A 72,089-nucleotide genomic window follows, 5' to 3' on the forward strand; every position below is an offset into this window, starting at 1 on the left:
AACCTCCTGCGGACCCTGCCGTCATCTCGGAAACGCGACTGGGCTGCGTGCTTACCACACCTGCTCTTTTGCTATAATAGCACGCCCCAACAGGGCACGGGAGAGTCGCCCTTTTTCCTGATGTTTGGCAGGGATCCTAGGCTGCCCATTGATTTTCTTCTAGGTCGTGTTCAGGACCCAGTGCCTGGAGAGGTCCACGACTGGGTGGTTGAGCATCAAGCCAGGTTAATGGTGGCTTTTGAGGGAGCTCGGGCACGGTTGCTGCTGGCCGCTGACCGTCGCAAGGCGCGGCATGACCAAAGGGTCCACCCTGTTCCTTTCAAAGTCGGTCAGTTGGTGTATCTTCGTGATCACAGCGCCCGGGGCCGGCACAAGATTCAGGACCTATGGAGCTCAGTCGTCTATCAGGTGTTGAGGGCACCCCAAGACAATGGGGCTGTTTATATCATTGCCCCGGTGGGAGACTTGGAGAAGGTTCGACATGTCCATCGTGACATGTTGAAAGCACAGGTCAGCCTAGGGCCTCCCACACCTGGTCCACAGGTTCCACCCACACCTGTACCCGCTGACTCAGAGCGGACCTCCTGGAGCGACGATGAGCTGTGGCTCCTCGTTCCTGAGGTAACATCACGCCCTGTAGTACCCGTGGCGTTACGCTCCAACGCCTCCAGAGTTCCATCAGTGGAACTCAGGTCTGCCCCCAGTGTGGTTGTAGCACCCTCGACCTCGGCTCCCCCAGGTTCTTCCTCGGGCTCTGGTGAACAGTCTGAGGTGGGTAGGCCACACTTGCGGAGAACAGCACGTTCTACAGCTGGTCAGCATTCAAATGTACATCATTTGCCACGTTCTGTTGAGCCTGTACCGGTTGCCAATGCTCAGCTTGCCATATTCAGGCCATGGTGTTAGCTCCCTCGAGTTATTGTCGGGGCGCCAATACAAAAAGGGGGGGTAGATGTAGCTGGAGGGGCTACTCACTTTTCCTTTCTCTTTCGCCCCCACTTGCGCTACTGCTTTCTCTCTCTCTCTCCTGTGCTTGCTCCCGCTGCGCGCTTACGTTAACTAGGAGCCCACCTGTATATTGATTACAGGGCGGCGTTTACCTGTATAAAGGGAAGCTGGATTTTCTCGTTGGATTATTTCCTCCCGAGCTTCTGGTGCGATACAGCGGTAGATGGTGGCTTGTTGGTTAAATTACTGAGGCGATCAGGTCGTGTGATTGCTACAGGTAGGTCTCCCCTTCGATTTCTGATTTCTCCCTAACGTCGGCAATTAGTAGTTATATTTCTGCGGCCCGCTACAGCGCGGCTGTTTTTCTTTCCTTTGCTCCAGCCGTGGTGAGGAGACGCGTGAGTGCATCCGCCGTGCAGTACAGCGCCTCCAAGTTCTGGGGTAAGCCGCTTATTTTATAGCTGCTAGTTTTGTAAATTAAAGAAGATTAAGGTTAGTTTTGCCTTTTTCTTATTTGTAGGGTTTGATTGCTGCCGTGCCCTCTCGGGGACCAACCGCCTGCTTTGGTTATGTAGAGAGTCGGGCGCCTGCTCTGCTGCTGTCTTGTTTTGTTGATCTTGTTTGTTTGATTTTGTTTTGCCCTGTCTTGTTTTGTGTTGTTTTGGTTATCAGGGCTCGCAAAATTTCAAAATCCCTGGTAGCCCTTCGGGCAGGGACTCTTCAGTTTTTGGTAGCCCAAAATAAATTTAAGTAGCCCGAATAAAAAAGGGAGCAATTTTTTTTTTTTTTGTTTTGTTTCCTGTTTTGTTTCCGTTACAATGTTAAATTTAATGTATAATATTGTAACGGAAACAAAACATTAATTATAAAATTGTTGAAACACAAATTACAACATTGTATAAAAATTACAATCATCAACTCAAATACTTGGATCTAATTGAACAGAAATTTCTATGAACTTGTAAGAACTGTGTAGAACATGAATCAGTCTGTGTCAGATCCTGAATTTGAAATTTCCACTGAAGTCACGGGTAAGAGGCAAGTGGAACCAAGATCTAGGACATTTGCTTTTTGAAGTTTGCAAAGACTGCTAAATTTTGACAATGGTAGTTCACTCTTTGCAACATAGTACGCTTTTGAAAGATTTTTCAGGACTTCTTCTTGTGCTTGGTTTATTTTTAGTATGTCTTTTTGCAATTGCTGCTTGTTCTGGGAAAGATATTGCAGACTGGGCAATAATGCATTTCTTGCATTTCTCATGGGTTCTGATGGGGTCTTTCTTAAAATTACTGGTCCCAGTAACAAAGGCGCTTGTCGACTCAGAAATCGAGGGAAACCAACAACACACCCGGCAGAACATTATGTTATTTACACGGGTGCACATAAGTGGTCCGCATGTGCGCATTCGCTGTCAAAATAAGACGCGCACATTCTGCACCAAATCTCTGTGCGTTCATTTGTTTGAAGCCAGCTCACCCCCTGCAACCACTTTTCCGAGAATACGCTCTTCTTTTGTGGTTCGGACTCCTTCTGACATTTTTTTGGGAGGTGGAGGAACACTAAAGTAATTGCTTAAAGGAGCTTCTTCGACATAAGAGTTATAAACAAATGTCTGTCCTCCTCCAGAAAATCTTATGTACGCAAACGCACGTTGCAACTTCTTATCTGGTGCGCGTCTTTTATTTTGACAGCGAATGCGCACCTGCGGACCACTTATGTGCACCCCTGGTTATTTAGCTTGTCATATTGCAGCCACAGAAATTCTTTTGTCCATGAAACCATAAAGCTGAGCTTTCTTTTTGCCTTATAGTCTGATTTGTCATAACTTTTCTGTTTTGTGGTAGGCTTTTCTTTGGCTGCCCCTTCTTCACCCTGACCGGTCTTATTTGGCTCTGCAGAACTAAAATATATATCCTGCTGCTTTTACACACGCACTCACATAACGCTGAGCGATTCTCTGCGCGATCAACCTCTCACATGTTTAAGCTTGCTGCGGGAGAGTTCACTTGTCATGTTCGCATAGTAAGCTAACGATTGATAAGATGATGTCAGAGGAATTGGTGCGCAAATTATCGTCACTCACCAATCAGTACTGCCACTATACACAGTTCGCGCGATTGCAAAGTGAAAGCAAAAAACAAGAGCAAATTCAAACGCGATTTCAATATGTCACATAGTGACAGTGGCTCACCGATGCCAATGACATAATTACCCAGCTACATGTCCGAAAGAATGCAAAAGCATTGACATATATTTGTCCTTCCTATAGCCCGACGGGCAGGGCAGAGATAGATTTTGGTAGCCCGACTGGAAAAATCGCTAGCCCCGGGACGTTGGGCTAGCGATTTTGCGAGCCCTGGTTATATTACAGTTAATCTGTCGGCGGCCCGGTTTTTTCCTTGTAGCTTGCCTTGCCACGCCCTCTTGGACTATCGTTCGCTCCAGTTTTTGTGGCTGGCCGGGGCGATTCTCGGCTGTATATTGGGCTGGTTATACAAACTGGTACTGCCTCTCCCCTTTCTCCCAGCTGTGGGAAGTTGCGTGAGACCGAGCAGACCAAGGACAATCGAACCCAGCACCAGCTGTGGGCTGGTTCGCCGAGCGAAAGTATTTCTAATCAGTGCTCTGTGGTGTATATCGGGGTGTGTTGTATCACAGACCTTGGTTTTCTTTAATTGTTTCTTTCTTTTTTTTGTAGGTTGAGAGCCTGTTTGTGTCCCATGTTTTTCACCTTTTAATGTGTATGTTCTGTATTTTTATTGTAGTGGACGGAGGATCTATCAGCGGCTGTGGGACCGTAGGTGGTGGGTCGTTTTCCACGCTTCTTTTGTTGTACAGCACCAGGTGAAAAGACTAGTAGGTTTCCTTTGTGTGGTTTTGTTTTGGTCCACCGCTGCTGGTAATCCCCGGTTGTGTATATATATTTCTTGTACTTTGGGACACTGTTTTAGACATTCAGTGTGTTGTTGTTTTTTTTTTAATGTTATATAATAAATCAAACTGTGTTCATATTTGAACCGGCCTCACCGTGCATCCCTGAACCTGTGCGAACGTAATTGTCCTAATTACATTTTATTTTTTCTTTCAGTTTGTATTTCCTGGGGGCTAGCCTTCCCCCCCCCCCCCAGGTGGCGTTGTCAATTTCTTTCTCAATTCTTGTAGAACCCCGCCGACCACTTGGTCACAGATGGTTAAAAAGGCCAAAGTCAGCTCATTCAGGGTTGAAACAATCGATCCAAAGAGATGCAAAGGAAGAGGTCGAGGAGGAGGAGGTCTAGGACACCAGGGAGGAGGTGGAGGAGCATAATTGGCCATTGGGCTATTGTAAATGTCCCTGGTCAGAATGCCACTCTGTGAGCAGCCATCAGCCAACGAGGGGTGCTCCACCTCCATGCCATTCTAGGACCCTATAACACTATACTTCTCCTTGCTTTTCTTGATGGACTAAGACAACATATGTTCCAGCTGAACTACAGAGAACCAGCACAGCCAGAGCAGCTTGTTTGGGGTAACGTCAGCTTCCATTGCGCTGCTATGGTTCATGACTGGTTTACCAATAACCCAAGGTTGTCTAACATCTTTCTGCCTGCATACTCTCCCTTTCTTAACCCGATAGAGGAGTTATTTTCAGCATGGCAGTGGAAAGTGTACGACGTGTCTGTGTTCACCTCCTCCAGGCTGTGGAAGAAGCCTGCCTAGACATATCAGTAGATGCATGCCAGGGGTGGATCAGGCATGCCAGAGGATTTTACCACCACTGCCTGGCTAGGGCCAATACAGCCTGTGATGTGGATGAGGTTATCTGGCCGGACCAAGACCACAGACAGGATGCTGAGGTGGAATAATGTTTTTGGTGTGTGTGTGTGTACTGTATGATCCATGAATAAAAATGTGCCACTATATGTACATTGGGTCTTTTGTGTTCATAATGTGAAAAGGTTTTTGAGGGGAAGAACCACAAGCAACATAACTTGCCGGTTTTGGAAATATTGTTTTTAATTTATTGCACCAATGTGTAAGACTGTTGTCTTACACACGTGTGTTTGAGGCCTTGTGTGTGATGTCTGGGGGCAAACTTTGGTTTTTCAGCAAGAGTGAATGGTTTTGGGTGTAGAGCTTCATTTTGACCTGAAAATAAGATGTTTGGGAAATTGGGTGAGACGTTATGGATGTGTTTACTGTTTTGAGAATTCGAGGGATAGTTTCAAGAAATGTGTTTAAGCAATTGAGGAAAAACTGTAAATAAAAATACCAACAGTGAAAAAGTGCATTCATTTATGTGTGTGGTGGGGAAGACCCATCTCACAAAAATACAATAGTCAACAATACAGTAATAAACAACAGGGTCCATGGACTTGGAAATGTCCTGCCCATTGGTCATCCATTCATAAAAAAAAAGTGTCATGATTCTGAGGATCCGGAGAATGTGTGGTGTGTTTTTTGCCTTCGCCTCTCCCACCAGGGTGGAGCTGGACCTTGCTCCCCTGCCTCTGAACCCACCTTCAACGCACACCTGTTGCTCATTCATGCTAATCCTACTCTGGCTTCTCATGGTGAGTGATTACCCTGGCAGACTACTTAAGATGGCAGGAAACTCTTCTTCCTCGCTGGATTGTTGTACTAAATAGCGTCAGTGTAGCCCAGCCTCTTGAGCATCTTTTCCTTGAGATTTCTCAGAGTTTCTCCCTGACGTCTTTTCGCCTGTGTACAGGTTTCCCGGATCCCCTGCCTGTCTCCCCTGCCGCTTGGACCTCTGTGGATGTGTGTGAGTGAGGGTGAGCGTTTTGGATCAGACTGCTTGAGTGAGTCACGGACGGAGTAGAGAAGAACTAATGTGGGTGCCTGCCTCAGACCTTTCCCTCACCCTTGGACTCCCTGGAGCCCAGTGTTTTCTTATCCCACTGTATATATGTATATATGTTCACCTGGTGCAATATCACAAATAAACCCTTCACCTTCTCCCTAAGCTTCTGAGTCCTGTGATTGAGTCCTCTACCAAACAAATGCTGACAAAAAGTCATAAACCACAGATTGCCGGACCATCCATCAGCACTTTAGAGCCTCTCTTTATCTTCCCGTTGCAGAGAGTTCCTTAAAAGTATATCTGAATATGAACAAAGGGACAAAATACATTTTTAAAAAATCCTCCACTATTTCAAAAAATATCCAACTGAATGGTCACTTTGACTATGATTATGTTGCTCTGTAGATATTTGCTATAACTCACTTCTCCACAATAAATTAAGTATATAAATGAAATTCTGACCACTGAAAGCAAGTATTCTGCTCCTCTAGACAGAGATCCGTAGTGATGGCCAAGGCTTTGTAAAACGCTGTAACATATAAAGCAATTGTGGCAGAATTGTAACAAGGCTTTGAAACAGTCTGACACCTCCACAGTCACCCCTACTGGCCACGTCACATCTGATAATGATCTCGTGTGAAACAATGACTGAAGAAATTTTATCGGACTACTTTTGAGTGCAACTGAATTTTGTTATTTAGCAGCCAACTGACTGCAGGGTGTAAGCGCTGTCTTTGTGCAAGTTTACGTACCTGCTACCGACTCAGGACTGGGAGGACCAATCGGTGCTCCACAGTTCGTACGTGTCAGGAAGGGCACAGTGGGTGGACTCAGAAAGGGATGAGGAGAGGTTGCAATTGCTGGTGAAGGTTCAGGAGGTAAAAGTTGACCTCCTGAAGAAGGACAGATTTGGGTCAGCTATTAAATATTACAAATGGTGTTTCACTGTTAGACTTTACAATACATTTCTTAAATTGTTTACAGTATTCCAAAATCCTCAAATGTCCTAATTAAGTAAGTATCAGCCTAACTGACCTTTGCAGCCTGTGGTGAGGTTTTCCTCCAGGTCACTTCCATCCCCACAGTTATCAATGCCTTTTTCATCACACACCAAACTCAGAGGGATGCACTTTCCATTCCTGCAAGTGAAGTAAGGCTCATTGCTGCAATCTGATTGGTTAAAACCTGAAGGAAGAAGAATACAATAAAGACAGTGAAAAAGAAGGATTACTTTGGTAGTGGGCAGACAACTGCCACTGAATACTGACACACACATTCAGTGCATGCAATTCTACCTTGTGCAGATAACAGCACATGGTATGGTAGGTATGGTCAGAGGTGGGAAGTACCAAGTACAAATACTTCCTTACTGTACCTAAGAACATTTTTCAGGTATCTGTACTTTACTTAGTAGTTTTTTTCCTGACTTCTTTTTACTTTTACTCCCTGACAGACTTGTTAATTTTGGTTTGATGGATTTGAGTTGAATGCGTCAAACATCAAACCCATTAGAATTTTGCCAAAGTCAGGGGTTAAAAGTGTGGCATTTTTAAAATTCTTTGTTTGGTTTATGCCACAGCACTGGAACGACTGCAACTGTCTGTAAGCTGTGGTACTTCAGCATCTAACTAGCCCTACAGAAGAGGAGTGAACGTTCAAAGAAGTCCTGCCATTAATTAATTCTTCGATCTTAAATATGATCAACCTATCTCTAATAATCGGCTATGTACCACAGGCCTTCAAGGTGGTTGTAGTTAAACCTTTACTTAAAAAGCCATCTCTAGACCCAGCTGTCTTAGCTAATTATAGGCCAATCTCCAACCTTCCTTTCATATCAAACATCCTTGAAAGAGTAGTTGTCAAACAGCTAACAGATCATCTGCAGAGGAATGGCTTATTTGAAGAGTTTCAGTCAGGTTTCAGAGCTCATCACAGCACAGAAACAGCTTTAGTGAAGGTTACACATGATCTTCTTATGGCCTCTGACAGTGGACTCATCTCTGTGCTTGTCCTGCTAGACCTCAGTGCAGCGTTCGATACTGTTGACCATAATATCCTATTAGAGCGATTAGAACATGCTGTAGGTATTACAGGTACTGCACTGCAGTGGTTTGTATCATATCTATCTAATAGACTCCAATTTGTTCAAGTAAATGGAGAGTCCTCTTCACACACTAAGGTCAATTATGGAGTTCCACAGGGTTCAGTGCTAGGACCAATTCTATTTACATTGTACATGCTTCCCTTAGGCAGCATCATTAGAAGACATAGCATAAATTTTCACTGCTATGCAGATGACACGCAGCTCTATCTATCCATGAAGCCAGGTAACACACACCAATTAGTTAAACTGCAGGAATGTCTTAAAGACATAAAGACCTGGATGGCCGCTAACTTTCTGCTTCTTAATTCAGATAAAACTGAGGTTATTGTACTCGGCCCTGAAAATCTTAGAAATATGGTATCTAACCAGATTCTTACTCTGGATGGCATTACCTTGGCCTCCAGTAACGCTGTGAGGAACCTTGGAGTCATTTTTGACCAGGACATGTCCTTCAATACACATATTAAACAAATATGTAAGACCGCTTTCTTCCATTTGTGCAACATCTCTAAAATTAGAAATATCCTGTCTCAGAGTGATGCTGAAAAACTAGTTCATGCATTTATTACTTCCAGGCTGGACTACTGTAATTCTTTATTATCAGGATGTCCTAAAAACTCGCTGAAAAGCCTTCAGCTAATCCAAAATGCTGCAGCAAGAGTCCTGACAGGGACTAGAAAGAGAGCAGATTTCTCCTGTTTTGGCTTCCTTCATTGGCTTCCTGTTAAATCCAGAATTGAATTCAAAATCCTGCTCCTCACATACAAGGTCTTAAATAATCAGGCCCCATCTTATCTTAATGACCTTGTAGTACCATATCACCCTATTAGAGCACTTCGCTCTCACACTGCAGGCCTACTTGTTGTTCCTAGAGTATTTAAAAGTAGAATGGGAGGCAGAGCCTTCAGTTTTCAGGCCCCTCTTCTGTGGAACCAGCTTCCAGTTTGGATTCGGGAGACAGACACTATCTCTACTTTCAAGATTAGGCTTAAAACTTTCCTTTTGCTAAAGCATATAGTTAGGGCTGGACCAGGTGACCCTGAATCCTCCCTTAGTTATGCTGCAATAGACGAGGCTGCCGGGGATTCCCATGATGCATTGAGTTTTTCCTTTCCAGTCACCTTTCTCACTCACTATGTGTTAATAGACCTCTCTGCATCGAATCATATCTGTTATTAATCTCTGTCTCTCTTCCACAGCATGTCTTTATCCTGTTTTCTTCTTTCACCCCAACCGGTCGCAGCAGATGGCCCGCCCTCCCTGAGCCTGGTTCTGCCGGAGGTTTCTTCCTGTTAAAGGGAGTTTTTCCTTCCCACTGTCGCCAAAGTGCTTGCTCATAGGGGGTCATATGATTGTTGGGTTTTTCTCTGTATTTATTATTGTGCTATCTACTGTACAATATAAAGCGCCTTGAGGTGACTTTTGTTGTGATTTGGCGCTATATAAATAAAACTGAATTGAATTGAATTGAATTGAATTGAATTGAACGTAAAGGGAGTAACATTTTTTAAGTGTCAGGTAATTTCAAACACGGCGTTTCTATCAGCTCAACAAACACAAACTGTGTGGGTGCAGTTTGTGTCTCAGTGTGTTGCAGCTAAAGGTCCTGCTGCTGCATTTGACAGGGAGAACAAAAAAGAGAGAGCCAAGTTCACTCAAAGATCAGAATCAGAATCTTTATTGCCGTTGTCACAGGTACAACGAAATTAAAAGTGGTCCCCGATCAGTGCACACAAAATAAAAATATGAAAATAAAAATAAAACAAAATTCAATAAAATCAATAAATAAAATACTTAAAGTGCTAATAAGAATAGTATGTGCACATATTCACATACATTCCCACATACATGCTTCAGTCAGTGCATAGTGCATCAATTCAAGAGTGGTGTGATGGACATTTTTTAGTAGCAGCATTCAGTCGTGTTATTGTTATTGCTGTGTTTGAGTCTATTTGTCCTTGTACTCATTGCTCTGTACCGTCTGCCTGAGAGCAACAGTTCAAACAGGGAGTGGCCAGGGTGTGAGGTGTCTTTTATGATGTTTTGGGCTTTTTTAAGACAGCGGGTGTTGTGTAGATCTTCCAGTGTGGGGAGAGGGCAGCCAGTGATCTTTTGGGCGGTGTTAATGATCCCTTGGAGTGCTTTCCTCTGATCCACTGTGCGGCTAGTGTACCAAATGCATATGCAGTAGATTAGTACACTCTCAGTGGTGGCTCTGTAGAAGGACACCAGTAGTCTCTGTGTGATGTTATTCCACCTGAGAATTCTCAGGAAGTCTCTGTTGGGCCTTTTTCAGCAGCTCAGAGGTGTTCGCACTCCAGGAAAGGTTCTCCTCTATGTTGACTCCCAGGAAGTGAAACACAGCCCCTATTAATGAATAGTGGTTGGATCTCTGCCTTTTTCCTTCTGAAGTCTATTATGAGTTCTTTGGTTTTTGAAGTGTTGAGGAGGTTGTTATTGGCCTTACACCATGACGACAGCTGCTCAACCTCTGTAAGCAGACTCGTCACCCCTGGAGATGAGCCCCACCACAGTGGTGTCGTCTGCAAACTTCACAAAGATGTTGCTGTGGTAGCGAGGAGTGCAGTCGTGTGTATAGAGAGAGTAGAGCAGTGGACTGAGCACACAGCCCTGGGGTGAGCCAGTGCTGAGACTCAGGGCTGAGGATGTGTGATGCCCAACTGTCACTCTCTGTCTACGGCCCGAGAGGAAGCTGTTGATCCACATGCAGGTGCTGTATGGAAGCCCCAGGTCTTGTAGCTTGACCACCAGTTTGTGTGGAAGGATGGTGTTAAAAGCTGAGCAGTAATCCACAAAAAGCATCCGCACATAGCTCCCATGCCCCTCCAGGTGTGTTACGGCAGCATGAAGTGCTGTGGCTACAGCGTCTTCCGTGGACCGGTTTGCTCTGTAAGCAAACTAGTGTGGATCCAGGCTGCGAGGCAGTGCTGCTGTGATATGTCTGCGGACCAGCTTCTCAAAGCATTTCATTACCACTGGGGTGAGTGCCACCGGTCTGTAGTCATTCAGGCCGGTGATGTGGGGCTTCTTAGGCAAGGGGACTATGGCGGAGGACTTCAGGCAGAGTGGGACAGTCGCTTGTGCGAGGGATTTGTTGACGATCCTGGTGAAGATCCCAGCCAGCTGTTCTGTACAATCCCTCAATATTCGACCTGGCATACCATCAGGACCTGCCACCTTCCTCGGGTTAACGGCCTGCAGAGTGCGCCTCACCTCGTGTTCTTCCAGAGTGAGAGTGGTGCTGCTGTGGGCTGCATTGTTGCTGCTGTGGCTTCAATACCTCCAGTACTATGGCCTCAAAGCGGGCGAAGAAGATATTCAGCTCCTCTGCCAGCGCCAGGTCACCTTTCGCAGCTCCGAGGTTGATCATATAGTTTGTCAGATGCTGGATGCCCTGCCGCACCTGCTGGCTGTTGTTACTCTCCAGATGGTCCTTAATCCTCCTACTATAGTCCCCCTTCTCCTCTCTGATGCATCTCTTGGATCGGGCTGCGGTGTAGTGGTCCCTGTTGCCAGACCTGGAAGCGATGTTCCTCTCCTTCAGCAGCTGCTTGACCTCCCGGGTCATCCAGGGCTTTTGGTTGGGATGTACCCGGATACATTTGTCTACTCAAACAGTGTCTATGCAGTGCTTTATGTAGCAGAGAACACTGTCTGTGAACATTTCCAGGTCCTTAAATATGATCAACCTATCTCTAATAATCGGCTATGTACCACAGGCCTTCAAGCTGGCTGTAGTTAAACCTTTACTTAAAAAGCATCTCTAGACCCAGCTGTCTTAGCTAATTATAGGCCAATCTCCAACCTTCCTTTCATATCAAACATCCTTGAAAGAGTAGTTGTCAAACAGCTAACAGATCATCTGCAGAGGAATGGCTTATTTGAAGAGTTTCAGTCAGGTTTCAGAGCTCATCACAGCACAGAAACAGCTTTAGTGAAGGTTACAAATGATCTTCTTATGGCCTCTGACAGTGGACTCATCTCTGTGCTTGTCCTGCTAGACCTCAGTGCAGCGTTCGATACTGTTGACCATAATATCCTATTAGAGCGATTAGAACATGCTGTAGGTATTACAGGTACTGCACTGCAGTGGTTTGTATCATATCTATCTAATAGTCTCCAATTTGTACATGTAAATGGAGAGTCCTCTTCACACACTAAGGTCAATTATGGAGTTCCACAGGGTTCAGTGCTAGGACCAATTCTGTTTACATTATACATGCTTCCCTTAGGCAGCATCATTAGAAGACATAGCATACATTTTCACTGCTATGCAGATGACACGCAGCTCTATCTGTCCATGAAGCCAGGTAACACTCACCAATTAGTTAAACTGCAGGAATGTCTTAAAGACATAAAGACCTGGATGGCCGCTAACTTTCTGCTTCTTAATTCAGATCAAACTGAGGTTATTGTACTCGGCCCTGAAAATCTTAGAAATATGGTATCTAAGCAGATTCTTACTCTGGATGGCATTACCTTGGCCTCCAGTAATGCTGCGAGGAACCTTGAGTCATTTTGACCAGGACATGTCCTTCAATGCACATATTAAACAAATATGTAAGACTGCTTTCTTGCATTTGTGCAACATCTCTAAAATTAGAAATATCCTGTCTCAGAGTGACGCTGAAAAACTAGTTCATGCATTTATTACTTCCAGGCTGGACTACTGTAATTCTTTATTATCAGGAAGTCCTAAAAACTCCCTGAAAAGCCTTCAGCTGATCCAAAATGCTCCAGCAAGAGTCCTGACAGGGACTAGAAAGAGAGAGCAGATTTCTCCTGTTTTGGCTTCCTTCATTGGCTTCCTGTTAAATCCAGAATTCAAAATCCTGCTCCTCCTCACATACAAGGTCTTAAATAATCAGGCCCCATCTTATCTTAATGACCTTGTAGTACCATATCACCCTATTAGAGCACTTCGCTCTCACACTGCAGGCCTACTTGTTGTTCCTAGAGTATTTAAAAGTAGAATGGGAGGCAGAGCCTTCAGTTTTCAGGCCCCTCTTCTGTGGAACCAGCTTCCAGTTTGGATTCGGGAGACAGACACTATCTCTACTTTCAAGATTAGGCTTCAAACTTTCCTTTTTGCTAAAGCATATAGTTAGGGCTGGACCAGGTGACCCTGAATCCTCCCTTAGTTATGCTGCAATAGGTGTAGGCTGCCGGGGATTCCCATGATGCACTGGGTGTTTCTTCTTCACTCACTATGTGTTAATAGACCTCTCTGCACTGAATCATCTCTGTCTCTCTTCCACAGCATGTCTTTATCCTGTCTTCCTTCTCTCACCCCAACCGGTCGCAGCAGATGGCTCCGCCCCTCCCTGAGCCTGGTTCTGCCACCTAGAAAAATAGACAGCATAGACAGTGTGCTGTCAGTTTTGAGGATGGAAATCAGCCAGGACACCTCAGGAAACATCTGCTCACATCTGGTTGATTTAAGTTGTGTACATCCACGAAGAGTGGACCAATGACCAGGTTTCCCATGGTCATTGATCAATGACTCAATGGTCATTGGTCAATGGTTGTTGATATATAGTCATGAGAATTTGCATATTAATGATAAAGGAACTGACCTCCCAGCCCATTGTTCCTTCAGTGGGCTGGTTTCAGTCATTGTGCAAATGTACTGTTTATAAGAAACCTGCAGTCAGCTGAGACTGAAGAAGTCACTTGGATGATGATGAAACGTTTCTCCCATTGAAAACGTCCAGATGAACAGATTCAACTGTTTGGGATTTACTCACCTGGATGATTGCGACATCAAGACATTTGAACCCTCTTTTGAGTATGTTTCTATTTTTGTGAAACTGAAAAAACCCCCAAAAGAAAACAGAAAATGTGTACAGTCAGAGGTTAAAGTGGATTCAGCAGGTGTGGAACCCTATAATTGGTCTTAATGGCTCAGTGTGGGAAAAATAATCATAACTCACCATCATTTCTACTGAGAGATGCAGTAGATTTTCTTAGTGTACAGGCTGTGATCAGCTGACCTACTGCTCTTTGTGGATGTACACAACTTAAATCAACCAGATGTGAGCAGATGTTTCCCGAGTTGTCCTGGCTGATTTCCATCCTCCACACTGACAGCACGCTGTCTATGCTGTCTATTTTTCTAGGTGGTATAAAGTTGGTATGAAGGTGGAATTCAGTCAATGAATCTCAGCATCATCATCTAAATTCACATGAATCTCTGCTACACCTGGTGTAACCTTACTCTGACCATGAAATCGCAGCCACAGTGTATCAGTCACACACTGTTCTTTACTTGTAGGAAGTCACTTGGATGATGGCAAAATGTTTCTCCCACTGAAAACGTGCAGATGAAATTATTAAGCCAAGTGCACAAAAGTATACAGATGATTTGTTTTTAAATATAAATCTATGTGTCTGCTGCATGAGACAAAACTAATGTTAGATACAAAACTTTTTAAAACTTCAAACTATACTGAAGAAGTTCTTTTACCACAAACAGCACCAATTTACACTGAACAAAATAATCTGTTTTCACATCTCTACTCAGTGTTATGTGGAAACTGAAAGACACAATAAACCCCTGAACCAGTGACAACAAACTCAGCTTGACAACAAAACTCTTTTTTGACAAAGTGTTGTCTCCTGAAGAAAGATGCCCTGTGTTCTGGTTCTGGTCCATTTTATAATGGAAGATGTAGTAGGGACAAAAATGAATACATCTACCAAATTTGAAGAAATTACTTTCAGGCCTTCCTGAGATATGACTAACAGAAATCTGCAAATGTAACACCTCCAGGTATTGCTGACACAGAGGCACAAAAGTCTAGCTAATGAATCTAATGAATTGATCCCCTGCTGCTACCTCAAAGGGACATATCAAATTAAATATCACCAAAGAAACAAAAAAGCACTTATATAAAAGGCCTGAATGGAAAACTTGGCAAACCCTAAAAAATGCCATGTACTGTAAACACTGGTCTATTTCCAGTGACCTGCCAACAACTAATATTAAAACAAAAAACTTCTCATTGCTTTTAGAAGTACTCTGAATACTATCTACATCACTGTTTACGAATTTAAATATGAAATTTTGCACTATTCAGCAGTGTACAGTGGGGGGAATATTTTTTGATGCCCTGTTGAATTCGTATGTTTTAAACAGAAATGACCAGTCTCTCATTTTTTTTTTTTCATTTTAATGGAGAGACCAAATATCAGCCCACAGATTGGCTGTGCCCATACATTACAACGGCACATACATTGGAACAAATCAGTAAATCAATCAATTACAGATACTCTTGATCTCAGCTCTTGATGTCTAGAAATCAACCTGATCACACCTTGGGGTGCAGGGGAGGCACTCCCCCTCTGTCCCCTTCTGGGCGCCTGTGCCTCAATTTTATTCCACAACCTAGACATCCACATTACTCACACTCTCATAACACATACATATAGGGCCTTGGGGTCGGGGGATGATCTGTGTATTCAACCTCACCTCTGGCGTGGGTGCCCACCTCTCAATTTTAAATACATGTAGACATTGAGGGTTCTCAGGAAGGGCTGTGCTGATGCCTGCTGCTCTCTGGCAGCAGCACCATGCACTCCCGTGTTTGTAAGGCACTTTAGAACAGCACGCAGCAACACTACACATGAGCGGGAGGAGGGAAGTATGGGGTCTTCACACACCCCTTTTCTCTGTTAGGTGGTGGGGCTGGGAGGAGGTGTTGGCCGTCCGATTGTGGTCTGGGATGCGGGGCCTCCCTGCTGCTGCGGAGCCGGGGGCAGTCTGCTTGTCTCCACCTCCAGGGAAAGGCTAACATCTCCTGGGTCTAGGTGCGGTTTCCCCCTCTGGGGGTGAGGGTACCTGGACCTGGGGTATAGAGTATGTTTGGCGAGTGTGATTGTGTGTCCAGTGTCCATTTCTGTCTGTCTCAATGTTGGGTGAGTGCTGAGTATTTTTATATGTGTGCATGAGGGTGGGAATACACGTTTGTGTCTGTGTGCGCCTGTTTGTCTGCATCTATTTGTCAGGTCAAGTCTTAGACTCCACCTCAGACCCTCCAAAGTATGGAGGCCTATCTCCCCTCACCACACTCCCTGCTGGTGGCTGATGCCCTCAGGCATCGGTGCATACCTGAGTGTCCGGGGCTGGGCACTCAGGTGTATAGGAATTTCTTTTACTTATGTATTAATCACATTGTTTTATTGTATAATGCCTTGGTGCCACTGGATTTTAACATGTTCACACTCATACAGTAAGACAAATGGTGGGGGTCTAGTAAGGAAGTTGGGGGGAAGCAGACAGCTCCACAGGAAGAATCCTTTGTCTCTTTGAGGACTCTGGGAGGTAGCAAGGGAGTGTGAACCTTAAGGTGTGAAACAGCTGTGTACTGCCTTTTGTTCCTGGAGAAGGTATTTAACTGAGAGCCATGTTAGGCTCAGTGAGGCCCTGCTGACCGTCTGTCCCGCAGTCATGTAGGCTCTCCATCAAGCTTGGTTGTCTGTTCTTTGTGTGCTTTAATTAAAGAATGTTAGCTACCGCTCACCGCTCGTCTGCAGGCTTTATTTAATGGAAAACTTCCACAACACAGGTATGTACTGGCTCACTCCTGGTGGCTGCTTGGTGGGGCCTGGCACCCGTAGCTCGGTCAGGCCTCTTCCAGGGGGTGGGGGGCCCTCGGCCTATGGCCCTGCGACTCGGTTCACTCTGGCACAGCTGGCTGCCGGCAGAGACCGCGGGCACGTCACTGCAGCCCCCTCTGGCTTCTGCTCCGTGGCTGCTCATTGACCCCTCGCCTGAGGCTCTCCTCAGCTCTTCCCAGGAGGGTGCCACGGATGTCCCTCTGGTGGTCCTCCTTGGGCTCTCGCACTCTGGGGCCTCTGGATGTTTGGGGCCTGGATCTCCTCCATGCCTGCTTCATGCCCTGAGGGGTGGGGCCATGGCTCCCCACACCCTCTAGCAGATCATTACATGGAGAAACCTTTTGAATACAAGCGCGCTCAAACTCACAGGTGTACACACAGGTGGTCACAGACACAAACCACACCCTTTCTTAGCTGCTACCTCAATGCACATTATGCACTGTTGGTCCTGTGTGCTGCACAACAACATTCAATATTTAGTATTTACTGTTTACACTTAGCTAGATTAATGCGATGGTGTTGTGTTTATTATGCTGCTCTCTCTTTTTTGCTTGTTTTCTCTTTTTTTTCTTTTTTCCCTCTCAACAGGTGATCCGGGAGATTTTTTCTTTTTAAGTGTCCTTTCTCACTGTCCCTCTTCCCTTCTGTTTTTCTTTTCCTTCATCTTTCTTTCTCCCGTTCCTATCCCCCAGCTATGTCTGTCCCGTCTGTAACAACTGAAAATAAAATAAAATAAAATAAAATAATAACAACAAAGGTCGATCAAACAGACCAAAACGGCAAGGCCGTGATGAAGCACTTGGCAAAGTAAATTCATTGGGTATCTTTGTTGATATTCAGACAGCAGTTCTGATGGCTAAAGAACCAAATGGGACAGGCAAAAAAGAAAAAAAAGAAAAAAAAAGAAATCACACCTGCTCACAGAACCGATTTCTTCCATTCCAACCTCAGCACCACTCTGGGCAACATCAAAGAGCTGTCAGCGACAACACTGCAGACCTGCACAAGTTGCAGGAGTGACCTAGCCAGTCTCCAGACCTCAGTCCTATAGAAAATCTGTGGACAGAGCTCACGTTTTGAGTTGCCAAGTTGCAGCAAAGACACCTAAAGGATTTAGAGAGTTTCTGCAAGGAGAAGTAGGCCAACAGCCCCCAGCTCTACTTCTCAAATTAAATTAACACTAACTTTAAATGATGCAGCATCTGTCTATCCTGTTAAATCTCCAGCGACATTTTGTATCTGCAAAATAATAAACGGACAATATCGGTATATGAGATTTTGGTCATATCGCACAGCCCTACATTAAAATACAAGATGTGTTATTCCAGTTTCTTACAAGCTTCTTCTATCATCACTGTGGGTTTTTGCTTTTAACTTCAGCTGACCTTTAAGTAGGAGAACCTTCCTAAAATATGTGTTTGATTAAAGGTCTCCTGTTTCTTAGCTAAAGACTGACATTCAAACACGCTTTTATAAACTTTACCGTGTTTTTCTTACCCAGTCTGAAGGAGGTGAAGTCCCCCACAAAGTCAACTCGAGGCTGAGTCCCCCTGGTCACCAGCCTCAGGGTCAGGTAGTTTCCTGTGGACAGCACTGGTCGGGGTGGGCTCTTCCCACAGAGAGGAGGCCCCAAGGGAGGCGAACTTCTGTCCCGACCATCATAGAACTGAACGTAAGAGCCGGCATGACACGGATCTTCTGAGTTTTCGCCAGAGGTAGACTGCAATCTGGGGCTGAGAGGGGCAGAACCGTGGGGGGACGGAGACTCTGGCAAGACAGGTGCAGGACTCAGGGGGGCCACTCTAAGCAAGCTGTAAACCAGGAAGAAGCGGAAATAGAACTGGACCTTGTCTTTGGGAGAGCTGGCCTGCATTGTCAGGTGGCAATCAGTCCCCATGATCACAAAGTAGTATTTCTTGGATTCCTGGTGTGAGTTGATGATCATACCGTCACCTTGGATTGTCTGGCCACAGAAATCTGCCACATTCACTGACAGGGAAGAAAAAAACAAGAGACTAAATTCCCACATATTACACAGTCAAAACAAGGTTGTTACAGATTTTTTAAAAGGCTACTACAGTTTTTGATCAATTTCTCTTTATTAAAAATCAGCAAACCTGAACACACTCTGTGTTTTTGGGTTGTGTTGTTTTTGTTTTTTGCAGTATTTGAAAGTATTTCGAACCTTTATGGTTGTTTGAGTTTATGCTGCTTTCCTTTCATCTTAAAGCCATTGTTGAGTAACGTCAGCCAACACATTTCAGCTTGCTGAATATTTTCTCTTTCTCATTCTCTGTAAACTGTGCACATTTGACTTCATTGTCTAATTTTTAATGTTCTTACAAACCAAAAGAATTCAGTCGTGTTTTTTTAATTAAACTAATGTTTGCACATCAGCACAGATATGGATTTGCAAACGAGATGAAGGCTTCCACCTTTCTTCACAATTACCAACCCAACCAGCTTTTTGGTTTATGTAGCCCAGCTAGAAACAAAGAGCCGTGGAAAGTAATTTTTTTTTTTGGTGTATGATGTAAACAATTTAGTCATTTCTTTCTTTTTTGTTTAAAGGAAGATGTGGACAAATAAGATTATCTGTTGTCGTTTAACTTGGCCAATCAGCAATGAGCTCCCAGCGACCCTTGCTGTTGACCTTGATCACATGACTTTCTGTAGTTGGCATTTCGTTCCTGTTCATACAATGCCATGTGCCAGAGAAATTAATGTTCCCGAAGTCGAATTGCTAGGAGTTAAAAGCAAGTCTGCTGCAGTTGTTTTTGGTCGTTCAGAGTTTCACCCTGTCATCGGTGAGTAAGAAAAGTGGGGAAAACCTAATTTGTTAAGGAGAAAAGGGCAGACTTAACGAGACGGAAAGTCCGCTAGCCGCTAAGCTAACAGCTAGCGCTCACGCTAGCAGAATTGAATGTGTTTCTGTGTGTGAAATGGCTAGCGACTGCGAACGTATTACGTTTAAGGAAAAAAAAAGAAAAGAAACAAAAACAAAAGAAATGGCCCTAATCAGTTTTACGTGTAACAATTTAATTCAATTGTAAGCCGATTCTCAGATCTTCAGTTGTGTTCTTTGAGTTGTTTATAATGTACAAGTCTGGTGAGCTACTGTGAGTTGCTGACTGCAGCTACAGTGTTAACTCTAGAAGCTGTGTTTTTGTGAACATTGTCAACCCTTCAGGTTGATAAAATTATCGCTCACCTAAGAGGATATGATGCTGCAGTGATATATTTTGTTGTACAACAGAGCTAGCTGAATTAAGATATAGAGTTACACTGATACTTATTGTTCATTCTGAATGTTCTAAGTAAGTGTGGCTGTTTCACAACGGTGTATGTGACTATATGAACCTGTGATCTGTTTATAGGTCAGGTTTTTTTGTTATCTCTTAAAAGGATGACTCGACAGACGGACCCAGTCTGAAGCAAGCCCCATCGAGAAGCAGTGATTCCACAGTTCCAGTTAACTGGATGGCGAGCCAACCCAAAAGTGAATAAAATTTGCTGAGGTTTTATTGAAGCCAAAGTTTCGTTCCCATTGAAGCTTCAGATACCTGCAGGACTACGAACTTTCTTCCTTCATCGGAGTGTGGTAGGACAAACATTAAACAAACTGAACGGGCCCCAACGATCCATCAGTTACCAGACATTATTCACTCATACAATTGACTCAGAGGAAGCTGTATGTGCGCACTTTTATTTAGTTTGTTATTTTGGGGGAAATATTTTGTATTTTATTTTTTTGCTTTCATTACATTTGTTTGCAGCTGCTGTGTGTCAAATATAACAAATTTGTGAACAGTCTACTGTGGTGTGGCCCCTCCTTATTGATGTTTATACCTTGGGCTCCTGCCGATCCTAGATTTTCTGATTCTGTGCTAGTGGGAGTTCAGTCATTCTTAATAATAATTCGTAAGTTGGGTTACATTTACACTTTACTAAAATTTGAACTTCTTCTTTTCTGTTTTTTTTCCCGTTGTTGGGTCTATGCAGAGTAACGCTGGTGCTACCATTTTTTCAGTCATCTCTGGCTAGCTCTGGGATGTTTTTATCAGCCTTCAACTCAAAATGTGCGCACGAAATGTGTTGCTAACCAGTCTGGTGTTACATTAACCCTTTCACACACAGTGCTCACTACAGTGGACAGCTATTCAAAGGCGGTTTTCTTGTATTTGTGTCAGTGTTGATGGTATACTTGCACATAAATCACTACACACTGATGTGTCACTCCATACCCTGCCACCCACTGGTCACCCACTGGTACATGTAAAAAACTCTTTGAAAAGTACATTTAAAAAAAATTAAGCTCAAAAATCTTTTTTCAAGCCTAAAGATGAACAAAAATACATAAGAAAAAAATCCTGATTGAGGCTGTCACAATTCATGCAGGACAGGTTTAAATGGTGGTTCTAGGTAAGAAGATAAAGATAAGATAAAACTTTATTAATCCCTCTGGTGGGTTCCTCTGGGAAAAGGTAGATGTTGTCGTAACTTTTTTCTTTTGATCCCATACACCCCAAAATTCAATATTTGCTAAATAAGCCCATTTAACCAAAAGTCATGAAAAATAACATAATGTGGTTTTAATTTAACAGAGTTACAGAATTATTAAAATGCCAAGGAGATCAAAATGACACCCTTGGCAGAAAAATAATAAGGAACAGGACCATTTTAGCCTGATAGGTCTGAGTCAGTTAAACCACATCTGAAGAGCAGATACTCGGAGGACACACATAACAGTGTAAACCTGGTCTGCTAAATCTACCGTGGGATCAACGTCTAAGAAGCAACTCATCTAAAGGCAGGAGTGTAACAGATGGGCTCCGGCCTCCACACTGTCACCCATGGCCCCTTCCCTCTGGGCCACAGGCCAAATAATGAGGAAATTTATGACCGCCCCTGAAGTTTATTAGCTTTGTTTCCATGGCAACTTGATCATTCTGCACTGACTCCTGGGAATGTCCTGAGGCACATGAGCCCCTGTTGGTGGGAAACAGCTCATCCCCTCCACATGACCTAAGTAAATACAAGACCTGGAGAGGATACCATCCAAAACATGGGCGACCAGAGGGCACAGGGCCTCACTAAAGATTTCTGCAGGTTGAATATTCAACTCATCTTTCAAAAATGTATTGTAAATTAAGTCTATGTTGTTGAGCTGACAGATGAGGGGTTATTCACAATGCTCACGGGTTATATTTAGATTTGATTTGATAACTTTTGTATTTTAGTAATGGTTTCTTTTCTTGGGCTGCTTTCAAGAGTTCCTTGAGGTTAAAAATGGTGATTTGATCAATTCGTATATAGTCCTTTTCTACTCTCCCAGAGCACTCAGTGTTTTAGACAACATGCACTTTTTCTCTCTACGTAATATTCACACACACTCATACTCTGATGGATGCATTGGGAAGCAACTTGGAGTTAGTAACTTGCTCGAGGATATTTGGCCTGCAGACTGGAGCAGCCAGCAACCAACAACCAGTCAACAGTGCCTGTCCAGTGCCTCAGCTGTACAAGCACTCAAGAACACATACAAACAACAGAAATACACTCACTGGCCACTATGTTAGCGACACCATTGAATTGAATTGAAAGCCTTTATTGTCATTATACACAGTATAACGAGATTAGAAACAGCTCTATAAAAGTGCACACGTGCTTATAGCACATTATAAAAACTATACAATAATTTAACTATACACGTAATATAAGTATAAATACACAGTACAGTACTGGATGACAGAGACAGACAGGCAGAGAATTAATGGTATTTCAGTTCAGATTACTTTTTGTGCAAGTTTGAGTTGAGTATGGTGATAGCTTTGGGGAAGAAGCTATCCCTGAGTCTGTTTGTTCTGGCCCATATGGATCTGAAGCGCCTGCCAGAGGGCAGTAGGTTGAAAAGATGGTAGCCGGGGTGAGTAGTGTCCTTTAAGATGTTTCTGGCCCTGCTGAGACAACAGGAGTTGTAGACGGCAGACAAGGAGGGCAGGGGGCAGCCAGTGATTCTTTGTGCTGTGTTCACCACCCTCTGCAGTCTCTTCTTGTCTGGCTCCGTGCAGCTGGCGTGCCACACTGTCACTGCATAGATCAGCAAGCTCTCGATGGTGGATCTATAGAAGGTCACCAGCAGCGGGGGTTTTAGTTGCTCCTTCCTGAGCACCCTTAGGAAGTTTAGCCGCTGCTGGGCCTTCTTGACTAGCGCCGTGGTGTTAGCTGCCCAGGAGAGGTCTGCAGAGATGTGGACGCCAAGGACTTTGAAGGACTCCAGTCGCTCTACACATTCACCGTTGATGTGCAGGGGGGCAGGGGCAATTCTGTTCTGCCTGAAGTCCAGGATGAGTTCCTTGGTCTTGGTGATGTTAAGTGCCAGGTTGTTTGATGCACACCATTCTCCCAGTCGCAGGACCTCATCTCTGTAAGCCGCCTCATTTCCCCCTGTGATCAGCCCCATCACTGTTGTGTCATCAGCAAATTTACAATGATGTTCTTTGGGTGGGCGGGACTGCAGTCACATGTGTAGAGGGAGTAGAGTAATGGGCTTAGTACACAGCCCTGGGGAGACCCGGCACTGAGGTCTGTTGACAAAGAAGTCCTTTATCCAAGAGCAGGTGGGTGGCGGGAGCCCCAGATTGGCTATCTTGGTGATCAAAATGTCTGGTATTATTGTATTAAAGGCTGAGCTGAAGTCAATGAAGAGCATTCTGATGTAGCTCCGCTGTTGTTCCAGGTGGCTCAGTGCTGTGTGGAGAGCAATGGCTATGGCGTCTTCGGTGGATCTGTTAGTCCTGTATGCGAATTGGTGTGGGTTCAGAGTGGGGGGGTTCACTGCACAGAGCACACGCCTCACATGCTGTGCCTCAAGAGTGAGTGGGGGGTTGCTAGAGGCTGGTGTGGGTTGTGGTGGTCGTTGGGGTGGTGTGTCTGAGTGGTGTGTTTGAGACTCAAAACGGGCAAAAAAGCTGTTCAGCTCCTCTGCTAGCCCCGCGTCTGAGTCCCTAGGTGTCACAGAGCATCCTTTGTAGTTGGTAATAGTCTGTATGCCCCGCCACACCTGTCTGGGGTCGTCGAAATGTTCCTTTATTCTCCTCTTGTATTTTGCTTTGGCGGTCCTGATGCCCCTCCTTTGGTTGGCTCGAGTGGTGCTGTACAGTGCTCTGTCACCCGACCTGAAGGCTGTATCGCGGGCCTGGAGGAGCGTACGGACCTGGCTCGTCATCCAAGGTTTCTGGTTTGGTAACAACCAGATGTAGAAGGCATCCCACTGTGTGTGTTCAAAGCAGTCCTGCAATCAGGGGCGGGTGACCTCGGGCCAGGTGGTGATGGTCCTCTTTATGGGCTTTGTTTGCCGGCTAAGGGGGGTGTATGCTATATGCTAGTACAACATGCTGGAAACATGTCTCAGAAATTGTGCTCCATGACATGACATTGTGGATTTGCTGCACATCCATGATGAAAATCTCCCGTTCCACCAAATCTGAATGTTTTCTATTGGACTGAGTTCTGGTGAGTGTGGAGGCACTCTGAGTTCAGGAAACCTTCAACCAGGACCTTCGCCTGTGTTGGAACCAGCTCCCAGTGTCAGTTCAGGAAGCAGGCACCCTCTTCACTTTCAGCATCAAACTTTTGTTTTTCATCCTGCAAGCTTGGGTCTTTGACCATGTAGTTGATGTTGTTCCTGGGATCTGCTGGAGCCACTCGCCTAGCTTGGGAGTCACTGCACCAAGCGCTCCGATTACCACCACTGTTACCTTCACCCTCCACATCTTCTCGAGCCCTTGGTATTTCTCCAGCTTCTCGTGTTCCTTCTTCGTGATGTTGCCGTCATTCAGTATCGCTACATCTATCACTATGGCCGTCTTCTTCAGTTGGTCCACCACCACTATGTCTGGTTGGTTAGCCACCACCGTTTTGTCCGGGGTGGCTGTAGCTCAGGTGGTAGAGCAGGGCAGCTACTAACTGGAAGGTTGGTGGTTTGATTCCAGTCTGCATGCAGGGCAAGATACTAACCCCATGTTGTGTGAGTGTGAATCTTAGATAGGGAGCACTTAACAGCTTAGCTTGGGTGATTGGGTGAATGAATGAGTTGTATAGAGTGCTCAGATAGAGTAGAAAAGTGCTATATAAGAACCAGTCCATCTGTATCTGGAAGTCCCACAGGATCTTAGCTCGGTCATTCTCCACCATGCTACTGGGCATGTCCCATTTTTCTCCCACAATTAAATTATTTGGTCTCATATGGTGGGAGCATAAGTAAGACAAACCCTTTGGTATAACAACATCAGCCACCACATCACCATCATTACTTTAGAGGTCTGGTCTAGGTTTGCTCTTGAATTTGGCTCCCATCTGTATATTTCATGTATAATAATTAATTTATTAAGACACAAAAGACATTTACATGCAAATACATTTTAGCAGCCTAGCTTAATCGTTTCTAGTGATGAAGGACCCTGGAGTGTACATCATACGTGTTTGTCTCACTACCGACTTATATATATTATAAATATATTATCTCCCCCTTCTAGTAATGCAACTTCTGCATGCGTGACGTTTCAGGCTTTGGAGAGGCAAAGTGTGAAATGGACACGGTGGACTGTGACACTTGTTTGAGATTACAAGCAGAATTTTGTTGGGCATTGTCTTCATGGACCTTTAGTTCAAAAGAAGTTATGTAGAAAGCAAAACGTGTGTGATATACTGGGTCAGTGTTCCTGAGCCTAGTCAGTGATTTCTACTTTAGGGACAGCAGTGCAGCCTGAGCGCACACTGAAGCACCAGAACGTCTCAGCCTCTCATGTTTTTGAAGTAATTAGTAGAAATACTAACAAATAAACTTGTCCTGGTTTATTTGAAACGTGTTGCTGGTGTTTTTGGAAAAACCCCGTTAACGCAATTAAACAGAGAGATTTAAAAATGATTGCATGTCATAAAATGCTTTTGTTTTGTTACCTTGACTTTCACACACTTAACGCAATCAGAGCGTTGTGCACAGAGAAATACAGCGGGCACTCGTGCACCAAACCTCTTCTAGCTGAGTTTGTGGAGTATTTCACACAGTCATATCTGGGTGTTAAAAACTTACCGGTGTCGATGGCTGAGGTGGAGAGACTCATGAAGCAGCGCAGCAGGAGCAGCAGCGTGAACACCCGCTGATTGCAGCTCTCCATTATCCAAAGTGGGATACGAATGCGAAAAGCAGAGTAGGGTTCAGTCAGTTCACAGGTTAACAGAGTCACTTTAACGTAAATTTGTCACATTTGTCCAAAATAGAAAGTGCAGCATGCGAAAGTGTGATTGTCTGTTTAGCGGTGTGCTCCTCTCTTCTGTCACTTTGTTATTCGAGTTGGACCTTCTCCTCTCGTGTCCAGTCATCTCCTTGACAACACCCAACAATCACACACACACACACACACACACACACACACACACACAGTCTTTGTTCAAAATAAAGGTCCACTCACTTGATGTAAACTTCATTTAGTTAACTGAACTCTCCTTCTTCCTTGGGCACTTTTAGCTGCTTCTCTAGTTTAAGGCTATATCAGTAAAGTTATGTGCTTAATCAAATCTTACATCATTACAGGGGTTCCCAAAGTGTGGGGCGCAGAGCCATTGCAGGGGGGGGGCGCAGTATGAAAAGGGGGCGGGGGGGAAACAACGCTTGGACACTGCTAGCATCATGGACAGGTTTTTGACGGGGCTCCCACACAAACGCAAACCAGGAGATGAAGCATTGCTGAATATGTTTCCAAAACTCCTAGCAAGACCAAGGAGGTTATTGTCAACTTCCAGAGAGGCCACACCTGTCACCCCCCATTGACCATCGACGGCGCTGCGGTGGAGAGGGTGAGCAGCACCAAGTTCCTGGGGGTGCACATCAGTGAGGACCTCTCCTGGACCACCAACACAGCATCACTGGCCAAGAAAGCACAACAGCGCCTCTACTTCCTGCGCAAACTCAAGCGGGCAAGTGCTCCACCACCCATCCTGACCACATTCTACAGAGGAACCATTGAAAGCATCCTTTCCAGCTGCATCACTGTGTGGGGCGGTAGCTGCACTGACTATAACAGACAAGCTCTACAGCGCATTGTGAGAACAGCTGAGAGGATAGTTGGTGTACCACTCCCCTCCCTGCAAGACATCTACACCACCCGCCTTACCCGCAAAGCCATCACAATTGTCAACGATGCAACCCACCCCGCGCACTGTCTGTTTAGCCTCCTGCCCTCCGGAAAAAGATACAGAAGCCTCCGCTCCCGCACTACCAGGCTCACCAACAGCTTCATCCACCAGGCTGTGAGACTGCTGAACTCTCTCCCTTCCCAGCTCCCAGCCAGCAGAACCACCAGACTGGCAGGAGTATAGGAAGACAGACTGGACCCTACCCCCCCCCCCCCACCCCACACACACACACACTCCACAACAAGGAAACACTCTCCACATTCCTGACTGGAAACGACTACCTCTGCATTACAATTGCACACACCTGCTGCTATATATTTTTAGTATTTTTAGTATTTTCTTTAGCACTATTTATATTATTTATATTACTATTACTGCTGCTACAGTCTTATGCTGCATTAAAACAAAAACACTTACCAACCACAACCTGGGACTACGTCAAGTAGACTAGTACACTACTTTCCAGGGCGCACTGTGGAACACTTTATTATATGTTATGTGTAGGTCGTGTCTTGTTATATCCTGTATGTTACCTAAATGTTGTGCATCTGCACTTTATTGTTGTCTATGTCTACGCATGGGACAGTGTGAAACGTAATTTCAATTCCTTTGTATGGCAAGTACATCTGAAGAAATTGACAAATAAAACTGACTTTGACTTTGACTTTGACAAACCAACTTCCTTCCAAGCCAAAGACAGGAAAATATGGTGAAGCATATCTTCCCTTTGGCTTCACCTGCACAAGTGCCAAGGTAGGTCTCCCCAGCAGAATTGGTTTTCCCTGCGTCGGGAGCAGCGCTGGGCTCTCCAAATCATGGACAAACAGTATCCCACATTCTTGATTTTTAGTTGACAAACACTTCTTGTAATAACTAACTACTCCTGATATTTTGGACATGTTAGCTCTTTATGCAGTAAAGTTACAGCGGGATACAAATAATATCAGGCTGATCCTGCCGTAATTTGTTCTCCCGGTTTAAATCACGGACAAACAGGATCCCACAGCTGTTTTTGTTTTTGAAACCATTTTGCACAGAGAGCCATTTTTTGAAAAATGTATTGACAGCAATGTTGAAAATTATTACACAGGAAAAAAAACCAACTACACGTAAAATAATCACATCATGACGCCTCTGCCTTTTTAAATGCAGGGACAGTAACTGCGTGTGTATATGTAAGCGTGTAAAACCTGCAGATACTCAGATTAACAGTAACAGTATTTTGTCTCTATCTGCCATTCTGAAATCCATCTCATGTAAACAATAATGTGGCGCACAGCGTGACGTGAAAGAGGCACATACTTTTGACGTTGCGTGACGAACTCTGTAATCGTCGTCCACACGTAAACGCAAAAAAGGAGTTTTAAATAATCTCCGTTTTCGGTGAATCGCAACGCCGTTTACGTGTTGACGAAAGACCCAAACGCATAGAAACAGCTGAGTTTTCAAAAATACCCGTGTAGGTGTGGACGTAGCGTAAAAGAGTTAGTAGTATATTTTATTACTACCTGTCATTTATTGCCGTTTACTTGTATTTGCTTAATCATTTACTAAATGTTTGAGGTGTGAAATAAACCGCAATGGAGCAAAATATGGGTGTGTGTGTTTGGAGGATGTGCTTGTGGGGGGGGGGGCCGAACATTTTTCTTGTAAAACAAAGGGGCAGCTGTGGCTACAATGTAGCTTGCCATCACCAGTGTGTGAATGTGTGTGTGAATGACTGAATGTAGCATAAAGCGCTTTGGGGTCCTTAGGGACTAAGTAAAGCTAAGTAAATACAAATACAGGCCATTTAGTTGATTTGTGTTCCATTTGTTCTCTTTTTTCTCTCATGTATTTCCTGTGTCGTCATGTTATTTCCATGTTAATACAGTTTTTGTCACAGTTTTAATGTGTTTCTTCTTGTTTAGTTGATTTGTTTCCTCTTTATGGGCAGAAATCTGTGCCATCAGAAACTGAATTTGAATTGCTCAGATTGAATCTGAATTGTAACTTGAATAAATGCTTTTGAAAACTGAATTTGAATTAGTCTAATTTGAAATTGAATTTATGGTTTGAAAATGATCATCACTAAATTGAAATTGAATTTTATATATTGAAAATGAATTCATTTGCTTTGAAACTGCATTTTATCCTTTAAAAATTCAGCTCTCGAATAATTTCAGTTTCACTCTCACCATTCAGTTTCAGTTCTACAATTCAGTTTTTTGGAACTTACATCCGGTTCCGGTTCCAGAGTAATCGAGCACAGATTAATAGAACTACGTTTTACTAGCGGACGGAAAGTGTTACTGACGGGAATCTACAGCGTCTTGAGCTGAATTAAGACTTCAGAAGTCATTCGTCATGTCGAATGACCAGCGGATAAACTCTCAGGTTGGTAATAAATGTATTACATGTATAAGAACAAGCGTCATGTTAACAGTTGATATGTTTATTGTAGCTGTTAGCTAAAAATGCTAATTTAGCCTAGTTTGCCCTGGATTCAGCTTTGACAAACAAATATGATCGACTGTTTCTAGTAGGATTCCAAAGTTGTCATCTTGTACCCTGTCAGAGCCCTGTATGCTTGCAGAGACCTCTACAGTAGGGAAACATGCAAAACGCTGTCCAAACCTTTGTATTTGAGCTTTATTTATGTCTTACACAGCATCCCAACTCTTTAGCTAACTTAATAACTTTAGCTAAAGTGAATAGTTAGTCTAATTCATTAGTGCAGCATTACTGGATCACCTCTGTTTGAAGTGATATGATATGTGACTATCACTGTGTTTAACTATCATAATAATTCTTAGGGTACTGAGTGCATGCTTAATTAGTTGTTTTTTTTTTTAAACATACTGCTCCATTGCTATGTTTGACAGGCTGAAGGTGTCGGGTCACCTCCTAAATCGACCGTCTTTTACAGGTGTTTTGTGCCAGAAATGGAGTGTCCACTGAAGCCTGAAGATACTGAATCTCTACGCCTTCATCTAGACAAGAGACATCAACTTAACCACTCTCACATGCTCTGTACCTACATCACCTTCCCTGACAATCGTAGCTTGGCTCATCTGAGGGTGAAATTATAAGAATGTGTTATTTTGCAAAGTGCTCTCTAGGGTTCCTAAATAAAATATGGCATTGAGGTCATTTCTTTTGAATTAATCCCTTCTTCTGAAATATAAGAACCTCTCCTGGTTTTAATGGCACTTTGGATTTCCTTACTTTCTGTTCCACTCCCAACCCCAAATAGATGTTGACACAGTAACATGGAAGAGGGAAAGAAGTTAGAATGGACTACTGTAAGTAAACCTAATGCCTAACAATGAAAAATGTAAAATAAGAACAATAATAATAATAATGAAGATAAAAGATGAAGTAACAAGTTTTTAGTTTTTTGTTTATTCCAAATGATCATCCAGATGTCTGTGACATGTGATGACAAACACCATAATGGAAGGCCTTTGTCATCACATGCTTAAACTCATCATATATTTTTGCATATGCTGAACAGGCAGTCAGACATGCTGTAACTGTGGGGTAGAAAACTGCATGAACACCATACGGCAGGGGTCTCAAACTCCAGTCCTCGAGGGCCGCTGTCCTGCAACTTTTCCATGTGTCCCTGTTGCAACACACCTAGTAGGTCATTAGCAAGAGTATAGAACTTGACTGCATGCTGAGTTGGCAATTCTGCCATTTGATTCACGTTACAGCAGCTCATGAGTGAATGAACATGGTGCAATAAAAGTATTTTAGAAGTATATGTTTCCAAATACATACATTTACTTAAATTTACTTGAGTAGGTAGGGTTAGGGGTTGCCACCTCCGCATGCAGTCAAGTTCTATACTCTTGCTAATGACCTACTAATTGTATTCAGGTGTGTTGCACCAGGGACACATGGAAAAGTTGCATGACACCGACCCTCGAGGACTGGAGTTTGAGACCCCTGTCATATGGAATATGACAGGTGTGGTTGAACTGCATGAAGACTCTGAAGTTTCTCTTCTCTTCTGGCAGGACAGGAATGTAGCCTTGTCCTGTGAGCCACTGTAAGGATGTACTTGGAGTAGAACTGGACTGTCACCGGCCTCAGGCTCTTCACCTTTTCAAAGACAAAGCAGTCATTTAGATAAAATATTAGACATTGTTTACCTGTAAATGCACAAAGAGAATTTAGAAATGTAATTATTGTCAAGAGTGAAAAAGCACTGATAGTGTAATCTACAGCTGTGGCCAAACGTTTAGAGCAGGGGTAGGCAACCTTTCTGATGGCGAGTGCCATTTAAAATTTCCTCAGAAGTCAGTGTGCCATATGATTGCATTAGCAATAAATTTAATAACGCTCTATATGAACAGTTACACATTATATAGAACCACTTTATAGAATTATATTTGTTTGCAAATGTTGGCAGCTATCAGCGAATAGTTATCAGCTATTTTGAAACAAAAAAGACACTTTTATTCATAACAAGAACTCCATAACAGCAAATGAACTGTACAACAGAAAATACAAATGCTATTTATGGTCTCCTCACAAGAATGATAAGAAAAATAAACTGGGCCAATATGGCATGTTTGTTAATACAGAGACACACATGTTAATGTGATCTCTGGTCTCCCACTCAGAGACACAGGTCTCCGAGTGTCCAGCATTCAGACGGCTACCTGAGAACACTCGTGTGAGAGAAAATCTGCTCACGCAGATATGTAGAGCCAAATACTGTCAATAAGGCCTCTGCAATGTTCTGAAGACAGTTAAACTTGTCAGGTAGTGATGTCCGGCCTGTGAAAATGCAAGCTCCATGAACACGCACAGCTGTGGATTCCAGCTGCTTCGATGTCGCATTAACTGGCATTAACTCAGCCAGTTAATGCGAGACAAATCCAGCTGCTCATTAAAGATTTCTGGTTTGATCAGAAAAGAAAACATTGGTCCATACACCTGAAAGTCCCAAAAATGCATTGTGTCTCGAGTCTCTGGATGCATTTTGACTAAAGACCGGCCCCCCAGATATTAAAGTCATAAAGCCTTTGAATGAAAACAAACGCTGTTGTGACAGTGATGTACAGTCTTGTTGGTAAATGTATGATTTCTATTCATTTTACGTCAGATAAAAACTTTGGTTGTAAGCTTCAGATAATTATTTAATAACAGCAAGACAGTTTAAATGAGAATAAGAAAGTATTTCTTTGTGCCCCCCTTTCCCTGTTAATGCCCTACCTGGCCCCCTGGCAACACTTTGCTAGACCCGCCCCTGCACAGTTACCAGCTGTCAGCTACATAGAAAAGGATCCTGGTGTTATTTGTCTCTCAGAAACAGTTCATAACTTCCCTTCAACTCATCCATGTCACCTAAAAGGTAAACCTGTTTCTCCATCACCTGTTCAGCTCTGATGACTCAGTAAGGACATCTCCTGGTTTCATCTGCATGTTTCCCTCTCACCAGATATACAAACCATCATGACCAGCAGCTTTACAGCTGTGGCTCCAGAAAACCTCAGCTGATACTAGAAATTAATATGAAATAAATTAAACAGCAGCTGACCAAGCTTAAACGTGCTGCTGTTGTTTAGTGCGACATCCGGTGGTTTCCTCTTTGTGGCGCAAAGTGAGCGATAAACAAACAAGAGAGAAAAGCTGATCAGCTGATCATTGATCAGTTTCATGATTGAAGTAGCAACAGGAGAGAGAGGGGAGAGAATGAGAGGAGAAGAAGATGCAGCTGTGCAGCAAAGACACAATAACTCCAGCTTTGTGTCTTTTTCCATCCTGACTGAAGTCCGGGACAAACTGTGTTCCTTCTCAGCTCAACACGAAACGCGTAATAATTTCTCTGAATGCAGGACGATTCCGTTTGTACGGGACGGTTGGCAACTCTACTACCTAACCTTATGAATAAAATAAAGTTCACTATCAATAAAATCATAGCACCCGCCCAGCAGTATATAAACTCCGTCATGCTAGCTAGCACGCAGTACGAGTTATTGTAACTGACTGTAAAAAGTCAGCACAACGAAAATAAACTCCACCTAAACTTGGTTTATATCTGACCCGGATAGACTGCAGGTCATTAACTTCTTACCTTAAGTTTAGTTCACCTGACGCTCCGACCGGCGGCTTCCTCGGGTCTCTCCTCCTCCTGCCTCCCCTTCCCTCATCCACCTGCTGGCCTCCTCCACTTGTTAATTTTACTGAATCTGTGGAAGCTCCGCCATGGCCAACACCAAACAACTGAGTTATTTTTACACACCGACCAGCGTCTGGCCAATCCACCAAAAAAAAAAAAAAAAAAAATCATCGGGCCACCGAGCAAATGTCCGGTATGCCCGATGGCCAGTCCAGCTATGGTCGTGCGTGCCATCAGTTAACCCTTCGCGTGCCAACGGTTGCCGACCCCTGGTTTAGAGAATGAGAAGTGTTGTTTGTTTACAAAGTTTGCTGTTTCAGTGATAGTTGTATATCATATCATATCACTTCAAACGGAGGTGATCCAGTAATGCTGCACTAATGAATTAGACGAACTATTCACTTTAGCTAAAGTTATTAAGTTAGCTAAAGAGTTGGGATGCTGTGTAAGACATAAATAAAGCTCAAATACAAAGGTTTGGACAGCGTTTTGCATGTTTCCCTACTGTAGGGGTCTCTGCAAGCACACAGGGCTCTGACAGGGTACAAGATGACAACTTTGGAATTCTACTAGAAACAGTCGATCATATTTGTTTGTCAAAGCTGAATCCAGGGCAAACTAAGCTAAATTAGCGTTTTTAGCTAACAGCTACAATAAGCATAAAAGTTACTGTACGTCTATCATTTGTTAACATGACGCTTGTTCTTATACATGTAATACATTTATTATCAACCTGAGAGTTTATCCGCTGGTCATTCGACATGACGAATGACTTCTGAAGTCTTAATTCAGCTCAAGACGCTGTAGATTCCCGTCAGTAACACTTTCGGTGCGCTAGTAAAACGTAGTTCTATTAATCTGCGCTTGAACCGGAACCGGATGTAAGTCCCAAAAAACTGAATTTTGGAACTGAAACTGAATGGTGAGAGTGAAACTGAAATTATTCGAGAGCTAAATTTTTAAAGGATAAAATGCAGTTTCAAAGCAAATGAATTCATTTTCAAAATATAAAATTCAATTTCAATTTAGTGATGATCATTTTCAAACCATAAATTCAATTTCAAATTTAACTTATTCAAATTCAGTTTCTGATGGCACAGATTTCTGCCCATACCTTTTCATCTCTTTTTTCTCTCCTGTATTTCCTGTTTTGTCATGTTATTTCCACGTTGATACATTTTTTGTGCCAGTTTTAATGTGTTTCTTGTTGTTTAGTTGATTTGTGTTGTATTTTGTTCCTGTTCACTCCCCTCTGTAGTCTAAGTTTCCTAATGTTTCTTTCTTTTTATGTCTTTTCTTGTGTTGTCTGGTCTTTTGCCTGGTTTTTAACCTCATCTAATCCCTGTTTCTGTTAGGATGCCTGGGTCGTTGACCCAGGGCTTTTGAGTTTATTATATTATTTATCATTTCTAGTCTTTGGTTTCTTTGTTAGAGTTATGTCTTATGGTTTATGTCTCTGTGTCTGCCCTGGTCCCACGTCTCTGTTCCCTCTGTTGTAGTGCCTGCCTGTGAGTCTGTGTCTGTAAGTTCAGTCTGTGTTATGTTTCCTGTTTTACTTTGAAAGTCCGTGTCTCATGTAAATGCGTCTGGTTGTGCTTCTTTTGTCTCGTTAGGCCTGATTTGCCCCAGCTGTGTTTCCCTCCTGTTACCCATTCCCTGATTGCTCCCTCTGTGTATTTAAGCCCTGTGTTTCAGTTTGTCCGTGTTGCGATCTACCGTTCATTTTGCTGTGTGTTCCGTCTGCCTGTTTCATGTAAGTTTATTTTGTATTTTCGGGGTTTTTGTTACTTTTTGCCATCCAGCATTAAAGCTGAGTTTTTGAAATACACTTTTGCCTCCGAGCATCTGCACTTTGGGTCCTCCTTACCACCACTCCTGCCCGCACACAGCCTACACCTAACAGTTTCTTCCTGTTTCTTTCCCCAGGTCCCCTTTATAGTTACTCAGCATTAATTTTCATCTTGGAACTCTGCTTTGCAGGCCATTTTTGCCCAGTCTATTTCTTATTGTGGATTCATGTACTCTGACCTTAACTAAGGTAAGTGTGGCCTGTTGTTGTTTTCATGTTTTCCTGGGGTCCGTTCTTCGTACCTCGCTAAGTAAGTTAGCTGGATTTGATTGTTCACGATTTCGCGTGATCTTGGATCATTCGGTTCTCCGAAGCTCATCCGGGACTTGCTCTCATAGCAACAGATCCGTAAGCGTGAACCTGCTCGGGAGCAGGCTTACTTTTATGTAAACAGGATTAGATCGCGGCCACTCAGGTATGTCCGCTTCATTTATACGAAAGCAACAGCGATATTTCTCCACTGTTTCTCCATAAATAAATATTATCAATGTAACTAAAGATAATGCAGTATTTGATTCTTTTATTGATTTCATACAGATACATACAGGTCATTTCCTAAAAAAAGGGAAATGTACTAGTAATCATTCTATTTCATGTATTTGATTATTTCAGATGTAATTCATATTTTAGAGTAGTAATAGTAAATTACTTCGTGTAATCAAGATGAGAGACCACGGCTATAAAAGCGAAGGTGGATTTGGGAAGTCGATTTTCCGTGAGGGTATTATTTCTTTCTCTCTCTCTCTCTCTCTCTCTCTCTCTCTCTCTCTCTCTCTCTCTCTCTCTCTCTCTCTCTCTCTCTCTCTCTCTCTCTCTCTCTCCCTATATAGATATATATATATCTCCCAACTTACTGTGCATCCTTCAGTCACCCCTTGCATGGGAACAGGTAAAAGTGATGGAGTGTTATGTAAAACTACACACAAAAACCCACAATGTCAATAAATGTCACAGTAGTACAAAAAGCCGGGTGTGATGAGGGGTGCAGGACCACCACCTGTCTTTATTTGCTCTGCCCTTTTCTTGGTTGCTGTTATAAACAAACAGATTATTTCAGGGTCTCTTTTCAAGAGACTAAAAGCAATATAAGTGATAAATATTACCATTCTGTGGAATATTCTTATATTTCACTTGTTCCCATGTTCTAGTGGGTCCTGTTGTGGCTCTAATGTGAAAGAGGATATAATATGATAAATTACTTACGAGTTTAATTTGTCAGCAACTTTCTGCCAGCCCTCTCTCCTTGCTTTTGCAGTGTTCCCTTGCGTTTTCATTAAACTCTGAGGGATTTCAGGAGTTTCAATCAAGAGTTCTTGGTCTGCTGCCGAAAAATACTGAGCGCGCTCCTTCGACATCTTCGCCGACCAATCAAAGGGTTGCCGATCAATGTTTCTACTATCGATGCGTAGCCCCTTTTAAGCCACCCAGTGATCTCAGATTACTTCATCCAGCTATACTAATCGTCAACAACAGGTGTGTTCGGAGAACCGGATTAGCGAGCTCAAAGTTAGCACGATGATTTGATCTTGGATGTGTCATTTGATCTTGGATGTAGTAAGCGAGGTACGAAGAACGGACCCCTGGTCTCTTGTGACCTCCTGGATGATTAATATCTGGACTCTTGGAGTAAGTTTGGTAGGCTGGTCACTCCTGGGATGGATCACCACTATTCCAGGCTTTCTCCATGTGTGAATAAAGGCTCTCACCATGGTTCACCGTTGTCCCAAAGCCTTAGTATTGGCTTTGTAGCTCTTCCCAGACTTCTAGATATGAGTGATTGCCTTTTGAGATCTATTAACCATAGCCGGACCATAAGTCAGACTCGTTCCTGGTGGGTGATGGGCTCTGCCAGACATCGGCGTAACTTTGTGCTGAACATTTGGGGGGGGTCAAGATCTGTCTAAATAAATAAATAAATCTGGGTAAATTCCCAGATGATTAAACATGCAACTATTTTGCTGGTAATATGTGAAATGAGTAAAGAAAATCAACAGCCTATTTATACAAGATAATTCATAAAGGGGGGGGGATATATTAGCTGCCAGGGCTGCCTTTTGTTGCAAATTCGGTTCATAATTTTTATGGACAGGATTTCTAGGTGTAGCCAAGTGGCGGAAGGCTTTCACTTGGGTGGTCTCAGAACCTCATCTCTGCTTTTCGCAGATGACGTGGTTCTGTTAGCTTCAGTAGGTGATGGCCTCCAACTTACACGGGAACGGTTTGCAGCCGAGTGTGGAGCGGTGGGAATGAGTGTCCCACTCCGGGTCAGGGACGAGTTCCTACCCCAAGTGGAGGAGTTCAAGTATCTGAAACTGCAACGCTCTCCTTTTTGATCTTAGTCAAAAATCTATCCATAAGCTTCAACGTGTCCATAACTCTGCTGCCTGTATTTTTACCAGGACCCCTTCTATGCACCACATCACCCATGTTCTGCAGCAGCTTCATTTGGTTCTGGTTAAATACCACATCAATTTCAAGATACTATTGTATACATTCAAGACTATTGTTAAAATTTCCCAGTTCTTTTAATCTTTGGGCTGAAGGAAGGACAATACTCGGTGTATAAATGCTCAATCAACAATATTTTATTTCCATATAATTCAACACTTAAGAGCATAAGAACCATCATGATGGGGAGAGATGCTTGAAGAGGGTCACAGCATGTCTCAAAATGGTGACGGGTTACTCAGCCTTTTATAGCCCCTAGTAGCCCCCACCTAGTCATAAAAGCCTAAACATTCACATGTTTCTCTCACACGGCGCCTAAGTTATGACCTCGGCTCCCTGTCTTTCTGCTCTCCGTAAAGGTGGGGGTATGGAATGTGGTCGTCTCTTCTATTATCGGCACAAGGTCTTCTGCACACAACATTCTCTTCATGATTCAGCAGTATGAAATGTCAAGAAACCATGTAACACATTCAACAGTATCGAATAATACAGGTCAATCAAATAGATCTAATGATTTTCACACTCTTTTAAGTCAGAAGTATAATGCAAACTAAAACTACATACTGATCACACACTCTATATTAAGGGGTATAATATGATCTACAGCAATATCATAATTCAACTACTTTTATTACATATATAAGGTAACATATGATAACAGAATAATCTCACACTATCCATCATCTCTCCCCTTCATACCTCTCTGACCTGGTTCAGATCACCATTGCTGCTCAGTGTCTCAGATCCTTTTCCTGTCTTTCTTTTCCCGTCCCTTCCCGAGAGAGACAGTTTTTTAGCTTTTGACTAGTCGATTAGTCTATTTTTTTTCCTTGTTTAGTCACCAGAACATCCATAGTTTACACTCATTGCTAGTGAGAGGGAGAAAAAGAGACAAAGTGTGTGTGTGTGTGTGTGTGTGTGTGTGTGTGTGTGTGTGTGTGTGTGTGTGAATGAGAGCCCTGGGGTGAAAATGAGACAGACCACGATATACCATTGGAGTGTATATCTGTGGTGGCTAAGAGGACTGAATAAGCTGACTGTTGCAATTCTCAGCCAGAAAGCAGCAAGTGCGTGTGCATCTGTGTGTGTGTGAGAGAGATAGTCAGATACAGAAAAAGGGGAGGGGGGTAAGGAGAAGAGAAATGGTAAGACAGGTTAGGAAACAGGCAGAGGCGTGCAGGCTGTGGGAGACAGGAAAGCCTTGTTCATCTCCTCCCTCTATCTATCTGCAGTCCTCCTCTCTGTTTAACTTCGTTTGTCTCATCCATCGGTCCATTTGTCCAACTTCTTCCAGTACATGATCTATCCAGGGGATAATGCTCAAGTTTCGTGTGGACAGAAGAGTCAGGTAGGTGAAAGAAGAGAGAAGGAAGTGGCATACAGAGCTGGGGTTTGGCTGAGATAACAAACAAGTGAGGAGAGAAGGAGTAGCCAGCCAGAGGCATAGAGGGTCAAAAATGACTGCAATGCAGTGCCAGCAGGCTGTGGTTGTGTACAGTGTTGTATAATGTTCAGTGAATGTGTGTTTGTGTGCATGCTGAGTGGAAATCTGTTACCATGATAACATTGTTTGTAAAGATAAGTGAAGCAGTAGTTATCATTAGGGGTAATTTGAGTAGTCACTTTATTGCACTTTGATGTAGTGAGGGGTGTTTTTCTGTGTGTGTGTGAGAGAGATAAATGTACGATCAATACTGAAAGGTATTGATGGGTACTAGAGGCACTATAGTACAGTTTTCCACTTTGCCTCAGTCTATTTTAAATGAGCTCTGGCCTAGGGAAGATGTCAGTGTTTGTGGACCGTGATCACATATGGCTTCCTCTCTGCATGATATAACTTTAATCTGAATTCGTGCACGGAATGGCAAAACTGTGTACAAATGAGTTCTGGGAGTGTTCATCAGCCCATGGATTGATTTTCATGATAGAATCAGACCTGTTTTAATATACACAGTAAAAAAAAAGGCAGTAAAAAACCCCTGCAATATTCCCACAGTTGGCATGTCACATAAATACAATAACAGAAACTTACCATCATGTAAAAAAATAGAAATCTTCTATAATGAAAATACAGAAAATGTCAGTTTTTTATAGGACAGTCAATTAAGATACACTTGTTTTAGCTTTAAATTGACATGCAATCATGTGTATTTCTATATATTTTTTAAATAAAATATTAAAATATATTAACATGTTTGATAACAGTGCAATTTGAAATTGGGGCTGCATGGTGGTTTGCACTGTTGCTTTGCAGCAAGAAGGATTTGAGTTCAACTCCACCGTCTGGCTGAGGCGAAGCTTTCATATTCTCCGTGTTTGCATGGGTTCACTTGGTGGGGTTCGTGGGATTGTGAGTGTGAATTGTTGCCTGTCTTCACATGTTAGATTGGCGACTTGTCTAGGGTGTCTTGCCCTCTGGTAGCTGGGATAGGCTCCAGCCCTCCCCCGACCCTGATAAGGATAAGAGAATGGATGGATGGATAACAGTGAAATGATCTAATAATATGATCAAACACTGTTCCAATACAATAAGTCAGCTATAAAATCACACCAATATCCTGTTATTAGTTGTGTTATTATTAGTAGTAGTAGTACTTTTATTTTATAATTTAGGGTGACCATATTTTGATTTCCAAAAAAGAGGACACTTGGCTCAGTCATGAAGAACTTGCTTAAAGAAACATATTTAACATATTTAAATGATGCCTTCTCTGTGCGGTTAATGAATTATGAAATAAAATATGTCATATAAGCTTTTACAAGTCAACAAGTGCAAAACCCCCCCCCCCAAAACTTAAAAACCTATGGAATTAAATAATGGTACAGAAATAATGCCTCATCTGCATAAGAAAAATTACCAGTACTGGGTCGGTACGAGGGTTGGACTGGGACAAAAAATTGACCAGGGCATTTTGACTAGAGACCGGCCCACCAGGTATTATAGGAAGAGCCATAAAGCCTTTGAATGAAAACAAACGCTGTTGTGACAGTGATGTACAGTCTTGTTGGTATATGTATGATTTCTATACATTTTACATCAGATGAAAACTTTGTTGTAAGATTCAGGAAACGATTTATTAAAAGTGAGACATTTTAAATGAGAATAATAAAGAAAAGTATTTCTTTGTGCCCCCCTTTCTCTGTTAATGCCCTACCTGGCCCCCTGGCAAAACTTTGCTAGACCCGCCCCTGCACAGTTACCAGCTGTCAGCTATGTAGAAAAGGATCCTGGTGTTATTTGTCTCTCAGAAACAGTTCATAACTTCAACTCATTCATGTCACCTTAAAGGTAAACCTGTTTCTCCATCACCTGTTCAGCTCTGATGATTCAGTAAGTACATCTCCTGGTTCCATCTTCATGTTTCCCTCTCACCACATATCCAAACCGATATCATATCACTATCAGTAACATCATAGCACCCGCCCAGCTGTATAGAAACTGTCATGCTAGCTAGTACACAGTGCGAGTTATTGTAACTGACGGTAAAAAGTCAGCACAATGAAAATAAACTCCACCTAAACTTGGTTTATATCTGACCCAGATAGATTGCAGGTCATAACTTCTTACCTGAAGTTCAGTTCACCTGACACTCGGACCAGCAGCCGCCTCGGGTCTCTCCTCCTCCTGCCTCCCCTTTCCCTCATCCACCTGCTGGCCTCTGTGGAAGCTCCGCCATAGACACCACCAAATAAGTTATTTTTACACATCGGCCAGCATCTGGTCAATCCACCACCTTTCATTGTTTATACCGTTACAAAAACAACAACAACAACAACAAAACCATCGGCCCATAGAAACGAAAAATCACCATCGGCCCGCTGGGCAAATGCCCGATGGCCAGTCCCGCTATGGTCGGTACGAGGGAAATTTCTTTTGCAGTTTGTCTGAAAAGATGCACTTGCGCTTTGGGATCTTTTAAACAACATTAGGCGCGTTGCTGCGCGCTGTCTGTCCCGTCTGTGAGCGCAGAACAAGCGCTCACAAAACAGCAGTTCGGGAATGACGTCTCACACATGGGTCCTCTGTCGGAATATAGGAAAACCCGGACATTTTTATCAATCTCGAAAATCCCCCGGGATGCCCCGGACAAAACGTGAAAAGTGGACATGTCCGGGGAAAAGAGGACGGTTGGTCACCCTATATAATTAATAATACACCACCCTTTTTTTTTTTTTTTTTAAAAGTGAAAATACTCTTATTAGACTAGTACCTGGGTTTAAAATTACAGCAATGTACTGTTTTTGATATATCAGCTGTAAAATGGGTTTTCACGTGTATCCCAAAGGTGGATTTGCCTTTTTGACAAAATACCCTGAAAATGTTATTGTAATTATAATTTACTGGTAATTACAAATCTTATCAAGTACATACTTATGGATATGATTATAGAAAGTGTTGTTTATTAAATTCCTGGCTTCATTTTGTATATTAAGGCAATAATACTGCTGTAGTACAACATTGCTACAGCATTGCTACAGTTCAGTTGGCTTTATTTGTCCTTACAAACATTTTAAAACAACAAAAATAAAAATGTCTCCTTGTGTTGTAAGACCACTTTATAAAACTCTTCACTTCCTTAAAACTACACTGTGGTTGAATGAAATAATTTTTTTTACAGTAACTCCTAAAAAAAAATCAGGACACACTTACTTTCGGTGCCTCAGCATTTAATTCTGTTAACAAGTAGACCACAACAGAAGACTTGTAACAATTTTCCATTAACAAAAAAATCACTGCTTAAGTTGCTTTTTTTCTGAACCATAAAACAAAACAGAATTAAACAGAAAAATAAACAGTAACTAAACCAAGGGTACCTTAAATTTATAGTCACACTGAGCATTGCAGGTTTCCCTGGTGCTGCACCCAAATATTTTTGGACACATGTAGGCAGCAATTAATTCAGTCTGATACATGTTTAATTATACAGCTTGCTGAAGGCAGTCGTCCTATTTTACATGGAAGCGAGCAGGGTGAGTCTAAAGAGGAGCATGTGGTATACTACATCATACTTATTTCAAGGCTTTTGTAACATTTTTTAGATTGTGTTACGGAATAAATATATTCTTAGTGCTTATTTTCTGTTTATATTGTTTTATAGAGGCCAGTGTAGTAAAAACGCCACTTTGAGTTAGAATGTGTGCTAAAGGTCACAAAGTACTGTGTAAGACAGGAAACTCTGCAGAAGGAGACGCTTTGTGCAGAGAACAGGAAGCGGTGCAGACAGAAAAGCGAAACTAGGCAGAGTGCAGCGCAGGAGTTGTTTTTATCGAAACTGTGCATGACGTATAACAGAACTATATTATACGCATTTGGCTTCAGATCTGCAGAGGCTTAGCCCTGCAGATCTCCTTTTCAGGAAATGTAGAATAAAGATGATTTTTGAGCTCTGACCACTCCTGAGTCGGGTTTTCTCTGTGCATTAAAAGTAATAAAAGAATCGGGTTTTAATAATTGAAAGCAAAATAATATCAAGTATTGCGTTAATTAAACTGCATTAATATTTAAAAATAAAAGCTTTTTTCATAAGCCAGTAAAATGTAGACGGACCAATAAAACTACAAAACTGAGGGTTGTGTCACAGCACAAGCCGTCAGACACAAAGGTGGACTCGCATAACAGACTCAACAAGGACACTGGGAAGCGTGTGAAAATTAGTTTTAATAATGAAAGTGATGTTTGAATACAATGCTTGTGCATGTGAGGCAGTGTCTATATACAATACTGGGTGACACGACTACACACTTTAACACTAAGGAGTGGGGCAGGGCTATATACAGGGGAAAGACAGTACGAACATGAAATGTGAGCTAAACATTGAATATTTACACTACGAAGTACAATTCAACTGTGAGCAAGAAGCACTGAGTGTATTAACACATTAACATTAATGACAATTTGTACTTCTATGAGCAATGATACGTGACAAGCCACTATGAAATGGATGCTATAACTAAATGGTAGGAGGTCAGGAAAATGGAGTCCCAGAGTGGAGAGTAAACACAGGCAGGAGTGTCTGAGCTGGCCAGGAGCAGCTCTCAGACAGACTGCAACAAAACAGGAATATCAGCTTGGAGTTTTAAAGTGACATAGATCTTTATGGCTTACTTGCTTGAAGATAGAGGCACATGGGAGGAGGAGGTAAGTTCAGAGAAGGTCTGTGTGAATACTGGCAGTTTGGTCCAAGAGGTCTTACTTTGTGAGCAGGGAGGCAGGCAGGTGGAGTGAGTGAATGTATCTGAATCGGAGAGAAGGTGGTGAAGGCTGCAGTGAAGTCCTGCAACCGGGTGGAAAGTAAGTTCAGCAGCAGCAAAAGCATACAAGTAGACATGCGACTTGGCCAACACTCACGCTGGTAAGCAGACGTTCTGGCAAAGAGCTGTTGTCACGGCTGGACTTGAATGCTGCAGCGTTAATTAGCTCCAGGTGCAGCTTCTGAAGAGATGAGTCTGGCTCCGCCCCAGGGAGGAGGAGTAACAGATTGGAAAAACACTGGCACTCACCCAGACCATGACAGGTTGTTAGGTTGGACACTGAATTATTATTAAGTAACATCGACACCGTCATAATGTCTTCTTTTCAACAGCACAAAAACTGCATGAAAACACATGGCGAACCTCAAAGTTCGAATATGCTCGCTTTTCTTTATTTACAAGGAAGTGGAGTCCGTAAATCCAAATGAATGAAGCTTTAGGTTAACGCTTCTGACTTCTCCGCTCAAATGGTTTTCATACAAACAGATGCACGAGTCTTTGACAAACTTCACCGAGGATCTTTACTTCAACACCAAATTATTTGCAAACATCACGGCAGTGATATGTTTCACACTGACCTCTTACAAAATAAACTGTAGCTTCACTCTGACATAATTGCCTTTTCTTTCCTTTCTTGCCGCATGTCCAAATCATGCCTCTTACAAAAGTGCCATCCAATAATTAACACATGACATAAAAAACAAAACAAACAGTTACCAAATTTCCCCTTGTGGGACAATTAAAGGATTATTTTATTCTATTCGATTCTAAATCAACATACTAAATAATTATCCCTCCTTTTAGCACAAAAATATAACATATAGTCACAGCTGCGGCGGCAGACGTGTGGGATTGTGATAGAGGATCCAAAATGCAGGCACAGCTATGATGCGAGTGAGTTTTATTTATAAGGTGAGCAGCATACAGCAGGAGTGGAGAATGGCATACACAGAAACTAAGGGGTAAACTGAGAACACTAATAAAACAGAAGTGAAGCCTGTAGAAACTCATGGAGGACACACAGGGTGACACAGGGAAGTAACGCAGACGGACCCATCACAAGCACAAGAGGACACACACTATAGCTGTGTCCCAATTCAGGGGCCACACACTTTGGAGTACATGGCCTTTGCGCTCTACGTGGGGCGGGTACTCCGAAGAGCGAGAAGGGTGGAAGTGCAAGGCTTGTAAAATGGGACGGTTGCCTAGCAACCATGACACTAGCCGCTAGGAACATTTCATACAGAATTGTTTGACACAAATGAAGGAAAAAAAGTTTGTTTTTTTGTTTGTTTTTTTAATGAGATGTTTTGATTTGATAAGTATCTGAGACTGAGACCCCGGGACTGTAAAAACATGATTGTTGGGCTTCTTTTTTGTACTGAACAGTAATTTTAAGATGAGCTAGTAAATAACTAATGTCACTCATGAGACTAGTGCCATTACACTTTGGTAATGTAAATATGTGGCCAATATTATATTTATTATTATATTAATTATGATTTATTACAGCAGTGAACTTGAACACTGTTTCAAATACTGAGCTTCAGTAAAGATTCAAGTTGCATTTATTTAAATTTCCTATCACTGTTTATCTTCACTCAAAGACAAGTATCTTTTACAGTGTATATATAGATGTTTTATAAGTAAGAGACAAATATTGTTCTTTTAAAATATTGGCATTACTACATCTGTCTTAATGCTTACAAATATGTGTAAAAAGAAAATGTACGAGCTGTGATAACTGTTGCTGATAGAATGAAGAGTAGACTGATATATGAAATATTCCTTTATTAGATGAGAAAATCAGAGCATGTCATAACTGCTTTAAGTCATACAGAATAGATATCAGAGCCTTAAACAGGCTGACTTCTGCTAAATGGGTCAAACTGGGCAGAAAGTATACAAACACATAACACCTTATAGAATGTGATGTAACACTATAGATCAACTTAGCTCAGAATATATAAAGCATATAAACAATTACAGCAATATGATGCAACAAACACAGCAGTGCTACTAATCCAAAATACTCAAAGCTTCATAGAAGTGAAACAAACATTTATTTTTAGCTCCATTCTGCTGCTGATACATACTTTAGGTTTCTGAATATTAAACTTGTTGCTGCCTTTCATAGTGTGTAACTTGAAGGCCCTGAGTACTTTCTCCCACACTGAAAACACTGGGATGATAACATTACCTAATAAGGTAGTCAAAGGAATTTGCAAAGAAAAGCGTCTGGACTTCTTTAAGTTGCTTGAAGACGTTTCACCTCTCATCCGAGAAGCTTCTTCAGTTCTAAGGTCAAATGGCCGAGAGTCCCAGATTTAAACCCAGTGGGAGTATCCCCCCAAAGAGGGACAAAGGACCCCCTGGTGATCCTCTAATCACATGAGCCAAGGTGTGAAAGCGGGTGTGGGACCTAATCAGCCAGGGTTTCGGGTGAGCTCATTGCGAAACCTGGCCCCACCTTGTCATGTGAATTCCTGAGGTCAGATGGCCCAGGATGTGAGTGGGCGTTAAGGCATCTGGGGAGGGAACTCAAAACTGGATTATAGATGGCAGACAGTTGGTGTCGTAAACCACCGCCTCTATTCAAAGATGGTCGCTCACAGTGGACATAGATGGCCTCTTTCACTCCTCTTTCAAACCATCTGTCCTCTCTGTCCAAAATTTGAACATTGGCATCCTCGAAAGAGTGACCTTTGACCTTTAGATGCAGATGGACTGCTGAGTCTTGTCCCGTGGAGGTGGCTCTTCTATGTTGTGCCATGCGCTTGTGAAGTGGCTGTTTGGTCTCTCCAATGTAGAGGTCTGGGCATTCCTCGCTGCACTGTACAGCATACACCACGTTGTTAAGTCTGTGTTTTGGAGTTTTGTCTTTCGGGTGAACCAGTTTCTGTCTGAGTGTGTTGCTGGGTCTGAAGTACACTGGGATGTCGTGCTTGGAGAAAACTCTCCTGAGTTTCTCTGATACACCGGCTACATAGGGGATGACAACATTGTTGCGTCTGTCTTTCTTATCCTCCCTCGCTGGTGTCTGATCTTCTTTTCTGTGCCTCTTTGCTGACTTTATGAACGCCCAGTTAGGATAACCACATGTTTTGAGTGCTTCCTTTACGTGTGTTCCTTCTTATTTCCCTCAGGCTTAGAGGGACCATGTTCTGCCCGGTGGTGTAGGGTCCTAATTACTCCAAGTTTGTGTTCCAGAGGGTGATGGGAGTCAAAGAGGAGGTACTGGTCCGTGTGTGTGGGCTTCCGGTAAACTTCAATGTTGAGGTTTCCATTCTCTTCAATGTGCACGGCGCAGTCCAGGAAAGGCAAACAGTTATCCTTCGTGCCTTCCCTGGTGAACTTGATGTTTTTATCCACAGCGTTAATGTGCGCGGTGAAGGATCCACTTCTTGTGTCTTGATTTTGACCCAGGTGTCATCTACGTATCTGTACCAGTGGCTGGGTACTCTTCCTTTGAAAGAGCCAAGAGCCTTTCTTTCCACTTCCTCCATGTAAAGGTTGGCTACAATAGGTGACACGGGGGAGCCCATGGCACAGCCATGTTTTTGTCTGTAGAAGCCTTCGTTGTATTTGAAGTATGTGGTGGTGAGGCAGAGGTCTAACAGTGTGCAAATCTGATCAGGTGTGAAGTTGGTCCTGTCTTCCAAGGAGCTGTCTTCTTGTAGTCGTTTTTTGACAGTCTCCACTGCTTCCGTGGTGGGTATGCAAGTGAAGAGAGAGACTACATCAAAGGACACCATGGTTTCATCTGGATCCAGGGTAAGTTTCTGGACCTTGTCGGTGAAGTCGATGGAGTTCTTGATGTGGTGTGGGGTGTTCCCCACGAGAGGTGCAAGGATGGTAGCAAGGTGTTTCGCAATGTTGTAAGTAGCTGAGTTTATGCTACTGACTATGGGTCTGAGTGGGACCCCTTCCTTGTGGATTTTAGGAAGTCCATAAATGCAGGGTATGGCATCCCCTGGATAAAGGCGGTGATATGTGAGGCGGTCAATGGTTTTGTCCTTTTCAAGGTTTTGAAGGCAAGCTATAACTTTCTTCTTGTAGCTGCTTGTGGGGTCTCACTTTAAAGCTTCGTAGGTGTTGTTGTCACTGAGGAGAGTAGTGATCTTTGTGTGGTAATCTGTTGTGTTTAGGACCACGGTGCACCTTCCCTTATCCGCTGGTAATATAGTGATGTTGTGGTCTTTGCTCAGGGAAGCGATGGCCTTCTTTTCTTGTAATGTGAGGTTAGACGGAGGGACTTTCGCACTGGAGAGGGTGGCTGAGACTTTCATCCTGATTTGCTCTGCTTCTGTCTGTGATAATTTATTAATCCGTATGGCGGTTTCTGTGGCTGTGATGAGGTCCACTATGGGCAACTGTTGCGGAGAAATGGCGAAATTGAGTCCTTTGGCTAAAACCCTCTTTTCAGGTTCAGTGAGATTCGGTCTGAAAAGTTCTTTACCCATTTCTCCCGACTGTCTTCAGGTGTGTTTTCTTCTCTGAGTTGTGTGGGTTCAGACTGAGGGGTGTGGGTTTTTGAAAGCAAGGTGTGAAATTTTCTGCGTTGTCTTTCTTTTCCTTGAGAGTGTTGGGCCCGCTGAGCCTTGTCCTCAAACTTGTAAACCTCTTCTAGGATTGGAGAGGGTAGAAGGGTTTGCAGTTCCTGCAGAGTCTGGCTGATCTTGATCTGGAGGGCATCTATAGTGAAATGGACCTGTCTTATCCTTTCACTTAAAAGGTGATTTTGAGCTCTCTGTAGAATCAAGTCTGCTCTGTGTCCCCTGACAGTGGATCCAAGGCGCAAGCTCTTAGGAACAACTCTGCTTTGTCTGCATCTTAGGTTGAAACGAAGGTGGTTCCTATAATCCGCCAGTTTCCTTGATTCCCTTTCATACTCCCGTACCAGTTGAAGGGTGTTCCTCCCAAAATGTACGGCAATATGTCTGTGAAGGTTCTCAGTCATCCAGGTCATCGTAGTCAAAGGAATTTGCAAAGAAAAGCGTCTGGACTTCTTTGAGTTGCTTGAAGACGTTTCACCTCTCATCCGAGAAGCTTCTTCAGTTCTAAGGTCAAATGGCCGAGAGTCCCAGATTTAAACCCAGTGGGAGTATCCCCCCAAAGAGGGACAAAGGACCCCCTGGTGATCCTCTAATCACATGAGCCAAGGTGTGAAAGCGGGTGTGGTACCTACACTGTAAAAAAAAAAAAAAAAACTGTCAAATTTATGGTAAAATACCGGCAGCTGTGGTTGCCAGGAATATACCGTGAAAAAAATGTGGGATCTGTAAAAGACAATACGGTATACTGGTTTTGTAACCCTAAATTTTAAGGTAGACAATGTATTATTTTACCAAAATCATGATAGAAAAAAACAAATATATTTGTCAATTATACAGCAATTTAATGTAAAAGATGCAACTTTCCATAGCTTTTTACGGATATTTGCAGGAAAAAAAAAGTTATAATATAATAATATTTACAGTAATTTGTTGTTAATTTAACAGTAATAGGATAGACCCTATTATTGTAAATAACTGTAAAAATAACAGAAATATGTTAAACCTCATTAAAACCTTTGACAGTAAAAAACACAGTGAAATTGTACAACAAATTACAGCATTTTATTTTGACCAGATACATTTTACGGTAAATTCCTGGCAACCACAGCTGCCGGTATTTTACCGCTAAAAATACAGTACAATATGAGGAACATAAATGGTTTACCGTACATTTTACATTTGCAACCGCTAAATATAGAAAAATCTAAAGATGCTCATATATAACCAAGGTAGTGAATATTACTGATAAACAATGAGAAAATTTGACATACCATTTGAAAACAGACTAAACATATCATTTTCTCTATTCCTACAAAACAGCATAGATCTTGAGAATACAGCATGTGTCCATATATATGGCTGGTAATCCATGGAGGAATGAATAAACATGAAACAAAATATTACCTGCCCCTGACCTATCAACAGTAATGAGTCACTGGGTCCTGCCTTGGTGAAGGAAAGGACTCAGTGGAGTTTCTAATGCGCATGGTGTCGAAGATACAAGCTCTGCAGGAGTACTTCAGTGTCCATCAGGAGTTCACTTTGGACTGGCAGGATCCCCTCTGCAGCAAAAAATGGACAAAGTTTGATCAGTGCTTGAGCAAAATGCACAGAAATGAACAAAACGTGCTGCCAAAAACAGATCTAATGATAAATGATTTCTTAAGTGTAAAATATACAGTTCTTAAAGGATAGCTATTGTCAAAATGCAACCTGGGCTGTTTTTTTTTTTTAACTGTAAACGAGACAAACATATATCTAAAAGCATAATTACGACAAACGAGCCGTTTTTGATATTGACTGTGATTTTGTTTTGTGGTCAATAGCCAGTGAATGGGAATTCTAGGGGGCCGGGGCATAAATTTGAGCGCATCAAAATCGATACAGTAAAAAAAAAAAAAAACAGCCCAGGTTGCGTTTTGGCAATAGTTATCCCTTAAATCTACTTATATAAAAGTGATACATACAGGGAGTGCAGAATTATTAGGCAAATGAGTATTTTGTCCACATCATCCTCTTCATGCATGTTGTCTTACTCCAAGCTGTATAGGCTCGAAAGCCTACTACCAATTAAGCATATTAGGTGATGTGCATCTCTGTAATGAGAAGGGTGTGGTCTAATGACATCAACACCCTATATCAGGTGTGCATAATTATTAGGCAACTTCCTTTCCTTTGGCAAAATGGGTCAAAAGAAGGACTTGACAGGCTCAGAAAAGTCAAAAATAGTGAGATATCTTGCAGAGGGATGCAGCAGTCTTAAAATTGCAAAGCTTCTGAAGCGTGATCATCGAACAATCAAGCGTTTCATTCAAAACAGTCAACAGGGTCGCAAGAAGCGTGTGGAAAAACCAAGGCGCAAAATAACTGCCCATGAACTGAGAAAAGTCAAGCGTGCAGCTGCCAAGATGCCACTTGCCACCAGTTTGGCCATATTTCAGAGCTGCAACATCACTGGAGTGCCAAAAAGCACAAGGTGTGCAATACTCAGAGACATGGCCAAGGTAAGAAAGGCTGAAAGACGACCACCACTGAACAAGACACACAAGCTGAAACGTCAAGACTGGGCCAAGAAATATCTCAAGACTGATTTTTCTAAGGTTTTATGGACTGATGAAATGAGAGTGAGTCTTGATGGGCCAGATGGATGGGCCCGTGGCTGGATTGGTAAAGGGCAGAGAGCTCCAGTCCGACTCAGACGCCAGCAAGGTGGAGGTGGAGTACTGGTTTGGGCTGGTATCATCAAAGATGAGCTTGTGGGGCCTTTTCGGGTTGAGGATGGAGTCAAGCTCAACTCCCAGTCCTACTGGCAGTTTCTGGAAGACACCTTCTTCAAGCAGTGGTACAGGAAGAAGTCTGCATCCTTCAAGAAAAACATGATTTTCATGCAGGACAATGCTCCATCACACGCGTCCAAGTACTCCACAGCGTGGCTGGCAAGAAAGGGTATAAAAGAAGAAAAACTAATGACATGGCCTCCTTGTTCACCTGATCTGAACCCCATTGAGAACCTGTGGTCCATCATCAAATGTGAGATTTACAAGGAGGAAAACAGTACACCTCTCTGAACAGTGTCTGGGAGGCTGTGGTTGCTGCTGCACGCAATGTTGATGGTGAACAGATCAAAACACTGACAGAATCCATGGATGGCAGGCTTTTGAGTGTCCTTGCAAAGAAAGGTGGCTATATTGGTCACTGATTTGTTTTTGTTTTGGTTTTGAATGTCAGAAATGTATATTTGTGAATGTGGAGATGTTATATTGGTTTCACTGGTAAAATAAATAATTGAAATGGGTATATATTTGTTTTTGTTAAGTTGCCTAATAATTATGCACAGTAATAGTCACCTGCACACACAGATATCCCCTAAAATAGCTAAAACTAAACACAAACTAAAAACTACTTACGAAAACATTCAGCTTTGATATTAATGTGTTTTTTGGGTTCATTGAGAACATGGTTGTTGTTCAATAATAAAATTATTCCTCAAAAATACAACTTGCCTAATAATTCTGCACTCCCTGTAGACAACGCAGCCCTAATCACAATCATAATTTGTTGGAAAACGTATTTAAGTTTCCTATTGATTTATCATAAACTTGAAGTTAATGGCTGAATGCATGGTGATGAGACCTATCATTCAATCTACATTTTATAGCGTATGAAACTGCTCACCTGGACATGAACCTGAGCTCGGCTGATTAAGATTAGTGTCTCCTGTCCATCTTTCTTTAGCAAAACTTGAATAATACCACTGCTTACCTCTTATTGAATCTTTGGGTGCAGACTTAATTGAAGAGCCTCGTATAAACAGGCAGGGTGTGATGTTTAGGGAAACCAAAGAATACAGGCGCCATCATTTCTGCCAGAAGACTCATGGGGTGCAACGAAGCTTTCATTGTGGACTGGCTAGATACCTTCTGCATTCAGAAAGAAAACAAGAAGGGCATCAGGGCTCGCAAAATTGCTAGCCCGACATCCCGGGGCTAGCGATTTTTCCAGTCGGGCTACCGAAATCTATCTCAGCCCTGCCCGTCGGGCTATCATAGGAAGGGAAAATATATGTCAATGCTTTTGCATTCTTTCAAAAATGTAGCTGAGTAATTATGTCATTGGCATCGATGAGCCACTGTCACTATGTGACATATTGAAATCGCGTTTGAATTTGTGCTTGTTTTTTGCTTTCACTTTGCGATCGCGCGAATGGTGTGTAGAGAGCGGCAGTACTGATTGGTGAGTGACGATTAATTGCGCACCAATTCCTCTGACATCGTCTTATCGCTCATTAGCTTACTATTCAAACGTGACAAGTGAAATCTCCCACAGCAAGCTTAAACATGTGAGAGGTTGATTGCGCAGAGAATCGCTGACCGTTATGTAAGTACGTGTGTAAAAGCAGCAGGATTTACGCCGGTATTTTAGTTCTGCTGAGCCAAATAAGACAGGTCAGGGTGAAGAAGGGGCAGCCAAAGAAAAGCCGACCACAAAACGGAAAAGTTATGACAAATCAGAGTATGAGGCAAAAAGAAAGCTCAGCTTTTTTGGTTTCATGGACAAAAGAATTTCTGTGGCTGGAATATGACGAGCTAAATAACATGATGTTCTGCCGGGTGTGTTGAGTTTCATTTCATTTGAGTCGCCAAGCGCCTTTGTAACTGGGACCAGTAATTTTAAGAAAGACCCCATCAGAACCCATGAGAAGTGCAAGAAATGCATTATTGCCCAGTCTGCAATATCTTTCCCAGAACAAACAGCAATTGCAAAAAACATACTAAAAATAAACCAAGCACAAGCAGAAGTCCTGAAAAATCTTTCAAAAGCGTACTATGTTGCAAAGAGTGAACTACCATTGACCAAATGTAGCAGTCTTTGCAAACTTCAAAAAGCAAATGGCCTCGATCTTGGTTCCACTTACCTCTTACCCTTGACTTCAGTGGAAATTTCAGATTCAGGATCTGACACAGACTGATTCATGTTCTACACAGTTCTTACAAGTTCATAGAAATTTCTGTTCAATTAGAAACAAGTATTTGAGTTGATGATTGTAATTTTTATACAGTTGTTGTGATTTGTATTTTAAAAACTTTCTGATTAATTTTTGTTTCCGTTACAATATTATACTTTAATGTATAATATTGTAACGGAAACAAAACATTAAAAAATTGCTCTCTTTTTTATTCGGGCTACTTAAGTTTATTTTGGGCTACCAAAAACTGAAGAGTGCCTGCCCGAAGGGCTACCAGGGATTTTGAAATTTTGCGAGCCTTGGGCATACACCATAAACAATAATAACTGACAAAAATAATGAGACAAGAAATTAAAGTAACAAAATAAGTGCAAATCAAGTTTCCCTGTGTTGCAGTGTAGCTGAATGTTTTTCAACAATTTGATTTACGGTAAAACACATACCAAATATTTCCAGCCAAGGTTTGTTTCAATCTTCAGCATGTTTTTCCTGCCATTGTCTTGAAACTGTTTCATCTGTCCCTCTCATTTGATGCTGTTTACAAAAACAAAACCGCAATATTGTAAAGGGAAAAAGGAAAATGAATTTAATGGAAAAAGAAGATTATGACCTGAAATCTCACCATTTCCTGAGAGTCACAGGTCCTTTGAGTATCCTTATGGTTTCTGCTCAAATTCAGTGTCTGAAAAGGGCAGGAACAAAACAAACCTTTTTAATCATAAAGAGAGAGTTCTGACACTGACGTTCACACATCGCCATTGCACATGTAAACGAAGAAACCACCGCCACACCAGTGACATGGGTGGGGGCAGAGTGTCTTCGGTAAAAATGAGCCTTAAACGCGCCATACCTGGTGTATGTCTGCTTTGCAGCCTGCTTCAATACACCGAAAGAAACAACGTGGCTCATTCCGATGCAGTTTACAATGAAGCACGTAGCCCCTTGATGACTGAACTACCTTACCACAGAAATTACAGGCTAACATAACTCCATGTACTTTGGTAATTCCTCCCTAGCGAATTAAGCACGCCAAACACAGAAACTAATCCAGAGCAATGCTTCCCTCGCGACAGTAATGCTAATTCAACTCACAAATGCTAACTAAATTCACAACCTCACTCATAAAAAACGAACTGCTAAAATTATCTATAAACGCTGGGCTGGTGGATTTTTATAACAGAGATAAGTTGAAGTTGCATGTACTCACCTCACCTCGAACTAATTGTAAGCTGCCAGGATGTCTACAAATTCCGAAGATGCTGTGGTCCAAGCAGCAATAAATGGCGCTAATATACGAGTTCAAAACTGTGTCCGTTAGCGAAGCCAACTTGAGTCTCCTGCATGAAAACAAAGAGCGGTTGGCACACAGCTCAGCAGCGGCCCGCGCTATTGGTCATTTTCAGGTGACGTCATCCCGCAATGTAATGTCGCTCTTTGTTTCTTTTTGGTGAAATGGTTCGCTCATACTGCACAATGTTGCTACCAGAATTTTTTTTTTCTCTGCAATTCGAACGTAAAACGTCTGTACACAGTTTACCAGCAGTTTAGCTACCAATCAACAGCGATCACACAAACTCAAAATTTAAGGCGGACCCACTTAAGGTGGTCTGATAATATGGCGTGAAACACAACAACATAAAGTTGTTTTAAAATAATAATTAAAAAAGATTATTGAAATCAATTTTATTCACAACCATAAACTTTATTTTTAACATCTTCTTTTGCTGTTGATTTTTTTTATCAGAAGGTTAACAATGATATACAATGATATACTTTTAATCTGTATATCAGTATCTGAATTTTAAAATAAAAAAAAAAATACTATCAATTTTATTGTCTTTCACTGCTGATATTTGCTTTTTTTTTTTTGCTTTTTTTTAAATGGTATTTACTGGTTGTATTATTACGGTGGACCCTATTGTTTAACTTCTTGCTTCTGTAAAAATGAATGTTTTTGTTTGCTTAAAAATCTACAGCTTTATACTGTGAATTCCAATGTGCACAACCCGAAAAGATGTAGTTTTACTCAAATAATACCGTAAAATCTAAGTTTTTCAGACATTTTCAACATTACAATATTTAATTGTAAAATGTATGCATATTTATTTGTTTTCACAGACAGTATTTATAATTTCAACATTTTATCACAGTAAAAAACAAAGTTTTATCCAGTCTCACAATTAACGGTTATTCAATCTATTTAATACAGTAAAAGGATGTTTTTGGTTTTACGCTCCATTACTGTTGGAATTTGACGGTGTTTTGCTGTATATTTTACTGACTTTTGTTACAGTGTAATCAGCCAGGGTTTCGGGTGAGCTCATTGTGAAACCTGGCCCCACCTTGTCATGTGAATTCCTGAGGTCAGATGGCCCAGGATGTGAGTGGGCGTTAAGGCGTCTGGGGAGGGAACTCAAAACTGGATTATAGATGGCAGACAGTTGGTGTCGTAAACCACCGCCTCTGTTCAAAGATGGTCGCTCACAGTGGACATAGATGGCTTCTTTCACTCCTCTTTCAAACCACTCTCGGCCATTTGACCTTAGAACTGAAGAAGCTTCTCGGATGACAGGTGAAACGTCTTCAAGCAACTCAAAGAAGTCCAGACGCTTTTCTTTGCAAATTCCTTTGACTACGATGACCTGGATGACTGAGAACCTTCACAGACATTACCTAATAAGACTGATTCAGGACAGACAATTAGTTATGTTAAACTTTCCTAGCAGTCCTTCACAAACAGGGAACAGTCTGTCTATTCTCTCCATCTGTCAGCTGCTGCTGGCTCTTCCTCCTCCTCTTCCTCACACACTGCTGAGTTTGTCCTGGTGGATCATCAGGGGTGCAAAGCCTCACAGATGATGTGCAGCAGTGGGTCCCTCAGTCTGTCCTCACTCTGGACACTTGCAGTTGTCACACATGGAAATCAAATGTGTGATAAGCTGCAGGATTCAAACACAAGTGTAACTTATAAATACATGTTCATACTTTTATTCCACAATCAGAGAGAAAGAAACAGAGAGAGAGTGCAGGACAGACAGACAGGTGACAGTCTCAGGTGTACACACTGCTACAAAACAGCACAAGAGAAGGAGGATTTAGTGTTTGTGTTATTACGAGTGCTAAACAAGAAGAGTTCCAGATGGTCCAGTGGACACATGTGTGACTCCTGTGATTAAAGCATCTTTCTTTCAGCTTAACGAGTGAACCGTCAGCTCGTTCAAACACACGTTAAAGTCCGTTTGGCTCGACACCACCGAACAGAGGCAGCAATATAACATAGCTAACATTAACAGTGCAGTGAATCCTGCTTGTGCCGTCATATTCAGGACTGCAAACCGAGCAGCATCACTGACTTTCAGCTTGTTGTGTTTGTGGATATATGACTGACTTTAATTATCCATAAAATCATCACATTCTTTGTAGGATTAAGGTCGACTATTGAACGGCGTATATTAGTAAGTAAAACCAAGTTGGTACAAACATCACTAATGTCACATAACTTTGCCGACATGTGGCCAACAGTAATGTTTTAATTTTTTTCGTTATTGAACATTTACACATAAGTAGGTGAAATAATATTCAGTACTTAGTTTTAAAGGTTTAGTCTTCGGCCACCCCACTTCAGCCATCTGCCATTCTTTTACCCACACCCACCGCCGCGCTATGAATTGTGGGATAGGTTGGGCCACGAAGCTCTCTGCTCTCACTACCCGATCTGTACCGGAAACCCGATGGGTACCACGCATGTGCGAAAGGCCACTACTTCCGCTCGAAGAATTTTACGATAGTTACGGGTCAGAGTATCGGTTAAGATGTTAACGATAATAACTCACTCTTAAAATGTTTGCAGTAATGAAACATTTCAATTAGGGCTGTCAAATGATTAAAATTTTTAATCAGATTAATCACAGCCTAAAAATTAATTAATCATGATTAATCGCAACTCGAAATATGACCAAAATGTGTGCAAACATACGGACAGATAGCGGATTTTTACACACTTGTTAGTGTTATTTAATGCTAAGACCACGCTGAGTGGCCTCGTTCACTCAGCGTGGTCTGGCGTAGGCTGGGTGTTGTGCTGGAAGCGAATTAATCACAGCCTAAAAATTGATTAATCGCAACTCGAAATATATGTGTATATGTGTATATATGTGTAAAATCGGGACAGATAGTGGTTTTAACACACTTGTTTGTTTTATTTATTATTAATTGTGAGTACAAGCAGTACAAGCAGAACAGGGCTTCAAATAATTGTGAGAGGATTTTTACTGAATGTTTTCCACCCGTTTAAATCTAGCACATTGTTTTATCCATATACATCTTCAAGTTCACAGAACATAGGCCTAATTCAACAGGCAAAATAGAAAAATCTCCAATCATCCTTTTGGGTAAGGTAGATTAGTGCAAAAAATATGAACAACAGTGAAAAGTATTGTTTAAATCACATTCAACCATAGAACAAGCTCTAAACACACGGTCCTCTGGTCTACTCATCCTTCAGCCAGTTGCTGAGACAAACCAACTTGTCCACGTTCTCTGAGTGCAGAGCAGACCTCTTCTTGTTCACAATGTGCCCTGCTACAGAGAACAGCCTCTCACAGGGCACTGTGGAGGCAGGAGTGGCCAGGTATCTGCGAGCAAGGCGGGCCAGCTGGCTGTGGGCTCCTGCATGAGCTGCCCACCACTGTAAGGGACAGTCCTCTAAGGCAGTGCAGGGCTCTGCTCTGTAGCGCTGTATGGCTCTGTCCTGCTGTACCTCCTCCTCTGACTCAGAGTCAGAGTCCATCTGCAGCAGGCTCAGCCTCTTCTTGGCTGGACCTTCTTCTGCAGTGTGTGATCTTCTAGGAGAGTCTTCATGCAGCATGCCTGCCAGTGTGGTCCACACTGCTTCTCTGTCAGTCTTGGGCACACTGCGTAGGTCTTTAAAACGTGGGTCCAGTGCAGTTGCGATCTGGAGCCATGCATAGTTGGTATGTTCCTGGCGGGAAGCAAGGTCTTCCTTAAACTTCTCTTTAAACCTCACCACATATGCAGGGTCCTCATCAGTTACTTCCATGACACGGCGCAGGTGGCAGAAGGCTGGTAGAACTACAGAGCAGGAGCGTGAGGCCTCTCCTCCCAGCAGTTCAGTCACATATCTGCAGTGGACACACACACACACACACACACACACACACACACACACACACACACACACAAATTAAAAAAGATAATACTAGGTAAATTAATAAAATATTTGATTATAGGCTACTAGGTAGCGACCCTGAAAAGGATAATAAATGGATGGATGAATGGATATTTGATTTCATTTATTTTTAAATAAGACATTTTCATAATAACAAAACTGATTTAAGATGTATGTTTGATACATTTAATCTAAACCTACAATTATGGTCACAATGACAGGCTCACCTGCAGGGCTCTAGAAGTGTCTCCAGTCTCTGGAGTTTGTCCCACTCTGGAGGCGTCAGGAGGACAAGTTTATGCTTTTGTTTATCCAGAGTCGCGGTTACTGCAGTTTGGTTGCGGATCAAGCGCTTCACCATCTCCAGCGTGGAGTTCCAGCGCGTAGGCACGTCCTGGGCCAACGGCTCCTGCTTGCGCCCCAGTGACACCTGCTCTGCGTTCAGCTCTGCTGTGTTTGCTGGGCTGTGCTTAAAATGGCCAACAATTTTGCGGCATTTGGCCAGCGCAGTGACAAAGCCACTGTCTGCGAGACTCACTGTGATGCATCTCTGTAGAATGTGCGCGGTACACGGCATGTGATTGAATGGCATGATGCGAGCCGCGGCGATCATATTGCGCGCACTGTCCGTGCCTACTGTTGTCACCTTCTCCTCAATTCTCCACCTGCGAGCAACAGTCTGGAACTGCTCTGCACAAGCCTCCGCAAAGTGCCGCTCTTCCGTTTTCATTATAGTCAGCGCAAAGGATGTCAGACCCCAGGCTTCAGTGATTAAATGCGCAGTAACTCCCAGGTAATTGTCATTACTCAATGATGTCCAGTGGTCTCCTGTCAGAGCCACGCATTCTGTGTGAACTAAAGCCTCTTCTTTTTTCTTTTTCTCCGTTTCATACAGTTCGTGGATTCGAATTGTTATTGTGCTTCTCGCTGGGGGCTTGTAGGACGCGTCCTGAGATGCAACCTTTAAAACATCCGCAAAGCCCTTGTCCTCCACAATGCTTAGCGGTCTACAGTCCTTTGCTATCCATTTGGCTATATTGTCGGTCAGTTTGTCCAAAGAAGACTTACCGAGTGGCCTCGTTCACTAAGAGTGGTCTGACGCAGGCCGGGTGAAGCTGCTGCCCCGACAAACGCGTGTTTGGCATTAAGGTGGTATTTTAAGGTCGAATTTGAACGGTGAAATTGAAACTCTTTACTACAGTGAGTGCAAATTACAACGCGTTTGTTTATTGTCCCATCTATGTTCTTCTTGTATTTAAATTCCCCATCCAGAAGGCCATCCTGTTCCTGCTTCTCCATTTTCAGTGGCGCGGTAAACAAATCAAGTGGAATTATGGGAGCGACTTTTCTGCGTGTTGCGCTAAATAGTTAAATATTCTAACGTAATTAATTCCAAAATTTAATTATCGCAATTAACGCGTTAATTTCGACAGCTATAATTTCAATATAATATAGACAAAAACAAAAACAAAAAAGATAGTTACAGATCAAGACTCCCTGATCCGTACCGCGCATGTGCAGATGTTCTCTTCTTCTTCTGTTCGTTTAATGGCAGTTTACTCCCCAGTTTACGAGGATACCGCCATTTGCTGGCCGAGTGAATGAGTCCTATTGTAAAATGAACTAGCGTCATTACAAATCGTGTTTGTGTATGCGTTAAATTTTATTTAGTGATAGTCAAGTGTGTTTATGCTTGTCTGTGTGGAGAGGATTGATTGGAATAGTGATGATTATGTCCGCTATCACTTCACGTAACACATTACTAAGTCTTTATTATTAAGTCCGTAATTAGGCGCCATTCTTCTCTTACAGCGCTTTTACTCATTCGGGGGAAGCTCTCCGATGAGGAGAAAAGCATCAATTTGTTTGTATACGGAGGTATCCACTGTTTAAATGTCCCGGGCAATTGAAGAGCTGTCGAGAAATGGTAGGAGCTAACTGGGCGCTAACCGTGTCATTCAAATATATTAACTGTCGCAATGTTGGCAAAGAGAGGAAGTGACGTAAGTTTTGCGCATGCGTGGTACCGATCAGGTTTCCGGGACCGATCGGGTAGCGACAGCTGCATTTGGAGGACTCTTCGAATTGGGACACCCTTCATCACGTCGCTGTGATGTAATCGGTCTACAAATGTGCACTCTGGAGCGTCCGGCCCCTGAATTGGGACACAGCTTATAAATACATACAGAGGGAGTCGCGGAATGGCAGACAGGAGGGAGACACAGCTGAACCTAATTGACATAAGGAGACAGGGAGAACGCAAACTGAATACACTGACATAAGACACGGACCTTCACAATAAAGCAGGAAATATACACTGACAGAACTCAGAGACACGACATTGACAGAACAGAGGGAACACTAAACATTAAACTGAGGAAGAACAGAACCCAAAACCAAAAAACTAGAAAACCACAACCAGAATACATAGCAATAATAATAAGAAACACAAAAAACTGCGTCAAATGACCCAGGACCATGACACATATTTGCACCTGAATATTGAATATTGTTCAAACTAATGAGTTTTTAGCCTGTTATCATTTATCATGTGAAACATGATTGACATGAAAAGTCATGTTAATATGAAATTAACACAAATCCATTCATTATAAAACATGTATTTAGGCTCCTACAGTGGCCAAAGATGAATGTTTTCTTCTAGTGGTAGCATGAGATGGTGCAAACAGTCCATTCAGGTTGCACTGGTAGCAATGTTCCCCCTAATTTTTCATGTGTCTGAGCAAACACACAAACTCTCTGAGCGGTCCCTTGGACCACTGTGAGCAACATCAGACTTTTTTTTTGGTGGTCACACCAGCATCGCATCCATCCAAGGTACACGGTTTAGTAAAAGATTCAAATTACAGCATTTACATTTCTGTTAGAATACTTTTAATTAAGTGCTTTAGCCCTTACAATGACAATTAAAAATTTTTTGTTCATGACCTGTGTAGTATGTTAACACTATTGGAAGTAAAAATAACTTCAATTTTGAAAACACACATAAAGTTCTGACTTGTATTATGAGTCTGTGTGAAGATCCTGCTGTGCACTGGGAGAGAGTCCTGTAACTCTGTCTGCAAAATACAGTATATAATGACCAATGTTGGGCAAGTTACTTTGAAAAAGTAATTAATTATAGTTATAGTTACTAGTTACTTCTTCAAAAAAGTAACAGAGTTTTGCAAACAACAAAGTTAGTTGCAGCCAAGGCGGGTTTTTCATAACAATTTCAAACTATTTACAGAACAATCAGGTGCCCTGTATCAAATAAGATGCCACACAAATTATTAGTGCCACTCGAAAAAACTAATTTCTGTCCACTATAAGATAAAGGAGAACATCACAAGCCTGATACCAGCAGGAGGTGTATCACTCCTCCTGTTTTTCACCTGGAGACAGCATTTACTCTGTAATCTACCTTTGGTGGCTTTCCTATTACCCTGAGGAAAACAGGATAGGACTGTAGAAAGGTACCAATAAGTGTACGCAGGACCAATATGTGCTTCTTTGTGCAAGGAGGAGCAGAACAAATACTGCCTTGACTTGTGCTCACAGTCCAACACCATGTAAATTGACTGACATTCTCCAGAGAATACCAGAACTGGAGTGTTTGCCAATGGAATCACATTCTCTTCACAGATGAGAGCAGGTTTACATTGGCTCATAGTGTTATTCTTTGCCATTGTGGCGGAGGTGTGGTCCCTGACTCAGCTTCAGGGGAGGGGTTGTGCAGTGAGCTCTTGAAATAAAAGAGAAAAGCTCAGTACACGCTATGTGTGGGTCCTTCCACAGTCATCTTTTTCTAGAATTTACTCCTAACATTTTGGACAACAGGGAGCACAGGAGAACTTACAGATTTTTTTTTTTTGTTTTGTTTTTTTGTTTTTAGTGTTGCCTAAGGGCCTGAAGATCGATGCATCCAGTATTGATTTTTGATCTTCTGGCTTGCACTCAGAGATTTCTACAGGTTCTCTATTTTGTCTTATGAATATATATCTATAAACAACACCCAGCACGCCCCTGCGGGCGGTTTATCCTTCAAGCTCGGGTCCTCTACCAGAGGCCTGGGAGCTTGAGGGTCCTGCGCAGTATCTTAGCTGTTCCCAGGACTGCGCTCTTCTGGACAGAGATCTCCGATGTTGTTCCCGGGATCTGCTGGAGCCACTCGCCTAGCTTGGGAGTCACCGCACCTAGTGCTCCGATTACCACTGGGACCACCGTTACCTTCACCCTCCACATCCTCTCGAGCTCTTCTCTGAGCCCCTGGTATTTGTCCAGCTTCTCGTGTTCCTTCTTTCTGATGTTGCTGTCATTCGGAACCGCTACATCGATCACTACGGCCGTCTTCTTCTGTTTGTCTACCACCACTATGTCCGGTTGGTTAGCCACCACCATTTTGTCCGTCTGCATCTGGAAGTCCCACAGGATCTTAGCTCGGTCATTCTCCACCACCCTTGGGGCCGTCTCCCATTTTGACCTCGGGACTTCCAGGTTATACTCGGCACAGATGTTCCTGTACACTATGCCGGCCACTTGGTTATGGCGCTCCATGTATGCCTTGCCTGCTAGCATCTTGCACCCTGCTGTTATGTGCTGGATTGTCTCTGGGGCATCTTTACACAGCCTGCACCTGGGGTCTTGCCTGGTGTGATAGACCCCAGCCTCTATGGATCTTGTACTCAGAGCTTGTTCTTGTGCTGCCATGATTAGTGCCTCTGTGCTGTCTTTCAGTCCAGCTTTGTCCAGCCACTGGTAGGATTTCTGGATATCAGCCACCTCCTCTATCTGCCGGTGGTACATACTGTGCAGGGGCCTGTCCTTCCATGATGGTTCCTCGCCTTCCTCCTCTTTCTTGGGTTTCTGCTGCCTGAGGTATTCACTGAGCACGCTGTCAGTTGGGGCCATCTTTGTGATGTATTCGTGGATGTTTCTTGTCTCATCCTGGACTGTGGTGCTGACACTCACCAGTCCCGGCCCCTTCCTTCCGCTTAGCGTATAGCCTCAGGGTGCTGGACTTGGGGTGAAACCCTCCATGCATGGTAAGGAGCTTTCTTGTCTTTATGTCAGTGGCTTCTATCTCCTCCTTTGGCCAGCCTATTACCCCAGCAGGGTACCTGATCACGGGCAGGGCGAGGTGTTGATGGCCCGGATCTTGTTCTTACCGTTCAGCTGACTCCTCAGGACTTGCCTGACCCTCTGCAGGTACTTGGTGGTTGCAGCTTTCCTAGCGGCCTCTTCATGGTTCCCATTCGCCCGCGGGATCCCCAGGTACTTGTAACTGTCCTCTATGTCTGCAATGTTGCCTTCTGGTAGTTCAATTCCCTCGGTTCTGACTACCTTCCCTCTCTTTGTTACCATCCGACTACACTTCTCCAGTCCGAACGACATTCCAATGTCATTGCTGTATAGCCTGGTAGTGTGGATCAGTGAATCGATGTCTCGTTCACTCTTGGCATACAGCTTGATGTCATCCATGTACAGGAGGTGGCTGACAACCGCTCCGTTTTCGTAGTCGGTATCCGTAGCCAGTCTTGTTAATGATCTCACTGAGGGGTTCAGGCCTATGCAGAACAGCAGTGGGGACAGAGCATCTCCTTGGTAGATCCCGCACTTGATGGTGACTTGTGCTATGGGCTTGGAGTTGGCCTCTAGTGTTGTACGCCACATCCCCATTGAGTTCCTGATGAAGGCTCTTAGGGTCCTGTTGATCTTGTACAGTTCTAGGCATTCCAGTATCCAGCTGTGGGGCATTGAGTCATAGGCCGTCTTGTAATCAATCCAGGCAGTGCACAGGTTGGTCAGTCTGGTCTTGCAGTCTCGGCTGACTGTTCTGTCTACCAGTAGCTGGTGTTTTGCGCCTCTGGTATTCTTGCCAATCCCTTTCTGTGCCCCGCTCATGTATTGACCCATTATGCCTGATATGATATGATGCCTGACAGGAGCTTCCATGTGGTACTGAGGCAGGTTATTGGTCGGTAGTTGGATGGGACCGGTCCCTTCTTGGGGTCCTTGGGGATCAGGACCGTCCGACCTTCGGTTAGCCATTCCGGGTGTCTCTCGTTAACTAGCAGCTGGTTCATTTGTGCTGCCAGGCGCTCGTGGAGTGCAGTCAGCTTCTTCAGCCAGTAGGCGTGAACCATGTCAGGCCCTGGTGCTGTCCAACTCTTCATACTGGAGACCCTTTCTTGGATGTCTGCCTGGACCCTGTTCAGGGAGGTCGCTATGGGTTGCGTCCTTCTCCCATATGCTCTTCCAGTATTGCTCCGTCTCCAGCCTTGGTGGTGCTGTTCTGTTATTGTTCCCTTGCCTGGGAAGCTGGTTTATTCTCCTGCCTTCTATCGCTCTGGTGTACCTCCTCAAGCGGGTGGCCAAGGCTGTGAGTCTTTGCTTGGCAGTTTCAAGGCCTCAGGAAACTTGCTGTATTTCTTATGCACCTTCTTTGTCTTCATATATATATATATATATATATATATATATATATATATATATATATATATATACACACATATATACATATATACACATAAATATATATATATATATATACACACACATATATACATATATACACATGCCTTTTGAAATAGTAAAATGTCCCAAAACGTAATGCTTTTCCTTGACAACTATAGCCTCAGAAACTAGCACGCATTCTGTAAAACTTTTGAATAGTTCCTGAGACGTTTTTAAATACTCTAACGCTCTATAGCGTTCGTTGCATGCTATAAATGGAGACTTAAATCTGATGCAAAGGTCCTGTCTTTTGGGACTCTTGTGTGGTTATATTAATATACTACCACTATACACTATGCTAGTAATCTATGATACATGTCCTCTTTCTGAATGATTTCAGTCAATATGACCCCAGCAGTGAACCCCCCTGCAGGGGCTTAAACCAGTGCATCCTTATCAACAGTAAGTTACCTTTAACCACAATTAATAATATCTACAAGTGCCATCAGACATTTATATGCATTCATCATGGGCATGAATGCTAACTTGTAATACCCCAGGGCAGACCCAGGGCATGCAGGAGAGATTATCTCTCCGCTGGCCTGGGAATGCCTTGGGGTTCCCTCAGACAAGCTGGATGAGGTGGCCAGGGAGAGGGAGGTCTGGACTTTGCTTAGACTGCTGCCCCTTCCCCTTATCTGGGGCTGGATAAGCAGAAGAAAATGGATGGATGGACTTTTGTAGCCATCCACTGACAGTGTCATGGTGGTTTTTCTGTGGTGTGCCTCACTACATTTATATTCAACGGGAAGTGGGAAGCCCCGGAGGAAGCATCTCCCTTGTGTCTCCCGACCATAGTAAGGCGACCAAAACAAGAGAGGTTAACACCTGAAACCTTCCTTAGTTATGCTGCAGTAGGTTTAGCCTACTAAGGGATTTCCATGATACATTGGATGAGTGTTTCTTCTTCAGTCACCTTTCTTACTCCATCCATCCATCTTCCCAGACCTCCCTCTCCCCAGCCACCTCCTCCAGCTTATCCGGAGGAACATCAAGGCGTTCCCAGGTCAGCTGAGAGATATAATCTCTCCAGTGTGTCCTGGGGTCTGCCCCAGGGCCTCCTCCCGGAGGGACATGCTCGGAGCACCTCACCCAGGAAGCCCCCAGGAGGCATCGTTGTCAGATTCCTGAACCACCTCAACTGGCTCCTTTCGATGTGAAGGAGCAGCGCCTTTCTTACTCATTATGTGTTAATAGACCTCTGCATTGAATCATTACTTTTTATTCATTTCTGGCTCACTTCTACTGCATGTCTTTTATCTTGTCTTCCTCCCCTCACTGCAGCAAATGGCCGCCCCTCCTTGAGCTTGGCTCTGCTGGAGGTTTCTTCCTGTTAAAATGGAGCTTTTCCTTTCTGCTGTCATCAAAGTGCTTGCTCATAGGGAGTCATATGGAGAAGTGTAAGGTAACGAAGTACAAGTACCTCATTATTGTACTTATATGCAGTTTTCAGGTATCTGAACTTTAGTATTTTTTTCTGACAACGTTTTACTTTTACTCCCTACATTTTAAAACAAATATCTGTACTTTCTACTTACGCTTTCAAAACAGGCTCGTTACTTTTGCTTTAGTGCATGTAACAGGGCAGCCCTTAGCGGCTGGAAACACAGTGAGATGGACGAAGGCAAGTGCAGTGGAACAAAAGTATTTATTTGCCATACAGCTCTCCTTACAACAATTAACTCCTTGAGCTTCTTCACAGCACAATATATCCTCCTCTAATGACAACCAGCAGCCTTAAATATGTTCAGCTGTCACAGACCAAACCATTATTCCACTCTCAGGTAATTTCTCAAATCCCAACCTTCCACCACAGTATACAATATATCAATTAGAATAAATAAATACATAAATACATTTCACATTTTCATATTAATAAATATTTCACACTTTAATTTTACACCAAACCCAATACTATAAAAACCCAGAAACCCAAGCACAAAAAGATTCACCACACTCTCTTTACCAATGGTCTCTCCCGGAACCTTTAAATGGTGTCTGGACCCCCGGGGAAACATTTGCCCAAACACCTTGAAGAGGACACAGGCAAGAAAGGTGAGTAATCATTATCTTCCAACACTTATTTGCACCACTTTTATTCCTAGATTTCACACACACATTTGCATTAGTTTTCCTTACTGGTAAACCTTAATCATAATCTCAATCACCATTCTTCTCTCCTCACAGACAACCACCACATTCCTTGATGAGGAGCAGCTGTGCAGGATCTGAATCAAGGCTACCAACTGATTTTAAAATTCCCAATAAATAATCAATAAATATTTAAACTTCTTGTGTGCAAATGTTTTACTGTGCAAATCCATGCTTAAAGTGCAATGCTAAATAAAGTGCTTGATAAGGTGCTTTTAATAAAGTGAAAAGTGTGCTCTAAAGTGCTATACAGAGAATATAATATAAATAAATGTAGTAAGGGAGTCCTCTTCCTTACATTTCCTCCTCCCTCTCTTAAGCGCAAAGTGCTTTAGTCCTCTGTGATCCTAGATAAACAGTCAGCAACCACATTTGACTTCCCTGGCCTATACTGGACCGTAAAGTCATAAGGCTGCAGAGACAGGTACCATCCTGCAATGCGGGCATTCGCATCCCTCATGCGGTTCAACCACTGGAGGGCACGATGATCCATCTCTAGAGTGAAGTGACGTCCCAGAAGATAATACCTCAAGGCCTCGATAGCCCATTTCATGGCCAAGCACTCTTTCTCCACCGTCGAATACCTCGTCTCCCTGTCGAGTAGTTTCCGACTCAGAAACACCACAGGCCTTCTTTCACCATCCACCTCTTGCTGAAGAACAGCACCAAGGCCAACTCCCGAAGCATCAGTTTGCAAGATGAATGGCTTGTTGAAGTCTGGGCTGTGTAGAACTGGATGTGTGCAAACTGCTTCCTTGAGGTCTCTGAATGCTTGGTCACATTCTTCTGTCCAACGCACTTTGTTGGGGGCTGAGCCCTTTGTGAGGTCATTCAGTGCAGTGGATCGCTCTGCAAAAGAAGGTATGAATTTCCTGTACCAGCCTACTAGACCAAGAAAACCTCTCACCTTCCTTTTTGTTGTCGGAACTGGGAAGGACTGAATTGCTTCAATCTTTCCAACCTGCGGCTTTATCTTCCCAGAGCCAACCACAAAGCCCAAGTACTCCACTTCTCTCTTGGCTATGGAACACTTCTTGGGGTTAATAGTCAGTCCAGCCATTCTGATGGAGTGTAGCACCTTCTGTAGGTGAATGACATGCTCTTCCCAGGACTGGCTGTACACCACCACGCCATCCAGATATGCTGCAGAGAATGCTGACACATCTCTCAGTACATGGTCCATTAATCGTTGGAATGTCGCTGGTGCACCTTGAAGCCCAAATGGCATGACTTTAAATTGGTACATACCAAAAGGAGTTTTGAAAGCTGTCAGCTCTTTCGCTTCTGGTGCCAAAGCCACTTGCCAGTATCCTTTACACAGATCGAGAGTCGTAATGTACCTTGCTGATCCAACTCTCTCCAGCAGGTCATTCACCCTGGGCATTGGGTAGGGATCAAACTTGGATACTGCATTCAAATATCTGAAATCAATACAGAATCTCAGGGTGTCATCTTTCTTTGGTACCAAAACAATCGGGCTGCACCACTCACTACTTGACACCTCAATGATTCCCAGATCCAACATCAGTTTTATTTCTTTCTGCAGCACTGGCACCAACCGTTCTGGAATTCTGTAGCTCTTTTGTCGAACGGGTGCATCCTCCTTCACCCGTATCTTGTGCTGAACCAGTGATGTGAAGCCTGGTGTTTCTCGAAAGAGCTGTGGGTCCACGAGTGGTTTTATATTAGCCTGCTCAGTAGGAGACAAATGAGAAAGGTCAACTGAAGCACAAACTTGAATGTTAGTTGGAAAGAACTTCTCAGTCACCTCCTCATCCTTAACTGAACGCACCAGTAACTGATAGACCGGCTCTTGTCGGCTGTGGAATTCCTTCAACAAGTTCACATGAAATGTCTGATATTTTTTAACTCTTTCTGGCATATTCAGTTCATAAGTGACTTTACTCACTTGTCTGACAATCTCATATGGTCCATGCCATTTTGTCAGCAGCTTGTTATCGCTGGTGGGAAGCAATAACAGTACTTTCTGACCTGGAAGGAAGACCCTATCCCTGGCCTTCTGATCATACCATGTCTTTTGATGTTTTTGTGCAGCCTTCATGTTGTCTTGCACCAATGATGCCATTTTCTCCAACCTCTCTCGCATGGTGATGATGTAGGCTGCGATGTTTTCACCCTCTGCTTTGGGGTCCTCCCAGCAGTCCTTAAGCAGATCCAGGGGGCCTCTCACTTGGCGGCCGTACAAAAGTTCAAAAGGCGAGAAACCAGTGGAAACCTGCGGGACCTCCTGGTAGGCGAACAGAAGGTATGGCAGCCATTGATCCCAGTCAGCACCTGTGTCAGAGACAAACTTGCGCAGCATACTTTTGAGAGTCTGGTTGTATCTCTCCACTAGCCCGTCCGTTTGAGGGTGATAAGGGGTGGTCTTAAGTCCCTTTATCCCTAACAGCGTATAAACCTGCTGCAACAACTTGGATAGAAAGTTCGTTCCACAATCCGTCAGAATTTCTCTTGGTATGCCTACCCTAGAGAAAAGCTGAAGCAGACAATTAGCAATGTGACGGGCTTTAATTGATCTGAGTGGGAAGGCCTCAGGAAACCGTGTTGCATAGTCACATATGACTAATATGTAGCGATGACCTGTGGAGCTCCTCTCTAAAGGGCCCACAATATCCATGCCTAGCCTCTCAAATGGTGTTTCAATAATTGGCAGTGGTTGCAACTGGGCTCGCGCTACTCCTTTGCCTGAGGTCAACTGACATTTTTCACAGGAACGGCAAAACTCAGAAACCTGGACATACATCCCGGGCCAAACAAAACGGCTGCTGATCCTATTCAATGTTTTGTGAAAAGCCATATGACCTGCCCATGGAATTGAATGACCCAAATCCATAACTTTGTTTCTGAACTGTTGTGGGAGTGCTATAGCTTCGCACTTCCCCTTTCTCTGGTACAAGATGCTTCCTTTAATCAAGTAAACAGTGTCTGCAAGACAGCTTACCTGACCTTGACTAGCCCCCTCTACCTCTGTTACCTTCTCAAACCAGGGTTTTAGAGTAGGGTCGCTTCTTTGGAGTGCACCTAAATCTGAGGGAACATCAAACTCAAGCTGGTTATTCGGCTTAGGAAACAATGCTGTACTTTTTTTCCCTGAGCCTTTGAACTTTTCTCTTCTTTTCTGAGCCCTAGACTTCCTAATCTTCCCTGGCTCTGTTTCGAGAGACTCCTCAAAAAAGGGTAGCTCTTGCATCATTTCCTTTGCACTTTGTGCTCTTGTGACTACATGACAGGGTTTAAATGGTTCAACTGTCATATCTAGAGGAAGTGAGCCTCCAGATTCATCACCTAGAATGTCTTTCTCAGCACTCATTTGAGGGTCATAATCTGACTGATGTATTAGATCAAAGAGAGTGGGGATGTCATTACCAAGTATCACTGAATATGGTAAACTCGGAACCACAGCTACCACTAACAAGTAAGTTTGACCTCCCACTGTCAGGTAAACCTCAGCAGTAGGGTACCTGTGTTCATCTCCATGCACACAACTTATTGTAGCCCCAACCCCACTTAGCTTTTCTCCTGAAATTATGCTAGAATGTACAAGAGTTTGGAAGCACCCAGAGTCAAGCAAAGCTTGCTCTTTGCGCCCATTAATTAAAACAGGGACAGTACAAGCTTTCTTTCCTACTGGCTCTGTGGCTGGTCTTGGAACTGCACACAAAAGAGATGGTTTTGACTTAAGGGCAGGGCAAAATTGTTGTGTATGGCCAAAGTTATGACAGTGATAACATTTAATATCCTGAACTGAAGACTTAAAGGATTTCTTCACATTGTGAGGTCTATGGGAAGGGAGCTGCCTAGAACTAGAAAGATTTCTAGCCTGAACTTGACCAGAACCCTGTTCACCCCCAATGGACTTACTTGGTTGGGCATAGTGGGTCTCCCGGCTGAAGTAAGTGCTCTTGCTTCCTTTTCTGGCTGAAGTGAAAACCTCTGCGAGGCTAGCTGCTTCCTTTGCCGTCTTCGGGTCATGCTCACGTATCCAGATTTCCAGCTCTGGGTTAACCATTCTTAAAAACTGCTCCAGAATTATCTGCTCAGATATTTCTTCTACAGTTGATTTTTCAGGTTTAATCCATCTTGAAAACAGGTCTTTCAATCTTACATAAAGTTCACGTGGCATCTCACCTGGTTCAACTTTCATAGATCTGAAGCGGCGTCTGTAGGTGTCAGCAGTGATCTCATATTTTGCCAGAATTGCCTCTTTCACTTTATCATAGATCTCAGAGTCTGTTACATCCATAAGAATGTAGGCTGTGCGGGCTTTACCCGTCAACAGGGGAACCAGACGAATAGCCCACTCATCTCTGGGCCATCGACACACATTTGCCATTCTTTCAAATGTAGTCAGAAAGTTTTCAATGTCATCTTCTGGTGACAGAGGAAAAAGTTTTGGTTCAATTAAAGACCTGGACCCACTGGCCACTGGAATGTCTTCAACATTGAATCCATGTTCTTGTTCTTCAGATGTTGTAGGGGGCGCTGGCGCCTCTGGTGAATCAGGCTTATCAATTACAGCATTAACTTGTAGCTGGATTTGCTGAAATTGATGCTGCATGCCTTTCCACCTTTGCTCCTGACGTGACAAATCCTTCTCCCACTTTTGGTCTCTGGCTGCTTGAGACCGCATAAGAGATTTCACCAACCCTGTCAACTCCTCCAATTTGTCCTCAGGGCTTGTTGCTGCCATGGCCTCTAGCTCAGATGAAGCTCCAACTCCTTCATCAGGCTGCTCCTCTTGGCCTGGCTTTCTTCCACCTCTTGTCATCATCTTCTCACTGTGGCATGAGTGACACACTTCTGACACCACTTGTAACAGGGCAGCCCTTAGCGGCTGGAAACACAGTGAGATGGACGAAGGCAAGTGCAGTGGAACAAAAGTATTTATTTGCCATACAGCTCTCCTTACAACAATTAACTCCTTGAGCTTCTTCACAGCACAATATATCCTCCTCTAATGACAACCAGCAGCCTTAAATATGTTCAGCTGTCACAGACCAAACCATTATTCCACTCTTAAGTAAATTCTTAAATCCCAACCTTCCACCACAGTATACAATATATCAATTAGAATAAATAAATACATAAATACATTTCACATTTTCATATTAATAAATATTTCACACTTTAATTTTACACCAAACCCAATACTATAAAAACCCAGAAACCCAAGCACAAAAGATTCACCACACTCTCTTTACCAATGGTCTCTCCGGAACCTTTAAATGGTGTCTGGACCCCGGGGAAACATTTGCCCAAACACCTTGAAGAGGACACAGGCAAGAAAGGTGAGTAATCATTATCTTCCAACACTTATTTGCACCACTTTTATTC

At 43.0% G+C, this 72,089-nt stretch overlaps 1 protein-coding gene and 2 long non-coding RNA genes across 4 annotated transcripts; 1 reads left to right on the plus strand and 2 right to left on the minus strand.

The window, feature by feature from the left end:
* Positions 1-1,178: 1,178 nt before the first annotated feature.
* On the plus strand, positions 1,179-1,515 carry LOC120440177. The gene is made up of 3 exons (XR_005613043.1): positions 1,179-1,225; positions 1,301-1,389; positions 1,469-1,515. It is a non-coding gene; the product is annotated as an uncharacterized LOC120440177 (long non-coding RNA).
* Positions 1,516-6,496: 4,981 nt separating this feature from the next.
* ldlrad2 (low density lipoprotein receptor class A domain containing 2) lies at positions 6,497-25,970 on the minus strand. Its single transcript, XM_039612188.1, has 5 exons — positions 25,591-25,970; positions 18,246-18,485; positions 17,994-18,191; positions 6,788-6,937; positions 6,497-6,645 (listed from the first exon to the last, which is right to left on the minus strand). Exons 1-5 carry the CDS (start codon positions 25,673-25,675, stop codon positions 6,497-6,499), a joined length of 822 nt encoding a protein of 273 aa, XP_039468122.1. The 5' UTR covers positions 25,676-25,970.
* A 22,989-nt stretch (positions 25,971-48,959) lies between these two features.
* LOC120440180 lies at positions 48,960-54,221 on the minus strand. 2 transcript variants are annotated; one of them, XR_005613046.1, is made up of 5 exons: positions 54,092-54,221; positions 53,502-53,561; positions 53,323-53,413; positions 51,676-51,833; positions 48,960-49,475 (listed from the first exon to the last, which is right to left on the minus strand). It is a non-coding gene; the product is annotated as an uncharacterized LOC120440180 (long non-coding RNA). The 2 variants fall into 2 exon arrangements; XR_005613045.1 differs by having other exon boundaries at positions 54,087-54,221.
* Between the last annotated feature and the right edge of the window lie 17,868 nt (positions 54,222-72,089).

This window comes from Oreochromis aureus, linkage group 5, assembly GCF_013358895.1.
Source record: "Oreochromis aureus strain Israel breed Guangdong linkage group 5, ZZ_aureus, whole genome shotgun sequence".
In the NCBI taxonomy this organism is placed as follows: Eukaryota; Metazoa; Chordata; class Actinopteri; order Cichliformes; family Cichlidae; genus Oreochromis; species Oreochromis aureus.

Bases quoted from the DNA above. Each gene is read 5' to 3' on its own strand.
- ldlrad2 (XM_039612188.1), bottom strand. From the start codon at position 25,675: ATGGAGAGCTGCAATCAGCGGGTGTTCACGCTGCTGCTCCTGCTGCGC. The intron at 18,192-18,245 runs GTTCTGCCCCTC...AAAACTCAGAAG, and splicing joins AGAGTCTCCGTCCCCCCACG to ATCCGTGTCATGCCGGCTCT. The intron at 6,646-6,787 runs GTCAGTTAGGCT...GTCCTTCTTCAG, and splicing joins CCTCACCACAGGCTGCAAAG to GAGGTCAACTTTTACCTCCT.